The sequence below is a fragment of the Glandiceps talaboti genome, chromosome 2, assembly GCF_964340395.1.
Source record: "Glandiceps talaboti chromosome 2, keGlaTala1.1, whole genome shotgun sequence".
In the NCBI taxonomy this organism is placed as follows: domain Eukaryota; kingdom Metazoa; phylum Hemichordata; class Enteropneusta; family Spengelidae; genus Glandiceps; species Glandiceps talaboti.
Genome location: NC_135550.1, coordinates 5,231,823 through 5,300,600, shown reverse-complemented (window position 1 = coordinate 5,300,600; position 68,778 = coordinate 5,231,823). Strand labels below are relative to the sequence as shown.

The following is a 68,778-nucleotide window of genomic DNA, read 5'->3' as shown; positions in this document are numbered from 1 at the left end:
GTATGTATGTATGTACAATACGGTAAGCCACGATACATTTTTTTCTATTGACGTTTAAGTAGTCCTTGTATACTTCCATACCACATAATGAAGGTTCGTTAGTTGCACTCAAACACTCCCTTACTTTAAGACCTATACTAAACCCTCCTACCCAAGTACTTCTGTGATTGGCGGAACTTGTTCTTACGTGTTATTATTTTACCTTTAATAACATGTATTTTTTTGCAGAAACGCGGCGTTGCTATGGGAGGTTGTCTTGGTCCTAGTTATGCTTGTTTATTTATGTCTTATCAGGAACACCTTATTTTCAGCTCATATCAAGGGATCTTACCTGATCTATATAAACGATTTATTGATGACGGCGTTGGTGCAGCTTCACTCAAACATGAGGAACTTACGCAATTTATTGATTACATATGTAATTTAATCCTGCTACTCAGTATACTTATAATATTTCTGAACTATCAATTTCCCTGACATCTCCCTTAGGATTAATGGTGATGATATAGCTACATCTATTTATACTAAACCTACTGATTCACATTCATATTTGCAGTATGGTTCATCACATCCTAATAAGTGTAAAGATTCCATTCTCTATTCACAATTCATTCGTTTACGTCGTTTTTGAAGTAGTGATTTGGATTTCAGAGAAAGGTCTGCTGAATTTTGCACATACTTCCATCAACGTGGTTATCCATTGTCGGTTACCAATGCGGCTTTACTCAAGGTGTGATCTTTGTCTGGGGAAGCTTGTATCAAATCACATGATCAGAAGAGTAACAATGATCGCCCCATGTTGGCTCTTACATACCATCACTTGTCCAATAGAGTTAAGAACATAATATATAAGCATTTTAATATCTTACGTTCTAATAGGGTAACCAATTCATTATTTCCTGAAGCACCTTTAACAACTTGGCGTCGTGATACCAGTCTTAGAGATTTGGTGGTCCATACAGGACAACATGGCTTGGAAGTTAATGCTGGTTCATTTCCATGCGACCGTACTCGATGTGGTACATGTCGTTTCATTATTAATATTACTCATGCTTTTGGCCCTAAGAACAAGTGCGGCTGTTACGAGTAAATTTACTTGTATTAGTACTAACGTGGTGTATTACATTACATGCCAGAAATGTGTTTTTTATATAGGTTCGACTGTACGTCGTCTTGGTGATCGTTTCGTGAAACATCTCCGTCTGACCAGACAAAAGCAAAACAAACGTAACTATCCTGTATCTATGCATTTTATTACCAACGATCACAGTGTATCAGATATGCCTATTTCAGGAATTTGTAATGTTTCTGGTGATGAGAAAGTATTGAGGTTAAAGGAAGAGGAAATCGTTTTCCGTTTCGGAACGCTGGAACCCCTTGGAATTAATAGATTATCCACGTCATTCCCTGTCTAATCACGTGTTTTTTTAAATTCCAGGCGTGTTCTATTGGGTTCAATTTGGTGTGTGCGAATATTAGAACTTTTCACACGTATAACCGTTAATCACACGCGGTTGTCGTTCTGTTCCATAACATTTAGATATATTCAGGTGTTTACCTAATATGTCTAAAGCTTGCTTTATAAATACCTTGATAAAGAATTTTATTCGAAACGTCGGATTTTACATCTATAATTTATTCGGACTGTCTCACAAGTGCCATATGCATTTCTATGTATGTATGTATGTATGTATGTATGTATGTATGTATGTATGTATGTATGTATGTATGTATGTATGTACATACATGTATGTATGTATGTATGTATGTATGTATGTATGTATGTATGTATGTATGTATGTATGTATGTAATTTGAATCAGGGGTGGTTAACATTTTATGAGACAGGCCAAGCTTGAGTACCTAAGCTTCAGCCCAAACATATTCATGTATTTTAATTACTGACTGCCGCATTAACGTTGTTCGTGTTGCAGAGTTGAGTGAATGATTCATTTGCAAATTCAAGTCGTACTTTCAATGGCATCATACAAACATGGGTTATTTGTCCCTTCATTGTACAAATTACCTAATGAATACCACCTTGGCTCGCTGTTGTAACGTTCCTTCATTTGTCTTGGTCAGACACTTGCCTATATAACGCTCGACAATGTCATTAAGTCTTTAAGACCTCCAACATTCATTATTTTTCTGCTGGTCATACAAACTACGGCTATTCATACTATTGTTACGAGGCACACATCGTAAATAATTGTGTCAAGTAAACATATCTTGCTATGACAAGAATACACATGTAAGGTCACATTGATTAATGAGACAGAGTCGTGGGTCAAGTAATGTTATTCTATCTTAATAAGTGGAGGCCACATGTCACGACAAGTGATAAATGGTTCCCCCAATTGATTTCAACAGCTGTTTAACTAAGACTATTCTAGAAAGTTCATTTAACTGTCTATTTCTGAACTGAATTAATTGTATTGATAAATACTTACTAAATAAGGATAAGAGAGTGTCTTTTGTTGTAAACAACTTGTTTCGTTAACCATATTTGTATTACGGAATGAACGTGACGTATACGGTTGAAGCTAGAGTAGAACATAGTTAGTTGGCGAAGAGGCCTTGATGGTGTAACACGGGTTTTGAATGTGCTCCGTGAACAGAGCCTGGCCGAGATAGAAAACACTCGAAATAACTTTGATGTTTGGTTGCAACTAAATTGAGGAGTTCGATTGAATCGCTCCTATTACTGCAAATCGTATAAGTCTTTCAACCCAAAAGTAATATTTGAGTCCTTTGTGAGTCTTTTACAGAATACATGTCCTGAGAACTGGTACCTCTTAGACGGCAGACTGAGCGAGTTTGAGCTTACCACTGAAAATATCGCCGTAGCCTAAATTCAGCGTGGTAACACTATCGTCCATGATGTTAACCGCCTTGTCGAGCTTGAAGTGTCAATCTGGAAAAGAATCTACCCTGACCCCACCCCCCCACCCCCCTCGCCCCCTCGCCCCACCAATCCAATCTCGACTGGAAATCTACATGGTATACAATTATATTCGTATTTTTTTCTCTTCAGGTAGGGATGTGGAGCAACCATTATACTAGTATTACATTACCCAATCCATCTTAGATTCAAATTCCTCTGTCTTACCTATCTAGGTACAGTCACCCAAGACATGGTAAATGGTATCCACTATTTACCCGGCCGGATTTTATGGATAAGGATGACGAGAGTAAGTTCATCGTAATTATATCAAGTATAGCTAAAACTAATGTAGTGACGCCTGCAACATTCATAATAGATTGTTTCAGGATGAGGCGTAAAAACATTGTGTGGTTCTGATTACATTCAATTTTAAAATAGGTGGGGTGGGTAGATTTGTTACTTATTTTTTTCATGTGTGAGTGTCTAGTTCAGATTTTCCATTGTTTTCCAAACGGTCTCTGTGTTGTTTATTTCTTCCTATCAGATGTACAGCCATTACAGATTGGAAGAATAGTTATATATTGTCTTTTTAAGTTGATGTCAGTTTCCGCATCAACTATTTCTTGCGAGATTTCACAATTATTATTTTTCTCGAATACGTAAAAAAAAAGTTTAGGCTCGGCGTGAAAAACTAGGTGGGGTCGGGTAGCCGGAACCAAACAACTGTCTTTATTTGGCCTCAAGGACAGTATTTGACTTGCTTTTTGTTTTGCATCGTAGTCTTTATATATAATTATTCCTCAGCTGTTTTGTGGTTTTGGCTCACATGACCTACCTTATTTGTTCTTATGTATTTCTGTAACCCTCCTCCGGGGATAAACGGGGGTACGTTCCGTTTTATTGGAATAAAGAAAGACTTGATAACTTGATCAATAGTTAAATACTTTCCATATTTTCATTGAAAATACTAATACTGAGTAATAATATGTATAATACGCTCGTTCTCTCGAAAGCTCCAGATGCTAACATTTACCCCTGGCACACCATCCTCATAGCGGCACAACTATCCTTTAACTTCAATTTCTCAACTCCCTAAGCATAAGATTAATAAGGCATTCACAATGCAACCCTATCCAACCAGGTTCCATTGGCCAATTATACGCTTTCGTTGACTGAGGCAGAGTCGTGGTTCAAATCGTGCCCAAGGCTAAGACGAGCCATTCAGAAACAAACGGCAGCAGCTCGATTCGAATCTGGAATTTACAGACTCCAAACCTGTCAACAGTTATATTTGGCCACCATGACTCTACATAGTGCATGAACAGCATGATATTTTCAATACTTACCTTCTTGGCTGCATACTCTCTCAAAACCACCACCTTCCATGTTTACCATGTGATGTGGGACAGACACAATGATTACAGAAATAACGAACTTATAAGAACATGGCGGAACCAGGTAAAAGTACAATAACAATGGTCCTACATTGAATGACAGCTAGTGCATGCAAGAGGGCGATGTCCATTGAGCGTAAAGAATGAACTTTGTAATGATGGACACTTTTAAAATGTCCGATGGATATATCAGATATACTATCAGATTCAAGCTATCTTTTGTGACATTAACCTTGACCCTCACATACGGGGTTAAAAATATTAATCAACTCAATTCCTGCCTATCACAGACTATTGTGGTACTTACATATTGCCAATTTCTTTTAAATCATCTTTACAAGTTTAATATTGAAGAAAAGAACTATACACATGCATTATCTCACTTTTCTTGAATGACAGCCATGATTGTAGTTCAAAATCAATATTTACTGCATAACTCAAAAACTGTAATACACAGACAATCCATTCAAGTTTCTACCCGATATTATCAGATGCAAGCTATCTTTTGAGACCTTGACCTTTTGACCTTGACCTTCGGGGTCAATTATCGAAATCCAAAATTCCTGCCTATCACAGACTCATTGTAGTATTTATATATTGTCAATTCTTTTAAATCAGGTTGTTTACAAGTAATATTGAAGAAATGAACTATACACAAGCATTATTTTGGTGCTCATATAACTTTTACTGAATGGCAGGCATATTTGTAGTAAACACTCACTATATTACTGCACATCCCAAAAACGCAACAAACAACACGTCTTGAGATGTTTGTTCATTTAGCTTTTAGTTTTAATAACCATTTGCATAAATATTTATTTCCATTAATTAGGCTATATATGAAGAGTGCATATTCACAGTTCTATACAATTCAGTACATGCTTTCATTATACCAAGGGAGCACATGCATCATAGAGGTTATTGAGTCATTGCATAATTAATGATTTTTAGTAATTAGGCTATATCATCAAGAATGCACTATAAAAATTAAATATAATTTACTTCTGTATAAAGAAATGATATTCAGTAATTAGGCTTTACTTTATAACCAGATTTAAACTGAATGCCTCCCGTAGGGGCAAAACTGTAGATTTTTCATGACATAACGGCTTTGACTCATGTTTAGAATTCTGAGCCAATATTTAACTATTTTAACCAATCGTAATGCTCTTAAAGTTGGACGGCCTAACTCTCCACGTACTGCTACATGGATATACGATTTCTGTGATGAAAGTAAAAATACATAATCCAATGTAAACTCTATTGGCATGTGATCTGATTCAGTTCTACAACCAACTTTAAAATCGGACACGTCATTGAGAATATTGTGTGAAACCACAAGATAGTCTACTACACTTGCACCATTGTCTGAAATGCAAGTAAAATTACCCTCATAATCTGTAGCTTTGCGACCATTTACAATACGCATGGAAACAGATCTACACATATTCAATAGAATGCTCCCATAATCAGTTGTTTCTTTTTCGCAATTACGATGAACACCTGCATCTGTGTCTACATTGTAATAATCTCCGACAGGTACATACATACCAGTGTCATTGTTAACAAAATCGCATAAATCACCAGTACGAGCGTTGAAATCTCCTATTAACATAAACTTAGCATCACAATGCGCATCGGTCAAATTCACAATATCATTTTCAATCTCTGCAAACATATCACTACTCGAGTATGTGGATCCAACAGGTGGTATATACAATGTCCCAATGAAAATATGCTTGCAGTTTGGTAACTCTAGTTTTAACCACAATATGTAGTCTTTAGTGCATTCTAGCCTCTGAACAAACTTTTCATAAATACTTTTAACGAAAACTAAAATTCCACCTGATCCTCTGAGTGCGACGACTACCAGTAGAAAAACTGCAATAACCGTCAATGTAGAAATCTTGCCGCTCTGAAGTGAAAGTTTTAACCAGAGCTATGAAATCAAAGTTTGTAATAAAATCATTGAAATCGAAATCATTCCATTCACTTGATATCCCTCTAACATTCCACACTAAACAATTTAGAACTCTAGAAAAAGTTGGTTGAATAGTTCGTACGGTATCGGCAGTTTTGCGAGACTTAGAGCCTTGGCCCCCACCCCTAGCTTCTCAAGTGAAGTAGTTCATCTTTCTCTAAATCATATATGAGTACTTTGCCGTCAATAATCATCTTGTCATACGATAATGTACTTCTTTGATGAATTTCCTTTGCGTTAATAAAGTGTGGTTTCAATTTCTTATGTATGGCGCGTACTTTCTCAGTATAATTTTCGGATACCCCGACAGTAGAATCCAGGTCCGTATTATTTCTCTCGTAAGTTCTAGCCGTCTTCAGGACTATTTCTCTTTGTTTAAATCGGGAAAATTTGACTATTATCGAGCGAGGAGATGACTTAGTTTTTAATCTATGCGCTCTCTCGATCTTGATGTTATCCTCGATCTTTAGCTCATCTTTAATATAATCTCTAACTTTCTGTTCTGATTCCTCCCAAGTTTCGCGATCTTCCTCTGCAAATCCGTGAAAAATTAAATTCTCTCTTCTTGACTGTGCTTCCATGTGCTCAGCTCTATCGTCCACAACTTTTAGGCGCTTTTGCAACTCCTTGTTGTCTTTTTGTAAACGTTGATTTTCTTCTTTTAATGCATGTACTTCTTGGCACAAATTTTGTACTTTAGCACCAGATTCTTGAAACTGTTGTGTCATAGACTTCAACATTATTATTCAACTCTACAAATTTCCCAGTTAGTTCTTGTCTCAGAGTAGACAATTGGTCCAAAATTGCTTTAAATTCTGGAATTTGACTACCACCTGAACTACTCTCCGGAATCTCGACACCAACTTCATTTAATTTGGATTGCCTTGTCACTGCTCGAGTAGTATTTGGTCCCGGGTTGGACTCTATATCTCCAGCATACAAGAGTAACACGAACAACAACACCTTGAGTGATAGTGACACGTAGGCTTTTAAATAAAGCTTCAGCCCTGTGGGATTAATTCTTTTAATCTTAAAGCCAATTTTTAGGCTATTCACAGACACTTTGAGACAATAATTTCCAAGCGTTACAAGACAGCACTAACATGTAAAAAGCAACTACATATGGTTGAAATATTTTTGAAATAATGTTTCATACCATCTTGACAGTACGAGGTGGAGGAAAGCGCTTGAGACTGGGACATGTCCACCTCTTGTGTGTTGGGGGGGGGGGGGGATTCTGCCCTGTTGCCCTGTAGGATTTTTACTCTTACAGCCAATTTTTAGGCTATTCACAGACACTTTTGGACAATAATTTCCAAGCTTTACAAAACAGCACCAACATGTAAAAAGCAAATACACATGGTTGAAAAGATTTTGAACTAAAGTTTTGATAGCATCTTGACAGTAAGAGGTACGGGAAGAGCTGGATACTGGGATATGTCCACCTCTTATGGGGGTCCTACGTCTCTCCCTAGAAGCTTTGGAGGATTTTACTATTAAAGCCAATTTTCGTGAATCTTATTGTTGGTTTAATGCATGAATGACCTCTGGGTTGAGTGAGTCCTAGGGGATTTCCCCTGGCAGATCTGCAGTTTTTTGTTTCTATTTAGGGAATTTTTAGGTTATTCATAGCCTCTGAGGTAATATATCCAAGCTTCGAAAAGCTAAAGTAAATATGGGTTTTTAAATGTGTTTCTCATGTCACATAAAAGTGAGCCCTTAACATCGGTACAGGGGCATTAATATTGCATGTCTAGTATAATCCACTTGGTAACAGGACAACTGCACCCCAGACAATTGCCCCCCTGACAATTGCCCCCGGACAATTGCCCCCGAAGGACAACTGCCCCCTGGACAATTGCCCCCAAAGGACAACTGCCCCCCCCCCGGATAATTGCCCCCTGACAACTGCCCCCGAAGGACAACTGCCCCCGAAGGACAACTGCCCCCGAACGAAAAAAAAACTAGTATTACAGATGTACGGGTTTGTCATTCATTAAAAAGTCACCGTCGGCAACTTACCGACGCAATTTGCGTCGGTACTCACTAAACACAAACCCGAAGTCATTTTTTTACTGGAAAAGATTTATTTATTATCAGTTCAATACAAAATATACAGGTAACAAGATAGAAAGCGAGTCAAAAGTAGAAAAAATATTGAGACGTAAAACTTTGGTGATAGTAAATGGTGACTCGGCTCGGTTTATCATGATCAGCCAGTGTTTAAAACTGTAAATTGTGGGCTATTCCCCGAAGAAAATCTAGCACATGACGATTTTCAAAATCTTGCACTATTGCATGGATTCTGGCTGCAGAATCTTGATACTGTCGACGTTGTGCTTGCGCTGATTCACCGGCAATCATTTGCTTGTATGTTAGAGAACATAGGAGGTCATACCTAGTGTATAATAGAACTTGGATCTGGATGATTTGTAGTGTTGATACATGTAGTGTACAAAATTGAAATTATATTCGTCCCTTCTGACAAGTTCATACTGAAGAGACTAGAAAAATTTTGATTAAGTTCTTTTATAAACTATCTATGAAGATTACCGTTACGAAACCTTCAAGTTCACTTTTGCCCCTAAGTGTAAGATATGTGAAGCACTGATTGGGAAACAGCCAAACATTTACCTGGCATGTTCTGTAACTGGTGTGGTAGCTAGGTAGTACATGTACATCTATAATCTTATGTATAGTTATGTTTGAACTCTTACATGAAGTAATATTAAAAGATTTCTGAAAGAAACAGAGAAAAGAACAAATATATATAGGTACCACAGGCCAAAGAAAAATGTTTGTCATGATTTGACAAATGTCCTGGTTTGAGATGTACTGCAGGTTGAACAGTACACTCGAACTTGTACATCATATCCCTGCCAAGAATGTTTTTTCTAGCAGCAATGGTACGTCTTTTTTCCATCACCCACTTATATCCGTTTTTTTTTCGAGCAACTCCATTTGGCATCTCCCCCAGGATATCAAATGGTTCAACTCTCATGTGTGCTGAACACACTAATACATCAGAAGAGTGCGAGTACGTGTGGGTGATGACATTGCCAGGTGGGTGCTTCCGTAATATGTACGTCGATCTGTTGAACTGTGGGATGCATTCCGTAAAAAGTCGCCATATTCGTGACCACTTCCGACGGTCGTGTACTTTTACTGACAGTTTTTAAAGTCACTGACAATGGTAACTGCCGTCGGGTGACACAACGGTAAATACAAATGTAACATTACTGTTAGTCAATAGCCCTGTCCCCATATGAATCGATTTCGAATCGAATCAATTTGATTCGATTCAGTTAAACCGGTTCAAATTCAGTTTGTGTCCCGACATGAAATGTTAGATGTTCGTACACTGATAGCCCTCTACAAATACTGCAGTAATAAACTGAAATGTACAACGATTGTGGAACAAAGATAGACAATAATGAAATCACCATTTACCAAGATTAATCATTTATCCACAAAGTACTAAAAGAAAAGAATTGGACCATGGAAAACCCGACTTGCTTTTGAGTAGTCCAGTCAGTTTTTGGAACACCGGGTTTTTTGATGAATGAAGTAGAAATCCGTTTCTCTTCCGTACAACTGTAAATGTAGAAAATGAAAAAAATATAACTTCAGTTATAGGTTACGATTTGTCTACGAGAAATTACGCCAAAACAACAACAATTGACTACGAGAAATTACTTTAAATGGTTGGTGAAATTACTAAAACTGAGCGATTACTCAGAGAGAGAGAGAGAGAGAGAGAGATTGAGAGAGAGAGAGAGAGATACAAACAGACAGACAGACAGACAGACAGGGTGAGACACAAGACCGAGACGTATGTATGTATGTATGTATGTATATATGTATGTATGTATGCACAATAAGGTAAGCCACGATACCTTTTTTTTCTATGGACGTTTAAGTAGTCCTTGTATACTTCCATACCACATAATGAAGGTTTAGTTGCACTCAAACACTACCTTAATATAAGACCTAAACTAAACCCTCCTACCCAAGTACTTCTGTGATTGGCTGAACTTGTTCTTACGTGTTATTATTTTACCTTTAATAACATATATTTTGTGCAGAAACGCGGTGAGAGAGGGGGGGGGGGAGAACGGCCAGACTGGCAAACAAACATGGTGAGACACAGACAACGATGGGGGGGGGGAGACAGACTGAGATAGTTTGATAGAAGTGTATCTATCCTTCTATATCTCTAAGTTGAAGAGTTTAACATTTCATGTGACAGACCTAGATTGACTTACTCCATCCAGACCATGTTGAAATTACTAAAAATGAGCGATTACTCAGAGAGAGAGAGAGAGAGAGAGAGACAGACAGACAGACAGACAGACAGACAGACATTCAGACAGACAGACAGACAGACAGACAGACAGACAGACAGACAGACAGACAGACAGACAGACAGACAGGGTGAGACACAAGACAGAGAGACGTATGTATGTATGTATGTATGTATGTATGTATGTATGTATGTATGTATGTATGTATGTATGTATGTACAATACGGTAAGCCACGATACATTTTTTTTCAATTGACGTTTAAGTAGTCCTTGTATACTTCCATACCACATAATGAAGGTTCGTTAGTTGCACTCAAACACTCCCTTACTTTAAGACCTATACTAAACCCTCCTACCCAAGTACTTCTGTGATTGGCGGAACTTGTTCTTACGTGTTATTATTTTACCTTTAATAACATGTATTTTTTGCAGAAACGCGGCGTTGCTATGGGAGGTTGTCTTGGTCCTAGTTATGCTTGTTTATTTATGTCTTATCAGGAACACCTTATTTTCAGTTCGTATCAAGGGATCTTACCTGATCTATATATAAAGCGATTTATTGATGATGGCTTTGGTGCAGCTTCACTCAAACATGAGGAACTTACGCAATTTATTGATTACATATGTAATTTAATCCTGCTACTCAGTATACTTATAATATTTCTGAACTATCAATTTCCTTGACATCTCCCTTAGGATTAATGGTGATGATATAGCTACATCTATTTATACTAAACCTACTGATTCACATTCATATTTGCAGTATGGTTCATCACATCCTAATAAGTGTAAAGATTCCATTCTCTATTCACAATTCATTCGTTTACGTCGTTTTTGAAGTAGTGATTTGGATTTCAGAGAAAGGTCTGCTGAATTTTGCACATACTTCCATCAACGTGGTTATCCATTGTCGGTTACCAATGCGGCTTTACTCAAGGTGTGATCTTTGTCTGGGGAAGCTTGTATCAAATCACATGATCAGAAGTGTAACAATGATCGCCCCATGTTGGCTCTTACATACCATCACTTGTCCAATAGAGTTAAGAACATAATATATAAGCATTTTAATATCTTACGTTCTAATAGGGTAACCAATTCATTATTTCCTGAAGCACCTTTAACAACTTGGCGTCGTGATACCAGTCTTAGAGATTTGGTGGTCCATACAGGACAACATGGCTTGGAAGTTAATGCTGGTTCATTTCCATGCGACCGTACTCGATGTGGTACATGTCGTTTCATTACTAATATTACTCATGCTTTTGGCCCTAAGAACAAGTGCGGCTGTTACGAGTAAATTTACTTGTATTAGTACTAACGTGGTGTATTACATTACATGCCAGAAATGTGTTTTTTATATAGGTTCGACTGTACGTCGTCTTGGTGATCGTTTCATGAAACATCTCCGTCTGACCAGACAAAAGCAAAACAATCGTAACTATCCTGTATCTATGCATTTTATTACCAACGATCACAGTGTATCAGATATGTCTATTTCAGGAATTTGTAATGTTTCTGGTGATGAGAAAGTATTGAGGTTAAAGGAAAAGGAAATCGTTTTCCGTTTCGGAACGCTGGAACCTCTTGGAATTAATAGATTATCCACGTCATTCCCTGTCTAATCACGTTTTTTTTTAAAATTCCAGGCGTGTTCTATTGGGTTCAATTTGGTGTGTGCGAATATTAGAACTTTTCACACCTATAACCGTTAATCACACGCGGTTGTCGTTCTGTTCCATAACATTCAGATATATTCAGGTGTTTACCTAATATGTCTAAAGCTTGCCTATAAATACCTTGATATATAAAGAATTTTATTCGAAACGTCGGATTTTACATCTATAATTTATTCGGACTGTCTCACAATTGCCATATGCATTTCTATGTATGTATGTATGTATGTATGTATGTATGTATGTATGTATGTATGTATGTATGTATGTATGTATGTATGTATGTACGTACATGTATGTATGTATGTATGTATGTATGTATGTATGTATGTATGTATGTATGTATGTATGTATGTATGTATGTATGTATGTAATTTGAATCAGGGGAGGTTAACATTTTATGAGACAGGCCAAGCTTGAGTGCCTAAGCTCCAGCCCAAACATATTCATCATACCGACTGCCGCATTAACGTTGTTCGTGTTGCAGAGTTGAGTGAATGGTTCATTTGCAAAGTCAAGTCGTACTTTCAATGGCATCATACAAACATGGGTTATTTGTCCCTTCATTGTACAAATTACCTAATGACTGTTTTCCAATGAATACCACCTTGGCTCGCTGTTGTAACGTTCCTTCATTTGTCTTGGTCAGACACTTGCCTATATAATGCTCGACAATGTCATTACGACCTCCAACATTCATTATTTCTCTGCTGGTCATACAAACTACGGCTATTCATACTATTGTTACGAGGCACACATCGTAAATAATTGTGTCAAGTAAACATTATCTTGCTATGACAAGAAGACACATGTAAGGTCACATTGATTAATGAGACAGAGCTGTGGGTCAAGTAATGTTATTCTATCTTAATATAAAGTGGAGGCCACATGTCACGACAAGTGATAAATTGTTCCCCCAATTGATTTCAACAGCTGTTTAACTAAGAATATTTTAGAAAGTTCATTTGTAACTGTCTATTTCTGAACTGAATTAATTGTTTTGGTAAATACTTACTAAATAAGGATAAGAGAGTGTCTTTTGTTGTAAACAACTTGTTTGTTAACCATATTTGTATTACGGAATGAACAATAAAATATTGGTGACGTATACGGTTGAAGCTAGAGTAGATGGAATTTTCTCTAAAACATAGTTAGTTGGCGAAGAGGCCTTGATGGTGTAACACGGGTTTTGAATGTGCTCCGTGAACAGAGCCTGGCAGAGATAGAAAACACTCGAAAGAACTTTGATGTTTGGTTGCAACTAAATTGAGGAGTTCGTTTGAATCGCTCCTATTGCTGCAAATCGTATAAGTCATTCAACCCAAAAGTAATATTTGAGTCCTTTGTGAGTCTTTTACAGAATACGTGTCCTGAGAACTGGTACCTCTTAGACGGCAGACTGAGCGAGTTTGAGCTTACCACTGAAAATATCGCCGTAGCCTAAATTCAGCGTCGTAACACGTACTATCGTCCATGACGTTAACCGCCTTGTCGAGCTTGAAGTGTCAATCTGGAGAAGACTCTACTCTGACTCCCCCCCCCCTCGCCCCACCAATCCAGTCTTGACTGAAAATCTACATGGTATACAATTATATTCGTATTGTTTCACTTCAGGTAGGGATGTGGAGCAACCATTATACTAGTATTACATTACCCAATCCATCTTAGATTCAAATTCCTCTATCTCGTCCATCTAGGTACAGTCAACGAGGACATGGTAAATGGTATCCACTATTTACCCGGCCGGATTTTATGGATAAGGATGACGAGAGTAAGTTCATCGTAATTATATCAAGTATAGCTAAAACTATTGTAGTGACGCTTGCAAAATTCATAATAGATTGTTTCAGGATGAGGCGTAAAACATTGTGTGGTTCCGATTATATTCAATTTTAAAATTGGTGGGGTGGATAGATTTTTATTTATTTTTTTCATGTGTGAGTGTCTAGTTCAGATTTTCCATTGTTTTCCAAACGGTCTCTGTGTTGTTTATTTCTTCCTATCAGATATACAGCCATTACAGATTGGAAGAATAGTTATATATTGTCTTTTTAAGTTGATGTCAGTTTCCGCATCAACTATTTCTTGCGAGATTTCACAATTATTATTTTTCTCGAATACGTAAAAAAAAAAGTTTAGGGTCGGCGTGAAAAACTAGGTGGGGTCGGGTAGCCGGAACCAAACAACTGTCTTTATTTGGCCTCAAGGACAGTATTTGATTTGCTTTTTGTTTTGCATTGTAGTCATTATATATAATTATTCCTCAGCTGTTTTGTGGTTTTGGCTCACATGACCTACCTTATTTGTTCTTATGTATTTCTGTAACCCTCCTCCGGGGATAAACGGGGGTACGTTCCGTTTTATTGGAATAAAGAAAGACTTGATAACTTGATCAATAGTTAAATACTTTCCATATTTTCATTGAAAATAATAATACTAATACTGAGTAATAATATGTATAATACGCTCGTTCTCTCGAAAGCTCCAGATGCTAACATTTACCCCTGGCACACCATCCTCATAGCGGCACAACGATCCTTTAACTTCAATTTCTCAACTCCCTAAGCATAAGATTAATAAGGCATTCACAATGCAACCCTATCCAACCAGGTTCCATTGGCCAATTATACGCTTTCGTTGACTGAGGCAGAGTCGTGGTTCAAATCGTGCCCAAGGCTAAGACGAGCCATTCAGAAACAAACGGCAGCAGCTCGATTCGAATCTGGAATTTACAGACTCCAAACCTGTCAATAGTTATATTTGGCCACCATGACTCTACATTATATAGTGCTCAATCGGGGGTTCAATTGTTTTTATTTTTCGCTTTCGCTACGTAGCGGATGGTAGCGAAGGTAGCAAAGTGAAATGATTGTCAAATTACATTGCCTGGGATATTAATGCGCCATAGATGTCGTAGGAACTACTTTTGCACACATGGGGTATTCTTTAATAGAATTTGTTTCGTGTACTTCAATAATTGTTATTCATATGGCACCTTGAACAGATAGTAAGTGATTTTTTCATTATTAATGAAGTGACCTGTTAAAAGCAATATATTCTCTCAAAATCTAGTCAACTAGCATGGTGGATGTAGCGTAAGGTAAAGGTAGCGATTTTTTTTCCCAGCAAAAATATTGAAATGTGGTAGCGAAGGTAGCGGTAGGTAGCGAATTTTTTTTTCCAGCAAAAATATTGAAATGTGGTAGCGAGGGTAGCGGTAGGTAGCGGAGGGTAGCGGATTTTTTTTCCAGCAAAAATATAGAAATGTGGTAGCGAAGGTAGCGGTAGGTAGCGGAGGGTAGCGGATTTTTTTTCCACCAAAAGCGCTGAGATTTGGTAGCGAAGGTAGCGGATTTTTTTTCCAGCAAAATTATTGAAATGTGGTAGCGAAGGTAGCGGTAGGTAGCGGATTTTTTTCCCCAGCAAAAGCGCTGAGATTTGGTAGCGAAGGTATCGGTAGGTAGCGGAGGGTAGCGGATTTTTTTTCCAGCAAAATCGTTGAGATTTGGTAGCGCAGGTAGCGGAGGGTAGCGATTTTTTTTCCAGCAAAAGCATTGAAATGTGGTAGCGAAGGTAGCGGTAGGTAGCGGAGGGTAGCGGATTTTTTATTTCAGCAAAAGCGCTGAGATTTGGTAGCGAAGGTAGCGGTAGGTAGCGGAGGGTAGCGGATTTTTTTCCAGCAAAAGGATTGAAATGTGGTAGCGAAGGTAGCGGTAGGTAGCGGAGGGTAGCGAATTTTTTTTTCAGCAAAAGTGCTGAGATTTGGTAGCGAAGGTAGCGGTAGGTAGCGGAGGGTAGCGGATTTTTTTCCAGCAAAAGGATTGAAATGTGGTAGCGAAGGTAGCGGTAGGTAGCGGAGGGTAGCGGATTTTTTTCCAGCAAAAGGATTGAAATGTGGTAGCGAAGGTAGCGGTAGGTAGCGGATTTTTTTTTTCAGCAAAAGCGCTGAGATTTGGTAGCAAAGGTAGCGGTAGGTAGCGGAGGGTAGCGGATTTTTTTTTTCAGCAAAAGCGCTGAGATTTGGTAGCGAAGGTAGCGGAGGGTAGCGGATTTTTTCCAGCAAAAGGATTGAAATGTGGTAGCGGAGGGTAGCGGATTTTTTTTCAGCAAAAGGATTGAAATGTGGTAGCGAAGGTAGCGGTAGGTAGCGGAGGGTAGCGGATTTTTTATTTCAGCAAAAGCGCTCAGATTTGGTAGCGAAGGTAGCGGTAGGTAGCGGAGGGTAGCGGATTTTTTTTTTCAGCAAAAGCGCTGAGATTTGATAGAGAAGGTAGCGGAGGGTAGCGGATTTTTTTCCAGCAAAAGGATTGAAATGTGGTAGCGTAGGTAGCGGAGGGTAGCGGATTTTTTTTCCAGCAAAAGGATTGAAATGTGGTAGCGAAGGTAGCGGTAGGTAGCGGAGGGTAGCGGATTTTTTTCCAGCAAAAGGATTGAAATGTGGTAGCGAAGGTAGCGGAGGGTAGCGGATTTTTTTTCCAGCAAAATTATTGAAATGTGGTAGCGAAGGTAGCGGTAGGTAGCGGATTTTTTTCCCCAGCAAAAGCGCTGAGATTTGGTAGCGAAGGTAGCGGAGGGTAGCGGATTTTTTTCCAGCAAAAGGATTGAAATGTGGTAGCGAAGGTAGCAGTAGGTAGCGGAGGGTAGCGAATTTTTTTTTTCAGCAAAAGTGCTGAGATTTGGTAGCGAAGGTAGCGGTAGGTAGCGGAGGGTAGCGGATTTTTTTCCAGCAAAAGGATTGAAATGTGGTAGCGGAGGGTAGCGGATTTTTTTTCAAGCAAAAGGATTGAAATGTGGTAGGGAAGGTAGCGGAGGGTAGCGGATTTTTTTTTTCAGCAAAAGCGCTGAGATTTGGTAGCGAAGGTAGCGGTAGGTAGCGGAGGGTAGCGGATTTTTTTTTCAGCAAAAGCGCTGAGATTTGGTAGCGAAGGTAGCGGAGGGTAGCGGATTTTTTTTTTCAGCAAAAGCGCTGAGATTTGGTAGCGAAGGTAGCGGTAGGTAGCGGATTTTTTTCCAGCAAAAGGATTGAAATGTGGTAGCGGTAGGTAGCGGAGGGTAGCGGATTTTTTTCCAGCAAAAGCGTTGAGATTTGGTAGCGGAGGGTAGCGGATTTTTTTTCCAGCAAAAGTATTGAAATGTGGTAGCGAAGGTAGCGGAGGGTAGCGGATTTTTTTTCCAGCAAAAGCGCTGAGATTTGGTAGCGGTAGGTAGCGGAGGGTAGCGATTTTTTTTCCAGCAAAAGCACTGAAATGTGGTAGCGAAGGTAGCGGTAGGTAGCGGTAGGTAGCGGAGGGTAGCGAATTTTTTTTTTCAGCAAAAGCGCTGAGATTTGGTAGCGGAGGGTAGCGGATTTTTTTCCAGCAAAAGGATTGAAATGTGGTAGCGAAGGTAGCGGTAGGTAGCGGAGGGTAGTGAATTTTTTTTTCAGCAAAAGTGCTGAGATTTGGTAGCGAAGGTAGCGGTAGGTAGCGGAGGGTAGCGGATTTTTTTCCAGCAAAAGGATTGAAATGTGGTAGCGAAGGTAGCGGTAGGTAGCGGATTTTTTTTCCAGCAAAAGGATTGAAATGTGGTAGCGGAGGGTAGCGGATTTTTTTTTTCAGCAAAAGCGCTCAGATTTGGTAGCGAAGGTAGCGGTAGGTAGCGGAGGGTAGCGGATTTTTTTTCTTCAGCAAAAGCGCTGAGATTTGGTAGCGAAGGTAGCGGTAGGTAGCGGAGGGTAGCGGATTTTTTTCCAGCAAAAGGATTGAAATGTGGTAGCGAAGGTAGCGGTAGGTAGCGGAGGGTAGCGGATTTTTTTTCCAGCAAAAGGATTGAAATGTGGTAGCGAAGGTAGCGGTAGGTAGCGGATTTTTTTCCAGCAAAAGGATTGAAATGTGGTAGCGAAGGTAGCGGTAGGTAGCGGAGGGTAGCGGATTTTTTTTCCAGCAAAAGTATTGAAATGTGGTAGCGAAGGTAGCGGAGGGTAGCGATTTTTTTTCCGGCAAAAGCACTGAGATTTGGTAGCGAAGGTAGCGATTTTTTTTCAGCAAAAGCACTGAAATGTGGTAGCGTAGGTAGCGGAAGGTAATAATAATAATATAATAATAATATTCTTTATTGCCAATCGATAGAATCGAGAGGAATGTGCCTTGGCGTTGCTCAAAAAAACACTCAAATACAGAAAAAGACACCACAAAAGCACCATAAAATCACAAACGACTGATAAAAATGCAGTATTATGACACAAAAATACAATCTTAAAACGCTACATTCAAATGCGACAGTTTTGAACTGCTTTTGGAAAGAAACTGTGTAAAAAAAAACGTTTCCCTGAGGGAAGGAGTTCGTAAAAGTGATGCGCCGGGTGTGTTGTATCCTTTATAATCGTGTCGGATCTCCGTACAAGGCGACCAGCATAAACAGAATCAACCGATGGAACCTCGCACCCGATTATTCTTGAAGCGGTCTTAGCTATTCTTTCAAGACTAATTCTATCCTTCTGTGTCGCATTACCGTACCAGACAGTAATAGAAAATGTAATAATACTCTCAATGATTGCTCTGTAAAAACGAATGAGAATATGTTGACTTAACCCAAATTTCTTAAGTTGCCTCAGGAAAAACAAACGTTGTTGTGCCTTTACCAAAATTGCGTGTATGTGGGTATCCCATCTCAATGTATTTGTATTGTTGAACCTAAGAAGGTAAACGATTCCACCTGGTCAACATGTTGATCATTGATTTTAAGTGGGGCAATTAAACCTGGTTTTCTGCGAAAGTCGATGAGCATTTCCTTTGTTTTCTTAATATTCAGCTCAAGGTTATTATTTGAGCACCAGTCAACTAGCCAGGCCACGGAACGGTAGATGACTTCGTTGCCATTTTTAATCAGCCCAATAACTGTAGTGTCATCTGCAAATTTTACGAGTTTTACAGACTCATTATGGGAGACACAATCGTTGGTAAACAAGGAATATAACAACGGTGATAGGACACAACCTTGAGGTGCGCCAGTACTAAGAGTGATGGAATATGATGTTTTATCCCCAAGCCTAATGGTCTGTGGCCTATTCAACAAAAAGTCCAAAAGCCAAAAACACAGGGACGTATTAAAATCGAATGATTTGAGCTTCTCAAACAATTGCTTTGGAACGATCGTATTAAATGCTGAACTATAATCTATGAAAAGAATACGTGCATATGTACCAGGTGATTCTAGATGTTGTAGAACAAAGTGTAAACCAAGAGCAACAGCGTCATCAACTGACCTGTTCGCTCGATATGCAAACTGGAATGGGTCAAGAAATGGCTCGGTAGCAGATTTAAGGTATCTTAGACCTTCATGATTACGGAAGTTAGAGCTACAGGTCATGATAATCGTTCAAACATGATATTTTCCTTCTCTTTGGAACTGGAACTATTATGGAGGACTTGAAACATGCGTTTCAAGGTAGCGGAGGGTAGCGGAATATTGTTTTACCCGGCGACCGAAAGTACACCAACACAGAATCAAAAAGCCTCCACCAACATATGTGGTAAAGATATTAAAACTAGTCCTACAAAAATACATTTGAATTCAATGGAGAATTCTAGAAGTATATATCTATGGTTGTAGTATGGGTTCAGTGGCATCATGGTATAGCTGACATTACATTCGATGAATTTGAGCAAAGAATACTCGAACCACACAATAAGAATATTATATTCTTGGACCTTTTCAGAGATGATATTGTTATGCTATTGGACGAAACAAAAGATAACTTTAAAGTGTGGGTCAAAATTAATAACGATTTACACTGAACTTTTAAGTTTTCGTTTTAAAGTTCGTAAGGGGTGGACCATTTGATATCCTGAGGAGGACTTGGAAGATTTCGGGGGGAAAAACAGATGCCAAATGGAGTTTCTTGAAAAAAATCCGGATCTGAGTGGGTGATGGAAAAAAATGTCTTGGCAGGGAAATGATGCACAAGTTCGAGTGTACAGTTCAACCTGCTAGTACCTCTCCAAATAGGACACTTGTCAGATCATGACTAACATTTTCAAACACATGTCAGGGACCAGTCAGTTTCGTTGGCCTGTGGTACATATATATATTTGTTCTTGTCACTATTTCTTTCATAATTTTTTTAAATATTACTTCATGTAAGGTTCAAACATAACTATACATAAAATTATACATATACATGTATTACGTAGCTACCACACTAGTTTAAGTTCACAAATGATGTTTAAGTTCACAAATCAAGTTTCCGATTTGCATTTTCAGTGTGTCATCATACCACGGCATATATAAAAACTGTCAACGATGTTTATTTAATTGAAAATCAAACATGTATTGAAATATGTAGTTTACTAAATATAATCTGTGTGTGATAGAACAGCATCTTTTTACTCTCCTTATCACCCTGTGCGAAAACCAAACAGAAAATTGTGGCAACAAAAGTTGGTGTTCAACATAGGTGTAAAAAATCCGGATATCTCAAAGAAGGAAAGAAAAAAAAAATTGCCAGCATAGGCGAAGGAGAAAAAGATAATTCACAGGCAAGCAGGTGGGAAAAAATATAATAACTCTCCACCAATCCCCCCCCCCCCCGGATATCAAATGGTCTACCCCTAACAGGAAACAACGTACTTGGATCGACAAGTTTACAAAGATCGGAGATACAACAAAGGAAGGATACTTGACACAAACCAATACAAAATTAACTGACATATTTCAGGTCTTCCATAAAGAGTATCGATCTTCACCCGATAGATACGTTTAAAGAGTTCTCTAAAGGTGAAAGCCTTAGATGGCGACGTCCGTAACTGTATCAACACAGGGGATTTTGTCAACAAATTAAAAGATTTCGCAAACAATCTACAACGATGTGGATATGAACTGTTTTAGAACAAAATCACGCAAGTTATGTACGAAGTCAATCACAAAGCCAGAAATATTTATCTTCAAAAAAATCCTGCACTGAAAAGCATGTGTGAAAACAAAAGATTTGTTCATAACAACATACAACCCATTCATCAACACAAAAGACCTAAAATTGGCAACCAAAATATGTGAAATCATGTAAAAGAATCGAATAGTTGTTCCCTGAAAAATCACCAATAGCCTAAAAACGAAACACAAATCTTTGTGACACACTAGTTACAAAAACACGAACAACATGAATAGTCAGAATCAACACAAGACATCGGGTTTAAACATTGAAATTTCGGTATTGTTACTACACGCACACGTCAGAAACATAAACAACATCGAAAACTTATTATTATTATTATAATTATTAATATTATTATTATCATGAATTAACATTATGGTAAATATTGTTAAATGATTTAGGAAGGAACCACACCATGGTTTCGAAACCTATTGTATATGGATCACATGCAAATAATGCCAAACTTTAGATTCACCAGCGTCTCGCAATATAAACATTTAGCTAATATTTACCAACCGAAAGTATTATTTTAACTAATAGCGTACACCGTAGAAGTGACGCACATACAGAAAATACTTAAAGTCTGGAGCTACCCCCCCCCCCCCATACCTACCTGCTTTCTCCAACGCCTTTAGAAACATCATAGTTCCATAGCTACAGCACGATACAAGAAATATTAGCCAACCAACAACAGACAGTACATGCAAGTGTACAATAAAACAACAACAACAACAACAACAACAACAACAACAACACACACACATACATACATACATACATACATACATACATACATACATACATACATACAACGTATGCAACACGACCTAGAATACATTATTCCACAAAGTATACACCACGGACACTCGATGAGCTTCATTTTACCCTTGCTTTTGATGAGTAATAGAAAAGCTGGTGATTATTTAATTATGCGTCAAGTTTATAAAAAAATGTTTGATACCTGTGAATTAAATGGAACTGTCGTACATATTCCACTTTGGTAAAAACCCTATGAAAAAAAATATATATGTGTGTGTGTGTGTGTGTGTTGTAAACCGTTTGTGGGACTTGTCAATAGGGGCACTTTTCAGCCCAGGTACATATATGTAATTAATATTATACATATTATTAATGATGTATTAATAGTTAATTTAACACTACACTTTTTAGCCGTCACCTACAAGTAATGAATGGTATATATAATGAACCCATAACAGAAAAACGTTATGTGACACCTATTAATCCACATATATCCCTTTCCCTTATTCGTCTGTGGTTGCCATGCTAGCCCACATAATTGACCTTTAACAAAGTTCATCTACAGCCAAACATCAAAGCAATTGGCATAGTTTTTTTTATTAAGTTGATAGCACAGAGACAGACACTTTACCATCCCTATAACACATACTTTACAAATTGGAAACATTTGTACACAATAATGCATTTGTGCAATGCAGGGTCTCACTTCACTGTACATTGTATGTGTATTCATGGATATTGTCAAGGGGTGAGGAAAGGGTGCAGTTTTGAAAATAATTAGAACATCAGACAATGGTGTTATTTTTTGAGCTTGACAGCAATTTTTATTAGAAAATTTAAAATCAATACAAAATTACAGATGTGTAAACAATGGAGTTTTATATATCTCAAGATGAGTACAAGAAATAAGATCTACAGTCATAAATAAGCCAGCTACTTTTCAATATTAATGGAAAATGTCTTCCTCAAATCATTTGGAAGAAATGGTTAACTTTTCACAACTGATATGTTTCTCAGGAATCATATATATGAAACACTACTATAACAGCCTGTTAAGTCCAATTGTTCCTCTCTCAGAAGTGAATGACATATCACAGGTAAAATATATTTTTCCCAGAAGGAAACAAAGTACATGACACCAAATATAAAAACAGTAAACCTAATGTAAAAATGTCATGGCTTACACCTAGGTGCATTAAACCACAGAAAAGTTTAGTAATAATATAAAAAAGGTAAACAGAAAAGAAATGCTGGCATAATCTTGAATAGACAAGTAGCCTTTTCCAGCCTTAAATACAAACGCTACGAAAGCTAAAAGTGGTTGGATATAACATTATCAATAAATATGCCAAGACTTTAATGTGGGAGTACATTACAATTACATATTGTGGTAGCAATTTGTGTCACATGAAACTCAAATTTTAATAGCATGTAAAACATAACATGATAGCTAAGAGAAATAAAAATAGCTCCAATGGCACTGAGGTACAACTGTACTGTTTTCAAAACATTTCACATGGTGAGCCATGCTAGGTATACATGTTAATTTGCTAAACGACCAAGAAGTTGCCTATCTACCCTATTGTAATCTTTGCAAATCATTTGACTGTTATTATGGGTGTGGTCAGGTTGGTAGAAGTATTTGCATAGATTTTTAAAATGTTTACTCATTTGTCTACAAAGTGATGTTATTTCACTAAAACATAATGCCATTTGGCTGTTGCCATGGTTGATTGGGCCAATTTTAATAGTCAAAAGGTTTGAACATCTGCAAAATAAGTCTAGTAGCATCTCACCAAGTTCCAGTCCAAGAACTTCCAAGTTTGTAATAGAAGTTTTTTTTACCAAAAAGACAGATTTTAGCCCCAGTTTCTATATTTGTATATTGGTGAAATCATAATGTCACGAACAAGTCTTAATTTACACCCTCTTGAGAACATTCCCACCAAATTTCAGACCAGACTGCCGAGTAGTTTCTGAGTTTTAGTTTTCTTCTTACCAAAAATCACGTTTGACCAAAACCACACACCTGTGACGCGAACATTTTCATTTGAACAATTTCCCAACTAGACATCACAAGTATATGTCCCTTCAAAACAGTAGGGGCTGGCAGTTTTTGAGTCGTACATACACACACACACAGACACTACTGGCCTATAGCACTACTGAACCTAGTTCAATTGTGCTAAAAAAAATCTGCCAACAAGACCAAAAAAGTATTGTTCCCACCCCACCCCTCACCTAAATCACACATAATGCACAAGTTAACCACTAATGAGCTCCTCAATTGGGGTAGGGGGGGGGACCTGTTCAAGCATGTCTGAGTTATGGCTTTGGACACGGAAAAATCACAAACAAAATGGCTGCTAGGCGGCCATATTGGATAATATCAAGAAACAAATTGACGTGCATATGTATGCCATAGTATGTTGCCCCTGTACTAAGTTTGAATAAAAATTGGTCCAGGCATCTCCAAGAAACAGCTCCGGCTAAAATAATTTGTACTACATTGTTCATTAGTGCATCTGATAAGCAGACTTTACAATTAACATACCCCCCGCCTGGCAATCGCCATGACAATCTTGGCTGTACATGCCATGTGCAATGGTAGATATTATCTTTTCCATATGCTTTTCTCTGTCACTTGACTGGATGAAAAGATACTGTTCTTCTGCTTTCGCTGTTATGATTTCATATGCCAATTCCCCATTGAAAAACATATCTGACACAGCTTTTTTCTGTAACTGTATTTGTGAACCTGTAATTATACAAACATAACGTTTTAACATACAAGAAGTTTTGTGATTTTAGAATTGATGGGCTACAAGAAAATGGATGCATACAGTAACAATAATTGTTGACGTCAACATAGTAAGGAGACTTTTGTCATAGCTCAAACCAGTGTAATAGCTTAACACAGTTCAATTTTTCTGTAGCACAGATACAACTGAAGTTGTCACATGTTTTATTAATGGAAGTTCCATTTAAAATAAGTATATTGGATTAGAGTATTTCTTTTAATTGCATCATAAAAGTAAAAACTTTGTAATACTTTATGTTTAATATTAGTGTATTCATACAATACAATTAAGCCATTTGTTGCATTCTTTTTGTGTAACCTTAATTTTCTGTATGAGTGTCATAAAAAGTTGTTCTGTATTGCATACATGATTTGAAACCTGATTCTTGGTTGGTTTGATTTTAAAGGTACTGCAATGGCACTCCTACGCAGTATTACAGGTATCATTGTCACTGCCATGATAAAAGTTATCTTTATCATCATAAAAAAGAAATCATTCATTAAAAGCATTTCAAAATTTCAAAGTGATGAAATCAGCCATGTCACTGTCATTCACATCCAAACATATGAAGTACATTCACTTCTCTTCATCTGTGACTACTTACGCGCAAAAGGCAGGTAAACCTCAACCATAAAAAATTACATGCTGATCTATGCCATAGTTTGTTGTCCTTGTAACATGTTAATTCAGAAATTGGTACATCCATATCTGAGTACTGACGGATGGATGCATAAATAGATAGACAGAACCCAATCCATAAGTCCCCATTCTGGACTTCGTCTGGCGGGAATTAAAAAGATAATGTTTGTGTATAGGAACAAAGAATATGGATGCAGGAACACAATCTAGATATGTTAGTCCCCTGAAGTTTTCTCTGCTGCACAGAAAGATTTCGTAAGAGTTAAAAGAACAATAACTGAAATTGCCATATATTAATACACAAGTTCAATTTCACTTACCAGAAACAACACCGTATTTGTGCAGATGTTGAGGGCTCAGCTTTATTTTGTAAGAAGTCTTTCATTATGCCGTCTCCTTTGAGTTGTCTCACAACATCATTGTATGCTTCTGAAAAACCTCTGAAGCTAACCCAAGAATGGTTTCTGAAAAAACAGAATCAGTACAACTATATTAAATACCCTCATATTGAGGAAAGGAAAAATGAAAAATGTGCATACTTCCTCATATAGCTCTCCTCTGTAAGGCACCTATGTTTGCAATTTAAGAGAATGATATAGAGCTTTCAAGTGTAACACAACAATGTAAGGTAATGGCACAATCAGCGCATGGTGAAAGTTCCTGTATGAGTTGAACTTAATACCTGTGTTAATTGTTAACATTTTAAATTTACACCTTTTAAAATCAAAGCACAATAAACATCCCCTATTTAAAAATTCCCAAAGGTTGTACTTGCAAACATTTTTTGAATGTTTACTCACTTGCCTACCTAATGATGTTGTTATTAGACCAAAACATACTACCACTTAGTTGTTGCTATGGGCATGGTCACTGTTGCTAGGGCCAAATGTTGCAGAAGAACAATTCTGAGAATATTCCTACCAAATATCAGGTCAATCTGCCCAGTAGTTTTGGAGATCAAGATTTTTGACCAAAAATTCACATTTTTTGACCCAAAAATGGCTCTTAATCGGCTAAATTGCATAATATCCCTAAACAAATTAACGTGCTTATGTATGACATCGTTTATTATCCATAGACTAAGATTGAAAATAATTGGTCCATGAATGTCCATGAATGACTCCGGTCGGACCCACACACACAGACAGAACCCAATCTATAATCCAACCCCCCCCCCCCCCCCCAAAAAAAAAAATATCAAAGGTTGCAGCAGGTCTGTAGACACAAGTTGGTGTGTTTTCTTTATGAATGTGCTACAAACGTAAGTAAGAAAGTAAGAAAAGAAAATATAAATACTTACGCAAGACAGGCCATCCATTCATGAAGGGCAACAGCTGCAAATGCCTCTTCAGAAATAGACAGAGCATCTTTTCTCCTGATATCTGATGGATAAAACTTGTGCCCTCTTTTGTCTCCTCATCTTCCTCATCAATTGCAATTCTATGATCTTCGAGCGCTCTTTGAAATATAACCTCGATGTAATTAAACCTCTTGGGCATGTTGACAAGTGCATGATTGATGGAAAAAAATAAACATTGTACCCCAACATATGTTAACTTGGCACACAACAATGTCATTATCACATTTTCTTCTAGGTACTTCATATCTTTTGAAATATGGATATTCACCAAAGCATCATGGCTTTTCTTAAGGTTTTGTATTCTTCCATCAGCCTTGATAATGTCCATCTTGAAGTTTTGACCTCTTAGGCATACCTGACAGTGTAGATCCTGAGTGGATAACAAGAGGAAAAACAAGAAAATGCTATATTATTGTATACTTAGTTGAAAAATGGCAATCTATGCATGTCATCAGAAAATTACTGCACATTTATTGTTCATAATTTACAAGCCTGCTGCCATGATGAGTAACATTAAACTGGAATGTCATAAATAATTACAAATATTTAATTTAATCAACTAGTCTGCCAAAAAAGCAAACAAGGAACACATATCATAAGCAAACAAGACATTGTATAATGATATAGTCCCGCAGGTTCATTTGGGTGTTTTTGGCGGATAGGTTGTGGTGCAAACAAAATGTCCGCAAGTTGGCCATATTGGATCATATCACAAAATAAATTGATGTGCATATGTATGCAGTAGTGTGTTGTCCTTGTAGTGAGTTTGAGACAAATCAGTCAAGCCATGGCTCTGGAAAGCAAAACAAACAAATGACAAAATGGCCACCTGTCGGCCATATGGGATTGTATCACAAAACAAATTGACGTGTATGTATGTCCATGGAAGTATAACGTATGTCATAGTGTATCAAGTTTGAGACAAATCGGCAAAGCCATGTCTGAGAAATGGCTCCGGACATATTCCAGACAGACAAATGAAATTGTGACAAAATGGCCGCCTGTCAGACATATTGGATCGTATCACAAAATTAATTTACATGCATATGTACGTCATACTTTGTTGTCCTTGTACCAAGTTTGAGACGAATCGGTCCAGCCATGTCTGAGAAATGGGTGCGGATACACGCACACACGGACGGAACCCAATTCATAACTCCCCAATCCGGACTTTGTCTGACGGGGACTAAAAATGACAATGCCTACATTTGTATATGTGGTATCTCTTACAAAAGTATCAAATCACAGCCTGTTCACAAGACACATGGCAGACAAAAGAGTTTACTTTGTAAATACCAAGTGCTGCAAGTCAGTTGCAAGTTGATCTTACTCTAAATGGTTGGGATGTACTACCCAACAACATTACTAAGTATTCTATAGCCCTGGTTTGGCACTGGCCTGGTCTTGTCCTAGAGCAAAAAAGCCAATGTGAACGCATACCTTGTCCCAGATGACGCCCTCGCATGCTACCTACAGTACATGTTGACTTTGTTGCCATTGTCTAAGTGAAGGCAACAAAGAGGATTACCACATAGGTATTGTTCTGATCATGGATCTATTCTCTATAGAGAATCATAAACATTATTGGTAATGCAATCAAGTGACTGAGGAAGGAACCATATCATGGTTTTGAAATGCATGGTACAAGGGTCTTAGAGAAATCAGTTACTTAGTTACTATACAGTCCGACTACTGTCCTGCCATATTATTACCCATAACCAGTCAACCCATGTATATTCTCTTCAACATAATTAATGTACACTATGAAGTGCCATTGTCACATAAAATAGTTGATGTGAACACATACCAAAAGTTAATTCTGGATTAATTTGTTTCCTGGGACCAGGCCACGGCCAGGATTTTTAGTAATATCAACAGCCTAATTAACTCAACGTACTTAATATACAATGAAATAGCATCAATGCATAAACTATTGCCATGGCTAATAAAAAAATCCATTTCAATGTTATGAAAAACTGTCAATTGGTCATAGGCTTTGTAATTTTTAACATTATAGCTTACACACTAGTCTACATACGATTGCAATTATTTTGAGGACAATAATACCATGCCAGGTCACCAAAGTGTTTCAATTAATTTCGTACACAAGGAAATTAAAAGGAGAGACAAGCCCTGGTAATAAAGTGATTGCCTTGCAACGTGAGTTCTAGAGAGTGAACAGTCTGTACCATGGACCAGTATTGTCACCTGGATATTGTGGAACATTAATTAGGCTGTTCACATTTAACATTTTGTGTATGGCCAGGCCCTGGTCCAAAAAATCAAAACAAGTGTGAACAGTTAATTGTCCTGGGACGCATAAGATTTTGTCCAAGGTGAGAAGCTGGTTTAGGCTACAGCCTGGTCTTGTCCTAGAGTAAAAAGTCAATGTGAACACTACCTGGTTCCAGATGACACCCTCTCATGCTGACCTACAGTATATGTTTACCTTTTTACCATTGTCTAAGCAAAGGCAACAAAGTATCTTGGTGCATATATGAGATCAATACTAAGACAATGAACTATGTGTACATTTCTGTTGTCTTTTAATTTATGCAGGTACTGGTATTTAGGGTAAAGGACACTTACCCACCAGCATCTCCCCATATCATTACCCATAAAAAAAATCAGCCATCAATATTCTTTTAAACATAATCAATGTACGCTATGAAATTCTATTCTCACAAAAAAATAGTTATGACTCCATGGGCATGAGCCCAATTTTTGCTGGTATGACTGACTGTATCTTTTAGTGTGGAGATCTAGAGGCGAGTCATTGACAAGTAATCACCAAAATCTAAACATTCCGAGTTTCTCGGGTTTGGGTTGTTCACATAAATTGAGTGACAAACAATCTAAACAGCTGTTTCCTTGATAAGTTGCCCCCCCCCCCCCCCCCATTCCATTGTGTGGCAATGCTGATTGAGCAGGTCAGACAATGGGAGTTAATTTCACAACTCCTGGGTGACAATGATATAACTCGACACGAACAAGTTTTTACCACATATTTTCTTGGTGAAGTAATGTGAAGAAGTGACTCTGTCTGCAGATAAAACTCACTGTACAAGGCGATGACTGTATTTCCTGGAACTGTGTTCCACTTTAATTCATGATTTTGATTTTTTTATTCTTCGCGAGGAAAATGTGATTTTATAAACTGATAACCAAACAAATGTGAAACAAATAAACTGAACTGACCACTCAACATGTGACGCTGTGCGTCATACCCATCAGCAGTGATGTCACTAACGCATTTACTTGCAACCAATGGCAATAATACATTTGCTCTTACGAATACGAAAATAGTATGGGGCCCGTTCTGGTCACACTTATGTAGAAATAATAAAACTACTGCTGTAATTAATATTATGCATTCCTTGAATTACTTAAATGTCTTTTCATTAATTTTATGTACCGGTCTTAATTTTATGTAGTCTTTAATTAATTTTATGTATTCCTTGAATTAATTTCATGTATGCCCTGAATTAATTTTATTTATGTCCCGAATTATTTTTATGTATGTGCCGAATTACTTTTATGTATGTCCCGAATTATTTTTATGTATGTGCCGAATTATTTTTATTCATGTCGTGAATTAATTTTGTGTATGTCCTGAATTAATTTTGTGTATGTCACGAATTAAATTTGTGTATGTCCCGAATTGATTTTATGTATGTGCTGAATTACTTTTGTGTATGTGTCAAATTAATTTTGCCCCTACAATCCTTTGCGCAAGATATCTTATTCAAAATGGCGGGCCACAGCTCAGAGTGGTGCACGGTGCTCGGCAGGTATACTAGATATGTTTTTTTTCTATACAAATAGTGATGGGTATAGAAAAAACCATATCTAGTATACCCCTATGAGTATCTGTTTATTTGCTGGTTTATTTAATTATTCTATTTGTCCCTATACTTGTCGTTCGTTTGCTTGTTCATTTGTCATTTATTTGGTAGTTTATTTATTTATTTTTTTATTTATTTGTTTTGTTTTGTTTTGTTTTGTTTTGTTTGTCACACGGTTCCTGGGTCCCCTGTGATACAACATGGACCTGGACAAAGGCGCTTGGAAATTTCAAAACACCAATTGGAACACTTGCGTTCCCTCTTCTACCCATGGCAGAAAATTGCTGATATGCTTCAAGTGAGTGTTTCGACTATTCAGCGAAGACGAAAGGCGCCTTCGTCCAGGTCCAAGTTGTATCGATGTTACATGTTATTTGTATAATATGGGAAGGTAGTCCCGTTGGATTGGGCCCTTCTCTCGCTAAGTCATCCAAAAGCAAAGACAAAGTCCCGTGGCATCAAACATTCGAAACTTAACTTCATATAGATCGTCTGTCGATCCTAAATTCAGGGGAGACAGAAAAACTCGAACAACTGATTTTAAATTGAGCAAAAATTGGTAGAATCCTCCTTGATTTCTTTCTCGAATGACAACCCGCTGAGCATCACTGCGGGCCGCCATTTTGAATAAGAAATCTTGCGCAAAGGATTGTATTTGTAGGGGCAAAATTAATTCAGCACATACATAAAATTAAATCGGGACATACACAAAATTAATTCAGCACATACACAAAATTAATTCGGGACATAAATAAAAATAATTCGGCACATACATAAAAATAATTCGACACATACATAAAATTAATTCCAGGAATACATAAAATTAATTCCAGGAATACATAAAATTAATTCAAGACTACATAAAATTAATCAAAAACACATTAAAATAATTCAAGGAATACATAAAATCAATTGTAGACAACATAACAGTGCATACAATTAATCAAAACACATTTAAATAATTCAAGGAATACATAATATTAATTACAGCAGTAGTTTTATTATTTCTACATAATCATGATAATTGTGACCAGAACGGGCCCCCATAAAAATAGCGTTATCAGATAATAAGATGGTATGCATAAGTTGTAAAACTGACAGGTCAAGTCTCAACAAAGACATAGCTTTTATTTGACTGGTGTTGAAGATGTGTCAAGCAACAAACTGTAATTTTTAGTACAGAAATAGTGGAGAGATGGGCTGGGAGAGCGTAAGTAGAACATAACGTACATACTTACGTGTAAACGAAAAGAGAAATATAAAAAAGTACTTACGATGATATAGTAGAGAGCTAAAACCCGGGGACAAAATGACGATGCAGCTGGAGAATGGAGCTGGCTTTTATCTCGACCTCTGACCTCTGACTTCTAGGATGAATACAACATGTACAACGCAACGTACACGTAACCAGACTCTGCATGTGTACGCAACGCAACGCAAGGCCTGTTTACTCATGCAGTGTACTTCCATGGAGAAAATTAGTGCAGAGATACAGCGCGGTTGTAACACGATGCACACCATTTAGTGTAACCGTAATACAGTATATTCAATGTATAATCATTGAATGTGTTGGAATGTAAAAGGGTACGTTTAGAATTTGAACAAGTGGGATCACGGTTGTCTGTTTGTAACGCAAGTGGTGACTCGGTCGGTGTACTTCCACGGCCAAAAAAGGAGTGCAGAAATAAAACACGGGTAACACGATGTACACCATTTATTTTGTGCAAAAAACATGACGGTAATACAGTCTGATGTATAATGTAGATTCCTAAAATGTGTCTGAATGTAAAAGAGTAAGTTTTGAATCTCGCTACCTTCGCTACCCTTCGCTACGTAGCGGAGAGAAAAAATAAAACCAATTCAACCCCATATCTTGCACTAGATGCTCTACATAGTGCATGAACAGCATGATATTTTCAATACTTACCTTCTTGGCTGCATACTCTCTCAAAACCACCACCTTCCATGTTTACCATGTGATGTGGGACAGACACAATGATTACAGAAATAACGAACTTATAAGAACATGGCGGAACCAGGTAAAAGTACAATAACAATGGTCCGACATTGAATGACAGCTAGTGCATGCAAGAGGGCGATGTCCATTGAGCGTAAAGAATGAACTTTGTAATGATGGACACTTTTAAAATGTCCGATTGATATATCAGATATACTATCAGATTCAAGCTATCTTTTGTGACATTAACCTTGACCCTCACATTCGGGGTTAAAAATATTAATCAACTCAATTCCTGCCTATCACAGACTATTGTGGTACTTACATATTGCCAATTTCTTTTAAATCATCTTTACAAGTTTAATATTGAAGAAAAGAGCTATACACATGCATTATCTCACTTTTCTTGAATGACAGCCATGTTTGTAGTTCAAAATCAATATTTACTGCATAACTCATAAACTGTAATACACAGACAATCCATCCAAGTTTCTACCCGATATTATCAGATGCAAGCTATCTTTTGAGACCTTGACCTTTTGACCTTGACCTTCGGGGTCAATTATCGAAATCCAAAATTCCTGCCTATCACAAACTCATTGTAGTATTTATATATTGTCAATTCTTTTAAATCAGGTTGTTTACAAGTAATATTGAAGAAATGAACTATACACAAGCATTATTTTGGTGCTCATATAACTTTTACTGAATGGCAGGCATATTTGTAGTAAACACTCACTATATTACTGCACATCCCAAAACGCAACAAACAACACGTCTTGAGATGTTTGTTCATTTAGCTTTTAGTTTTAATAACCATTTGCATAAATATTTATTTCCATTAATTAGGCTATATATGAAGAGTGCATATTCACAGTTCTATACAATTCAGTACATGCATTCATTATACCAAGGGAGCACATGCATCATAGAGGTTATTGAGTCATTGCATAATTAATGATTTTTAGTACTTAGGCTATATCATAAGAATGCACTATAAAAATTAAATATAATTTACTTCTGTATAAATAAATGATTTTCAGTAATTAGGCTTTACTTTATAACCAGATTTAAACTGAATGCCTCCCGTAGGGGCAAAACTGTAGATTTTTCATGACATAACGGCTTTGACTCATGTTTAGAATTCTGAGCCAATATTTAACTATTTTAACCAATCGTAATGCTCTTAAAGTTGGACGGCCTAACTCTCCACGTACTGCTACATGGATATACGATTTCTGTGATGAAAGTAAAATTACATAATCCAATGTAAACTCTATTGGCATGTGATCTGATTCAGTTCTACAACCAACTTTAAAATCGGACACGTCATTGAGAATATTGTGTGAAACTACAAGATAGTCTACTACACTTGCACCATTGTCTGAAATGCAAGAAAAATTACCCTCATAATCTGTAGCTTTGCGACCATTTACAATACGCATGGAAACAGATCTACACATATTCAATAGAATGCTCCCATAATCAGTTGTTTCTTTGACGCAATTACGACGAACACCTGCATCTGTGTCTACATTGTAATAATCTCCGACAGATACATACATACCAGTGTCATTGTTAACAAAATCGCATAAATCACCAGTACGATCATTGAAATCTCCTATTAACATAAACTTAGCATCACAATGCGCATCGGTCAAATTCACAATATCATTTTCAATCTCTGCAAACATATATACAATGGTATATACAATGTCCCATTGAAAATATGCTTGCAGTTTGGTAACTCTAGTTTTAACCACAATATGTAGTCTTTAGTGCATTCTAGCCTCTGAACAAACTTTTCATAAATACTTTTAACGAAAACTAAAATTCCACCTGATCCTCTGAGTGCGACGACTACCAGTAGAAAAACTGCAATAACCGTCAATGTAGAAATCTTGCCGTTCTGAAGTGAAAGTTTTAACCAGAGCTATGAAATCAAAGTTTGTAATAAAATCATTGAAACCGAAATCATTCCATTCACTTGATAACCCTCTAACATTCCACACTAAACAATTTAGAACTCTAGAAAAAGTTGGTTGAATAGTTCGTACGGTATCGGCAGTTTTGCGAGACTTAGAGCCTTGGCCCCACCCCTAGCTTCTCAAGTGAAGTAGTTCATCTTTCTCTAAATCATATATGAATACTTTGCCGTCAATAATCAACTTGTCATACGATAATGTACTTCTTTGATGATTTTCCTTTGCGTTAATAAAGTGTGGTTTCAATTTCTTACGTATGGCGCGTACTTTCTCAGTATAATTTTCGGATACCCCGACAGTAGAATCCAGGTCCGTATTATTTCTCTTGTAAGTTCTAGCCGTCTTCAGGACTATTTCTCTTTGTTTGCGTTAATAAAGTGTGGTTTAAATTTCTTATGTATGGCGCGTACTTTCTCAGTATAATTTTCGGATACCCCGACAGTAGAATCCAGGTCCGTATTATTTCTCTTGTAAGTTCTAGCCGTCTTCAGGACTATTTCTCTTTGTTTAAATCGGGAAAATTTGACTATTATCGAGCGAGGAGATGACTTAGTTTTTAATCTATGCGCTCTCTCGATCTTGATGTTATCCTCGATCTTTAGCTCATCTTTAATATAATCTCTAACTTTCTGTTCTGATTCCTCCCAAGTTTCGCGATCTTCCTCTGCAAATCCGTGAAAAATTAAATTCTCTCTTCTTGACTGTGCTTCCATGTGCTCAGCTCTATCGTCCACAACTTTTAGGCGCTTTTGCAACTCCTTGTTGTCTTTTTGTAAACGTTGATTTTCTTCCTTTAATGCATGTACTTCTTGGCACAAATTTTGTACTTTAGCACCAGATTCTTGAAACTGTTGTGTCATAGACTCTAACATTATTATTCAACTCTACAAATTTCCCAGTTAGTTCTTGTCTCAGAGTAGACAATTGGTCCAAAATTGCTTTAAATTCTGGAATTTGACTACCACCTGAACTACTCTCCGGAATCTCGACACCAACTTCATATAATTTGGATTGCCTTGTCACTGCTCGAGTAGTATTTGGTCCCGGGTTGGACTCTATATCTCCAGCGCACAAGAGTAACACGAACAACAACACCTTGAGTGATAGTGACACGTAGGCTTTTAAATAAAGCTTCAGCCCTGTGGGATTAATTCTTTTAATCTTAAAGCCAATTTTTAGGGTATTCACAGACACTTTGAGACAATAATTTCCAAGCGTTACAAGACAGCACTAACATGTAAAAAGCAACTACATATGGTTGAAATATTTTTGAAATAATGTTTCATAGCATCTTGACAGTACGAGGTGGAGGAAAGCGATTGAGACTGGGACATGTCCACCTCTTGTGTGTGTTGGGGGGGGGGGGGGATTCTGCCCTGTTGCCCTGTAGGATTTTTACTCTTACAGCCAATTTTTAGACTATTCACAGACACTTTTGGACAATAATTTCCAAGCTTTACAAAACAGCACCAACATGTAAAAAGCAAATACACATGGTTGAAAAGATTTTGAACTAAAGTTTTGATAGCATCTTGACAGTAAGAGGTACGGGAAGAGCTGGATACTGGGATATGTCCACCTCTTATGGGGGTCCTACGTCTCTCCCTAGAAGCTTTGGAGGATTTTACTCTTAAAGCCAATTTTCGTGAATCTTATTGTTGGTTTAATGCATGAATGACCTCTGGGTTGAGTGAGTCCTAGGGGATTTCCCCTGGCAGATCTGCAGTTTTTTGTTTCTATTTAGGGAATTTTTAGGTTATTCATAGCCTCTGAGGTAATATATCCAAGCTTCGAAAAGCTAAAGTAAATATAGGTTTTTAAATGTGTTTCTCATGTCACATAAAAGTGAGCCCTTAACATTGGTACAGGGGCATTAATATTGCATGTCTAGTATAATCCACTTGGTAACAGGACAACTGCACCCCAGACAATTGCCCCCCTGACAATTGCCCCCGGACAATTGCCCCCGAAGGACAACTGCCCCCTGGACAATTGCCCCCAAAGGACAACTGCCCCCCCCCCCCCGGATAATTGCCCCCTGACAACTGCCCCCGAAGGACAACTGCCCCCGAAGGACAACTGCCCCCGAAGGAAAAAAAAAACTAGTATTACAGATGTACGGGTTTGTCATTCATTAAAAAGTCACCGTCGGCAACTTACCGACGCAATTTGCGTACATTATACTCACTAAACACAAACCCGAAGTCATTTTTTTACTGGAAAAGATTTATTTATTATCAGTTCAATATAAAATATACAGGTAACAAGATAGAAAACGAGTCAAAAGTAGAAAAAATATTGAGACTCAGAATGTACATTCTCGTAAAACTTTGGTGATAGTAAATGGTGACTCGGCTCGGTTTATCATGATCAGCCAGTGTTTAAAACTGTAAATTGTGGGCTATTCCCCGAAGAAAATCTAGCACATGACGATTTTCAAAATCTTGCACTATTGCATGGATTCTGGCTGCAGAATCTTGATACTGTCGACGTTGTGCTTGCGCTGATTCACCGGCAATCATTTGTTTGTATGTTAGAGAACATAGGAGGTCATACCTAGTGAACTTGGATCTGGATGATTTGTAGTGTTGATACATGTAGTGTACAAAATTGAAATTATATTCGTCCCTTCTGACAAGTTCATACTGAAGAGACTAGAAAAATTTTGATTAAGTTCTTTTTATAAACTATCTATGAAGATTACCGTTACGAAACCTTCAAGTTCACTTTTGCCCCTAAGTGTAAGATATGTGAAGCACTGATTGGGAAACAGCCAAACATTTACCTGGCATGTTCTGTAACTGGTGTGGTAGCTAGGTAGTACATGTACATCTATAATCTTATGTATAGTTATGTTTGAACTCTTACATGAAGTAATATTAAAAGATTTCTGAAAGAAACAGAGAAAAGAACAAATATATATAGGTACCACAGGCCAAAGAAAAATGTTTGTCATGATTTGACAAATGTCCTGGTTTGAGATGTACTGCAGGTTGAACAGTACACTCGAACTTGTACATCATATCCCTGCCAAGAATGTTTTTCCTAGCAGCAATGGTACGTCTTTTTTCCATCACCCACTTATATCCGGATTTTTTTCGAGCAACTCCATTTGGCATCTCCCCCCAGGATATCAAATGGTTCAACTCTCATGTGTGCTGAACACACTAATACATCAGAAGAGTGCGAGTACGTGTGGGTGATGACATTGCCAGGTGGGTGTTTGTACGTCGATCTGTTGAACTGTGGGATGCATTCCGTAAAAAAGTCGCCATATTCGTGACCACTTCCGACGGTCGTGTACTTTTACTGACAGTTTTTGAAGTCACTGAGAATGGTAACTGTCGTCGGGTGACACAACGGTAAATACAAATGTAACATTACTGTTAGTCAATAGCCCTGTCCCAATATGAATCGATTTCAAATCGAATCAATTTGAATCGATTCAGTTAAACCGGTTCGAATTCAGTTTATGTCCCAACATGAAATGTTAGATGTTGGTACACTGATAGCCCTCTACAAATACAGCAGTAATAAACTGAAATGTACATGTTTACTTTGTCAACGATTGTGGAACAAAGATAGACAATAATGAAATCACCATTTACCAAGATTAATCATTTATCCACAAAGTACTAAAAGAAAAGAATTGGACCATGGAAAACCCGACTTGCTTTTGAGTAGTCCAGTCTGTTTTTGGAACACCGGGTTTTTTGATGAATAAAGTAGAAATCCGTTTCTCTTCCGTACAACTGTAAATGTAGAAAATGAAAAAAATATAACTTCAGTTATAGGTTACGATTTGTCTACGAGAAATTACGCCAAAACAACAACAATTGACTACGAGAAATTACTCTAAATGGTTGGTGAAATATTTAACTGGGTGAACTATTGAACCAGACTAAAAATTAAGCTAACTATAATAAAGCCGAAGAAATGTGATAGACACAATTATGACATACGTACGACACATAATTACATTAATTGACATGAAAGTACATTAAAAGGGAAAAATCACGATTTCAACTACTTTCTGTACTGTTTATGGATAATATCCACTACTCATAACATGTGCAATGTCTCATTATGTGTATTTTAAAAATTTTCAGTGAATATCTTGTGGTTGTCTGATCGAAACATGATACTCCAGTTACAACTGGTACAGTTTTAACATGGCGAGAGATTTAATACAGAGTAGCGCTTTCGCTCATAAACGTGCAAATACACTACCCAGTACCTACAGATATGACCATTAATAAACAGATACAATGTCTTTTTATAATTATAAGTAATGACCAGTTTTTAGTGAGTCCATCTTTGGTGAAAAAATTTAGGGAGAATAGTTTGAAAATTGTAATAAAGTAATAAGTTGTTTTAGGACAGTGCAAATGCTACCCATGAAAACCATTAACATGTTTGTGAGGTACAGTTTGAGTAAATGGTGTATCATTCTACTTGGAAAACTATTGATATATCTGTGATATCAGATGGTTGTTGGACAATTATATCAAGTCAACTAATAACAAGGTTCACAGTAAACGTTTTGCTGTGAGATTGCTTACTACTTTCACAGACTGTACTTGACTCATCGACACCAACGAAAACTGGAAATTTTCATCTCTATTTTTGGCAGGAATACGTGTTCCAGAAAGGATATCTTTGTACGATGATAAAGATCGACTGACAGTAGGGTAGGACACTGGTATTTCATGGAAATCATCAAACGCTAGATAATAAGGGATAAACAAGTCATTGTTACTTACATGGTAAGACGTCCACTTTTCTGCACAATTATATTGTGTTGGACTGATGCAATTCAGAATTGTACATTATCACACTCTCCTATCCTAAAATATCGCCTTCTCCTGTCCCAAGATATCACAATATACCATCTTCTCCCACTATCCCAAGGTATCACCTTCTCCCATCCCACATATCACCTTCTTCATAGAGATCTCCTCTCCTATCCCAAGATATCACGTTCACCAATCCCAATATACCATCTTCTCCCATCCCAACATACAAAAAATCATCTCCTATTATTATCGTCCGACAGAAAAACGCCTAAATTCATTCAAGTTATGAACTAACCTCACAAAAAAAGAATGGATTGGATTAACAAAAGAATAAACCATAATATAAACATAAATTTCGTAGTTTAACTAACCTTCGTTCTCATCTCTTGTGAAAAGGTACCCGCCTTCTGTGAGCCAAGTGAGAGCGTTAGTAACAAACATCCTAGCTTCATTATCATCCAGGTATTGCATCAAGAAATTACAGAACATCAAATCAAAACTGTAACAAACCGGCGAAACTAAACGATGAAACTTATGTTCATAAAATATATATTTTGAATAACAGCTGGTGTTTTAAGGTGCCTCATTTACCATATTACTTTGCAATGTAACTGACTACACCTACTACTGCTACGAGTTTCAGAGCTAAGACTGTCAGAATTTACGGCAGGGGGCCCTGGGGAGAAATTATTTTGATCAAAAAGAAATTCGCGTCCCCCTCTCGCGTTCTCAAACAAATACCGCCAATGGCGTTGTAGCACAACTCTACAGTTTTTAAAAATGTTTATCCATATGCTAGTCCATGTTAACAATAGGTGTTCATCTGCTGAATGACTATCCAGTTGCCTATCCAAACATATTGCTATCTTTGCAATATACGCGATCATTGGGTTGTTGCTATGGGCGTGGTCATGTTGCTAGATATATTTGCATGCATTTTTAAATGTTTTTGTTCACTTGTGTATGAATTCCTGATATTATCTTTGCAAAATTCGTGATCTTTTGGCTGTTGCTATGGGTGTGGTCTTGTTGCTAGGCACATTTGCATACATTTATTGAATGTTTATTCATTTGTCTTTCTATTCCTGTTACCTTTGCAATATACATGATTACTTGGCTGTTGCTATGGGTGTGGTCTTGTTGCTAGGCAAATGTACATACATTTTTTGAATGTTTGTTCAATTGTCTATTAATCCATTGTTATCTTTGTGAAATACACGACCGTTAGGCTGTTGCTATGAGCGTGGTCATGGTTGCTAGATATATTTGCATGCATTTTTAAATGTTTTTGTTCACTTGTGTATGAATTCCTGATATTATCTTTGCAAAATTCGTGATCTTTTGGCTGTTGCTATGGGTGTGGTCTTGTTGCTAGGCACATTTGCATACATTTATTGAATGTTTATTCATTTGTCTTTCTATTCCTGTTAGTTAGAGTTGTTCTTGGGGGCAACGAATCATATGACATACATGTTCCATCTGGCGTGCCCCAAGGGTCACTTCTTGGCCCTCTTTTGTTTATTATGTATATCAATGACCTACCAACAGTCATCAAACATTCAACAATGTATTTATATGCAGATGACTCAAAATTTTGTAGGTCAATACAGTCTGATTACGATTGTAGACTTCTTCAATCTGATGCTAGTCTCGTTGCTAAATGGTGTAGATCATGGAAGCTCAATCTTAACATCGATAAATGTAATATTATAACTTTTTCAAGGAAAACTAAGTCTAGGGTGATTGATTATACATATAAACTTGATAAACAGCCAATCAAGAGAGTACAAGTAGTCAAAGATTTAGGAGTATACCTAACTCATAACCTTAGTTTTTCTCAGCATATTAATCATATTATTAAAAGGTCATTTCAAATGCTTGGATTTATAAGGCGTATTTGCTCGAATTTCGACAACGTGCAAACCTTGAGAACTTTGTATATGTCATATGTCAGAAGCAATTTAGAATACTGCTCAGTAGTCTGGTCCCCTCATCAGAACAACCACAGTCAGAAAATTGAAAGGGTCCAAAAGAAATTCATTAAATATATGTGCTTTAAGCAGGGTTATGTGTATGAGTCAGATCGATACTCAGAATTATGCGGCGTTTTTAATTTGCCTCCATTATCTCTTAGACGTAAATTTCTTGACCTGTGTTTTGTCTATAAATGTGTGAATTCTAGATTTATTTGCCCAGATATTCTTGATAAGTTTAATTTTTATGTTCCTCCAATGTGTTTTAGATTTAGGGAAATTTTTAGGCTTCCCAACCACCGTATGGATCTGTCCAAACATGCATTTGTATCGCGCTCTATGAGGCTTTTAAATAGTCTGTATCCTTATGGCATTGACCTTTTTACGTCGTTTGCTGATTTTAAAAATGAATTGAATTGAAAGAGTTAATATATACAGACGGGTAATTTTACTTAATTTTGTATTTCTTTATGTTTATTGTATTTTCCTCATTGTGTAAAGGGAATGTGTAATTGTTATTGTGTTGTATGGTACACGTTTTGTTCAATCATTTATTGTATTTTATCAAGGTCGTCCTGTTATTGGGCTAAGCCTGTTGGATGATGAATGAATAAAATAAAAAAATAAAAAATCTTTGCAATATACGTGATTATTTGGCTGTTGCTATGGGTGTGGTCTTGTTGCTAGGCAAATGTACATACGTTTTTTTGAATGTTTGTTCAATTGTCTATTGATCCATTGTTATCTTTGTGAAATACACGACCGTTTGACTCATGCTATGGGCGTGGTCATGGTTGCTAGGGCCAATTGTGTCAAAATATTTTGAAGAAAATCTGCAGAATAACACTTCTAGAAACATCTCACCAGGTTTGAGTCTCAATGACCAAGTACTTTTTGAGATATAAATGTTTGACAAAAATTCACATGTTTACACCTACTTTGCATATTACTTATGAGATCATTATATGCTTAATATTTCTTCATTTATACACCCACAGATGCATCCCTGTTAAATTTCAGCCCAATCTGCTGAGTAGTTTTGGAATTATAGGTTTTTGACCCAAAAGACACATTTTTAGCCCTAATTTGCATATTACTAAGGGAATCATCATGTCATGAACAAATCTTAATTTACTCACATCAAAGAATGTTCCCATCAAATTTCATGCCAATCTGCCCAATGGTTTTGGAGTTTAAGTCTTTTGACCAAATATCACATTCTTTGACCCAAAACCCACATCTTTGATGCAATCATTTTCATTTGAACAATTTTCCAACTAGACACCAAATATCAAAGCAATCGGTCAAGCAGTTTTTGACTTTCAGTTGTTCACACACACACACACACACACACACACACACACACACACACACACACACACACACACACACACACACATATATATATATATATATATATATATATATATATATATATTATATATATATATATATATATATATATATATATATATATATATATATATATATATATATATATATATATATATATATATATATATATATTATCATGAACCATACAGTTCTAACCCAAATATTTCGAAGAGACTGAGCTCCTATTCGTCGCTGGGTAATGTATTGCTCACATTGCGAAAAAATAGTCTATGTAGGAGAAACCGGAGATACACTATACACAAGAATGCAGAATCACCTATCACAAATCAGGAAAAACAATAAATATGAACCAGTACCAATTCACTTCAATGGACCATCCCACTTAATCAAACACTTCAGAATCATAGCAATTGAAAAACTCTACACACCAGATAAAAGCTACCTTCAACTACGTGAATCATTATGGATAGAAAAAAACTAGACACACTCACCAATGGCATCAATAGAAAACAGTAACATAGCAACCAGTAGTCACCAGTACTCCACAGCTGGCTGAGTGTAATATTCATACCATTCCAAGACATGAACACTATTTTGCATGACAATAACCACTGTCTTCAGTATTTAAAGTGTAACACAACTTGACTTCTTTGACAGAACTGGAGACCCACCGATGAAGAGGAGCTAGCTCAGTCTCTTCGAAATATTTGGGTTAGAACTGTATGGTTCATGATAATATTTATAAATGTATATAGAAACTCAGTGTTAAGTTTTATATATATATATATATATATATATATATATATATATATATATATATATATATATATATATATATATATATATATATATAATATATATATATATATATATATATATATTAGTGGAATTGCCCCAAAACCCACACAGTAACCAGACTAAACTTTGATGACTACTGTCGGCTCTGTAGTTTTCCCTGACGCATTAACAGTAGAGCAGCTAACACTGTGAGTGTGAACTACCGCCTCGAGACAACCTTGCCCCTCACAAAACCCAAGGTCTTGAGCTGAGATCTACAAGAAATATGGACAATCCTGATAAACGATTTTCAAAAAATCTTTTAACCAAATGATGGAACATACCATGAAGCTTCATAATGAGCAAAAAACGAACGAACCTGCATCTCATCCTTATTATTATTAGTATTATTAGTATTATTATTATTATTATTATTATTATTACAAGTGAAGGGGTTTAAAAAGTATATAATAATAAAGCATTGTGTGAGAAACAATTTAGAGGAATGGTGCCTTTTGGTCCTATTGTCAATAAAATGCATCCGTTTGAGCATATATTAGCTTAGTCTGTAAGGTACGCCGTGACGGGGCGCCCTCAACCATCGGCCAACCCCTAACTGTGTGAGAGGAGGCCGCCCCCCCCCCCCGATATTTGTCTGAACAGCTCGCATCACGACCGAGCAAGGTACAGACAAATACATTGTTCTGTAATGATTTATAAAGTTGCTGATGACATTCCCTGAAAACAATATTTGCAATGCGTCTCACAATATTTGTAATATTATTCCGAAACCACTGCTGTTTTCAAATCATCGTAGACTTTCACAACATACTGTTACAAATATTCCATGAAGTGTTTAGTAGTAGTATTTCTACTACATTGTATGCAGCAGTACATTGACAGGTACAAAATTTTGATAATACAGTGTTGCAAAGTTTACTGAAAAGATAATCGATTTTTCCGACACCCTGCAGGCGCTCTGAGCTGTGCGAGTGTTATAAAATTTGAGCCAGGTTTTTGAGCTATTGCCGTGCTTATTATATTGTGGAGTCAAATGATGTATCCATTCGTGGCAAAATTTGGCCTCAGATTTCTGTTTGCTATGAAGACAGGTGTACTTGATATTTAAGGACCATTTACTAAAATAAAAGTTACCAACGTTAGATTTGTTTACGAATTACGTCACTGTACCCATCAATGTCGCTCATCAGATTTCACACTAAATGCTTCCCATCAGAAAATTTAACTGAAAGTAAGGGAATTTATGATCGTAACATATTCAGTCATAAAATAATCAGGTTTCTGGCAATTTCCATGACTTGTTTAGAAAGATTGCAGTTCAATAATATTTGGAAGCAACAGCATAAAGTTAGTGCTAAATATTACGTGATCACAATCAATCGCAGTCAACCAGATGCACATATGTGGTATGTTTGTGCCTCCTGTATGGTGTACGGACGGATTAGCCTGTCTGTCAGTGTCACACTTGCTTCTTATCGTCAAGATGTTGTAAGAATTTGAAAATAGTCTGTGTCTGATCAACAGAATTTCTCTTCCACTAAAGTTTAGACAACATTTAGTTGTACTCACTCATGCAAACGTTGTTGATCATGCTTGAGATGTCACACTGACCTCGTTTCCTTCGACGTCCTTATGAAAATAGGTCAAGGGTTAAATTCACCTAGAACACTTTCGCTCGTGATTGCCGCGCAATCGTCAAATATTTTCTAGATATCTTATTTTACACTTTGGGCTTTTTAGTTTTGTCTGATAACCAGCCACCTTGAAAACTATGCACTCACGTTATTTGATTTTCTCTTGATTGCGTTCATTACCATCCACAGAGTGACACGAAGCATTTTCGTTGTCTTTCAAAAAACTTCCCGTCCCGTGCGTGTACTGAAGACTCACTGTACATGTGGCATGGTGTATCGTCTATGACTATTTTTGTCTTGTAAAATAAAATTTGAACATGCTGAAGAGAACTATGGCTAGGAATGTCTTATTTTTGTTTTATCTATTTATCATTTTGTTTTGACGTATTGACTGTACTGTGTTATGACCATATATGTTATATGAACCTGTGTTTGCCATGATCCAGGTAGACACAACAATATGGCAACACTGAATTGCAACATCAGTACAGCGTTGTGTCTTTTTATGTTGATTTCGACAATGATACATGTTATAATTATGTATCAAAATAAAAGCAATCAACTCTCGGTAGTCTGCTATCATCATGAAGCTGACTTGCCTTTATATCAGTTCAAACACAATTTTCGATTTCACTTTGATCATGAGCCACAAGCGGGGAACTACTTAATTGGTCAGGGAACCAGTTACATTTACTGCTGGCCTTCAAAACGTTCGTTGAATCGGTAAAGTTTATTGTGATGACCATTGGCAAGTATAGTGTGTATATTTTTTAGAGTGTTGTGTTTCTTGGTTCATTGTGCACGATTGAAATAGAAACAGGTGAAATGCACATAAAATCGTAATTGCTAATTCGGGTTGGAAACGTGGTAAAGGCAAGGTACTAACCAGTCTAACGCAACGTACTCCTACTAATGCACGAGTCAATGTATGAATGCCCGAGGGACCCCACCTCGGGCGATTCGAGACAAATGTGGGGGATTAGACCGTGTTTGCCATGAAACAATGCCCGAGGGGGTGGGGCAATTGCCTCATATTCACCCCCTAGACATTTTCACGGACGTAAAAGAGTGGTTGTGTGTCAGTCAGAATTTGTGAATGCCCCACCCATTAGGGTGGGAGAAATGTTGGGAGTATTACTTCTTTTAGGTGGTGATTTTCCAGAATGTCTTGCCCCAGGGAGTGGGGAATTTGACAAATTTTATAAGACTAATTTCCAAATCCCCCACTATGCCCCGAGGTGGGGGGGGGGGGGGTGGGGTGACATTGACTCCTGCATAAGGCACATGTTGAAGCCTGTATTACATGTAAACAGACGTGTCGTGTAGTTCTCAACTTGTCATATACTATACTATACTTGCTATACTGTAATGTACGATGAAGCAAACTGAATCTTTACAACAACAACAACAACAACAACAACAACAACAGCAACAATAACGACGTTACAAAGAGATACAGAACAACAGGTTTTAGGTCAAATACATGTATCGGCCATGGATATACATGTATGTTATGCAATTCCCTAGAAAGTATACGTAAATAACCGTTCCCCCACATCATCTCAGTTTCACGTTTGCTGGCGATATAGACATCATTAAAGTTCAGTGGATTCAGTGTACTTTATTAGGCAACCGTTTATCAAAGGTAACCAGTACTTATTATTCATAGAAATACTCCTCAAATTGATGTCATAAATATCCCACACCTCAACAGACACTCCGAAAAAACACTGCATATTAACATTCGCCTATGAAATGTCGGAAAAAATATATGCAATGTCCCTTGTTGTTTTAACTCATCCATAATTTTAGCAACTAAGTTTAATGTAAATTAATGATGATTATTCCTCATCGTCGGCAAAGTCATGTAAACAATACATTTGTAAGCTGGTGAGTTTGTTTCTATCGTTGTCTATCTCACTTTGTATGTGATGTGTGTACCGCGGTACCGCATATGCAAACATACGACAATGTAACGCACTTTGCTACATTGTATTCAATTCTAGTGACGTCATTCACCTCGCGCGCACACAGTAGTATTAGTAACGGACGCCATTTCTCACACTCGACACTTCGCAAGCCTTTATGATCGAGAATTTCTGGATAATTTATAAGTATTCCTGTAACAATGAATGCTACCGCGATGTCACCTGTCCCCGATGACATGAATGATATCGGTGTCTGTTATCGTCTGAATTTGGGACCCAGAAATACGTACATACGCATGTACACACATCGAGTTTCACAATACTAAACTACAGTGTCAGCTGGAGCAGCAGACGATCTTTGAAACTGTCGGATTTTGAATTTCTATCCATAAACAAACGATATACAGTATGGAGTCGCGTATGTCAACTTGTGCTCAAATGTATGTGTACACATTTGGAGATTTTGTGATGAAAGACTGAACCAAGTTGACAAGTGTAGTTCGAATTCTCAAGGACTGCTGGTATTTAGGTATTTAGTAAATTTACAATTTATTCTGGTGATTTTTAGAGTTTTACTTTTAGAATTGCATAGGTTTGATACAGATAATTTCAAAAATCATGAAACCTTGTTACAACAGATATCACCAACCCATACATTCCAACAGCAATGATGTTTTTTTCCTAAATTTGAAATGTTTAAAGTGTTTTATGTCTAATTTGTCAAAAATTCACGTTATATGGTTATTTTGGTTACCATGGCAACCGATGTTATTAAATGACCACTTTTTTGAACTCAGCATGACAAAGTACCCTTGGTAGTAGGGTCAATGTGCAAATAAGAAGATATTTATCAGATTTAGAATGTTGTTTGTGAGATGTATGTGTATATAATGAAAACATAATTTTCACGTCTACCATACGTTTCCATGGAAACAGCTATCCAATTTTATACAATTTATGTTACATCAGGTAGCACTAACTCATACATGTCTAATACAAGGGCATTTTTTCACTGTATTATCTTTTTTTTCAATGTTTTATGTCAAGTTTTGGAAAAAAATGGTTAACATATTATGGTGGTTTTGGTTACCATGGCAACAGATGTTCATAAAATGACCCCCTGTTTTGAACTCAGCATACAAAACTACCCCAGGTAGGGTGGTTAGTATTGAAATAAACTTGATTATTATAAAAATTATTATTACTATATACTTATTATTTAATTATTATTATTATTATTATTAGACTTTATTTAATCTCGATAGACTGTTGAGCCATTGGCTCTTCTCACACAGTGTCGAGAAAAACATTAAAATATATACAATATATACATTAAATACTGCACACATCAAATGAAGGAAAAAACAAGCAAAAATATAATAGGTATAAAAACAAAAATAGACGAACATCATCAATACACGACTGAAATTATGAATCACTTGCAATTGAAAAATGATATTTACATTTGCTTTTAAAAGCCTGCAGTGAAGGACATGATTTTAAGTCAAGTGGTAAACTGTTCCATATTTTTACACCACTGTAGGTAAAACTTTCCTTAAATATTAGATTTTACACCTTTTTATGAAAATAATGACAATCTAATGTGTTCTTTAATCCATTCTAGTCACGATTAAGCTGGTCTTCAGTCTTTGGAAAACCGGGTTTTCTGATTAAGAAAGTAAAAATCGGTTTCTTTGCCACGCACCTACAAATATAAAAAGAGTCACGTTACTTCGGTTCGGATTTTTCATTAAAAATGAAACCATTGTAAAAGTAACACATTTACCAGTGTTCTGCGTCTTACATTATTGCTCCTTATAATGAACGTGTCAGGTAAATTTGGAATGTAGAATTATTTATTGTACTATGTAAATGTTATACCTATCATATTATGGTATTCATTTATTGTACTATTACCACTATTTTTCACCTCTAATGATTACTCTTTCAGTAGACATGGCTATTTATTAGATGTAAACTGAATACTGATGAATCCTAAGAACGGTTTTGGATATTTAGTTTGGTGTTGGCAACCAAGGACGTTGTGTGAAGTGAAATCGAAATTACTCCAAAGGTTTTGAAAATACCATTATTTCGTGGAGTTGCGTTCCCCCTTTAAACGCAAATCACCTGCGTTCACTTGGGCGGGGGGGGGGGGGGGGGGGGGGCTTTTCATAAATATCATGTCAATTTCTGCCAGAAATAAAACTTTGTTTGAGCGTACCTAGTTAATTTCTTGGTGTTCGCAGCGAGGGACCCTGAGATGTGTAGTGCGACGTAAAGGATTAGACAGAAGTGGAAGTTTAAATGGCAAAATTCTAAATTTGTTGGATTGCGTTTGAACTAAAAATAAAGATCACTCTAGTCATCAACAATTCATAGGTTGAAATAGTGCAGTATTTTGAGTTTCTCGGTGTTTACATCTCAGGCGATCTGAAACGGGAAATCAATACTGATCATATTGTGAAGAAAGCACAGAAAAGACTGTTTTTCTTAAGACGATTGAGAAGCTTCCGTGTCAGCCAGGGACTGTTGATCAAGTTCTACCGAGCGGTGATTGAGAGCGTCCTGACACTGTCAATCATCGTTTGGTGGGGCAATGCTACAGTTGATGACCGGAAACCCCTCAATCGAATCGTTAGCACTGCCAGTAGCATCATTGGGTGCCAACTACCTTTTCTTAATGAGTTGTACAACGCTCAAGTAAAGAAAAGAGCTCAGTCAATTGTAAAAGACGATTTCCACCCAGCACGTAATTTATTCCAACTTATTCGCTCAGGCGAGCGGTACTGTTCGATCAAATCAGGTTCTAATCGCACATTGTTTAGCTTTTATCCAACTGCAGTCTGCACTGTTAATAAATCAATTTAAGTTCTCTGTTAACGCATCAATCTCGTGTTAGGAGTGCTCTACAGAATATTGTTTTTGTAATTTTTTCATTACACGCAAAATCAATACACATTTCATTACATATGTATCAGTATATATATGACAATAAAATACATATCATATCACATATCATATCATATTATATTTGTTATATTAATCAATCAATCTTTGGGAATATTTATGCTACAAATAATGCAATGTTCGTTCGTTCGTTCGTTCGTTCGTTTGCAAAGAATATGAAATGTTCTCTTTCAGTTAACCTCCATAGAATGTTGTATGGTCGATCTGGCTAGAGTTCTCACCCACCAACACGCTTGTCAGGTTGGCCATCCTACCTACCGCAGAGGGTAACTTTCTGTATACCTGTTCAAGTTGCTATTGTATTACTTTAAATAGCAAAGTTTGCAGGAAACGATAGATCGTATGTTATATTGTGGCTTACCATTTTTACAGATTGTACTTGAGCCATCGTTATCAATGACAACTTAAAATTTTCATCCGGATTTTCTGCAGGAATACGCCCTTCAGCAAAGATGTCCTTGTACGATGATAAGGGTCGACAAGGAGGTTGGGATACTTCTAATTTCAGTGTCATTGTAGTATCTATGAATGAAATCAAAATTCAGGTATTTAAATTATCTTTTCACATAAAAGGAACTTTTGTCTGTTGAAAACTGCTCCAGCCCCCCCCCCCCTTTTAGTAACATTTATTGATATTGATGAGTATTCTACATGTTAAACTTTACAGTGACAGTGTGTTATTCATGCTTGCTTCAAAGTTACATTTTAGAACTAATTATTTGAGTTAGGAGTATACCATTTGAAATGGGGAAACTGGTAGATTTTCGAGGGGAAAACATTACTGTAGGCCAAAGTGGAAATAAATTGTTGCGCAACTAAAGACAGAAAAATATAGTTCCAGAATATGAAATAAAAATATTGTGTGATATACGTGTACATTTATCTGTGGGCACGCCAGTGGCACCTAAACTCCTAACGATTTCCGTTCTAGTAAGCAAAAATAAATTTGCTGTCTAGTGCTGCTGAAAAACAAGCAAAGTGAGTTTGGGTCCAAATCGTCCAGCACCTCCCCCCCCCCCCCTCCCCGCCCCCAAAGGAGTACATGATACTCTACGCACGCCATCATTATTCAAGACCTGGGTTCAGAGGAATCAATAAAGAACCATCAAAAGTTTGAGTACCCCCCTGCCCATTCTGCCTCACGCACAAATTTCAAACCTTCACGAATACAAAGCAACAAAGTATTGACTGATGAAGTCTGACCGTCAGTCATATCTCGTGTGAAGAGGTAGCCGTCTTCTTTGAGCCACGTAAGGGCCCTAGCAACAAACTGCTTAGTTTCATCATCATCCAAATACTGAAGTAGGTAGTTACAGAAAATCAAATCAACACTGTAATAAAATATACCGAAAGAACTTTTGTGACCAACTCATAATGAAATATCTCCTTTGAGTCAAATAATAATACGTGGTAATTTAGAGACAATGTTTATAAATGTTATTATTAAACATCGGTAACAACAGCCTGGGCAGTAGACCCGACAAGTGCTCTCTTAGCCTAACTGCTAGACCTCAGGGCTTTCTTACAAACAACTAAATGTAGATTTTCACCGAAGGTGCAATTGCGGCTTTGCTGTACGCTCCGACACATACCGGAGGTCTTATGTCAGTATATATCCGAGGACTCTGGAGTCCTCGGAGTACATATTTCCAGAGCTAAGGCATTGTATGACTGCATATGGCATCCATAAAAATTCCTAAAAAAACTTGAATTACTGCGTCCGTGGACTGAGTTAGGAGAATTCAACGCCCCTGGACTACTGAATGGATCCATCCTACTATGAAAGCAATAATGTCAAAGGCCTGACAGCAAGTCAAACCATTCCAGTCTTCAGCATATATTGTATTAGACAACATTAGAGATAATGATGCTAGAATGTTATATTACCTGTTTGGTTGGAGTTTCACATTTACCACATCACTCGTGATAAAGTCAATATTTCCCAGGTGACCATTCTGTTCCTTGTTCTCTTGAGTGTACGATTCTACAAGTTCAACAGCTATCACGTGTTTGGCTTTTTTTGCCAAAAGACTGGTATATCGTCTGGAAATATCAAATGTACAGTATTATAATCTAGAATACAAGACAGATAAAGTTGGGATGTTTACATGCTATATATATACTAATCATCTTTATTGAACATAAAAGTCAAAACCAAATCTTTGCATGTATGCCTCCAGTTCCCTGTGGTCTCATATCTAAACCAGACGTAAACTGAATCCAAAACCAGATGTAAACCAGATTTAAACTGAATGCATAACAATAAGGGCAAAAGCATAGATTTTTGTTCCTACACACATTGTTGGAATGCAAACTTTTGAGGTATAGGTATTTATACATGATGTACTCCTTAATTGGAAAATTAATTAAATTATATGAAGTTTTGAAGCTTACATACTTAAGATATTGCCTAATTATCGAAACATCATTAATTCCATATAAATCATTAAGATTATAAGTGACATAAACAAGTTTAAAAGGGCAGATGGACATCTTTACCATCCATGCCATGCACGTACTAAATTATGTGAAACTTAAAGTTGGAATTCTAAAAATATTGCCTAATTATCAGAAATGATTATTTATGCAAATTACACATAAAAATTAAAAACAACTGCCATATGCGCTTTGTTAAGGTTAACATATGTACCAAATTATATTGAATTTGAAATATGCATTTGAAGTATGCATTCTGTAATTACTGAAAACCATAAATTATGCAAATGACTAATTAATGTTCATTGGATGTTTACCGAAATCTAATCAGTTCTTGTCATTACCATATGGAAGATGTGTAGCAAATTTCATTAAGATCGCTCTGCAACAGTTTTTATATCATAGCTGAAAGATAGATAGATAGATAGACTGACAGACAGACAGACAGACAGACAGACAGTATAACATAACCTCCTCTCATCAGAATATATAGTCATGATATTCACCCTATACCAGCTGCCAGGTCACATACAACCTTTCCTTCAAATGCTGGGAGCACTGACATAAATTCTTCAATTTCACACCTACTGAGTTCTTCTGACCAGGTTTTTGTACTGGACCATAATACACTTCTGACATCGGATGGTTGGAATTGTTGGGAACGCAATTCCCAGTAATCTTTACGATGTTTAGACATCTCCTTTTCCAGTTCTATTTAAAAAGGTTGTATACAGTAGTTATGTTAGATCAGGACATAATTGCAACAGAAATTATTTACTCAGCATTTTATGCTGAACAACATTTCAAAAGTCTGGAAAAATCTAAGTAGTGGAACATGGTGAAAATGACGGAAATACCATATTCAAATGCAGTTTTCGAAAACAAACCTGGCAAGTAACATGTCTATGGATAGGTATAAGTTTGAAAAAGCATACTAGGACCATCATTTGATGATTCGACATCTGCTATGTCATTTACATATGCTTAATATTTCAGCTGTGGTTTTAATTAGCTAAATTTACATGAATAACATTTAGTGTATACGTATACACCATTTCAAAAACACTAAGGCATGTTACACGTCTATCAGTATAGGATTGAAATGGAAACTTCCTTTATATCTTATACCATCATCAACAAACTCATATTAAGTGATATATGTGTGTTTACTCATCAGCATAATATGCATATTATATAAAATTACAATCAGCATATTAACTGATAACATTTTATTTTTATAATACAAATATATGCAGGTTATATTTCATTCGATTTGCAGTACAATGGGAATACATTGAGCACGTTTGTCATCATCAAATCCCTTTCATGTAAAATGTATCAAAGTGTCTTAATAGTAATTAGCATAATTAGCATATACAAGGTATATGTATCAAAGTGTCTTAATAGTAATTAGCATAATTAGCATATACAAGGTATATCACTCTCCCATGCAAGTAATATGTCTTTGGCAAGGTCTTAAAAATAACAAATTACATAAGGTACACTGGATATTTTAATATGATCATCAAAGACGGTCTGCTAACTCAAATTTCTGTTTTGTTATTATGAAACAGAAAAATCAAGGTAATATATCTTAGCAATTGCATCTTGCCTGAAATACCAACCATATATAGGTATAATGATCTTTAATTTGTGCATTTAACTAACCAGCAACGTTGCAAAAAAAAGTTACTACTTATATCACTGGATCACTATATTATGTACTTCTAATACCAATGTAACGCTGTATACCAATGTGTACATATTGTTCTCGCATACCTGATATCAAGTCAGCTTAGGAGGAACACAATTTTCCCATACACTTTTGTATTATAAGCTGAGTTTACTCTACTTAGGGTCCACGAGGGCACGCAAGTATTATGGGATGTCCATTCCCTTCATCACTCTCATCACTAAACTAAACTAAACTTCCAATCTCTTTCTTATCATGTCATTCTTTTTTAATGTATTCCCGCATCTGCATTAAACACTCCTTTTAACACTGATATGCATGGTTTGAAAGTATTATTTCAGTCAATCACTTGTTTGTGTAAATTTACCACAATGACATGACAATGTAATCCTATCTGGCCCGCAATCAAACATTTATGTAGTGACTAAAGTAATTATTCAAACTTAATGTTTTGCCTGAATATAACAGGAATTGCATACAGTATAAATCGTGTTTGAAACAAATGGCATGTCAAGAAGGCTATGAAATATCAAATTCAGTTATTCCATTATATGGAAAATCCTGTCACAAATCGAATGACAAAAGGGTTTAAATTTTCACCAATTCCAAGGAAACTAAATAATTATCAGTTTAATCTAATAAAACACAAGAACTGCATTGTTGATAAATGCATAGTTCTATCTAGTGCACGTGTTTTACGAGGAATAAGAAATGATAAAATTGACGAAAAACTTAATCGAATTAAATCTAAAATAATATACCATCGAAAATGAAAACAATGAGGGCAGCTAAAGATCTTTGTAAAATTTACCCCGCCCCTGATATCCAAACAAAACTATTACTAAGTTTATATCTCATATCATAAGAATTAACATTATCATCTGAATTTAGAACATAGGTTGTGATGATTGTGTAACAATGTAAACACAAGCACAGAAAAGATTAATACAGTTAGATGATAAATCAAATAAAGGCAAAATGAAATATAATAGTCATTATCAACCAGACTATTAACATTACTGTATTATAGGGAAACAAGGTCATTTATCGTAACTGTATTGTAGTTTGCTTATAATTAGCGTTGGTATTTTCGCCTATTCTGCATCACGCGATCCCTAATGGAGTTATACAATCTTGAAAAGCCTAAAAGAGGTCATTTTCAAACAAAAATAGGAGTTCAAAATCTCATGAAACAATATCCTCAGCATTGTTTGACAATCGCACAATATATCGCACAACCTCAATAAACAAACTCCGTTCATTTAGGACAACATCTCGCCCCCTCCCCTAAACGAACGTTCATAAGTACAAGATCAATGTGTTTATATATATGATAATATATATTATATATGTAAACCGCGATGGAAATTGTAGCAGTCACACCACACTTTGATCGATGAAATGTACAAACATGATGGTAAACACATTAGAATACCTTTGAAAACCCAGCACTGCATATCACATTCAGTAAATTGTAATACACTTATGAACATCTTAGTATAAATAGAGAACTTTTCATTTCAGGCGTGAAAGTTCTCGAAATTTGGTTAGAAGTGCGAAAATAAAGTTCATGAATCACATTGACGCCAGGACTTCCTCCCAAACGAAAGAAGTTCATTTATTGAGCTTGTATGACATTGTGTGATCGTCACTAAATAGATTTCGAGCTTCAAAGTTTGTTTGGTTCCCAGAATTCCCTCCAACGAAATTGTTAATGATATGTCAAGCATCACCTAAAAATGTCTTATGTTTGGAACAATGCTAGTAATGTGCAACAAATATACTTTTCATGTCATTTCAAAGATGATATCTATATTTGAAACATTGATAAGAAAAAAACCTGAATTCAAACAATTCACTCATGGATGTAACAAAATCTACAAATGTATAAATACTCATGTGAATACTTGTCGGTAGGAGTAATATGTGTCCTTGTTACATCTTAATGGCGCAAAATTCAAATGAATTACGTTTAAGCCTAATTGATGTATAGATATGAAAACAGAAAATACATTTTTATACTAAAAACAAGATACAGTTCAATTTACCAAATGAAGGTCACGTTGTCAGTAATCGGGCTTCAAAGGCAGTATAAAGGGGTAGGGTAGAACATGCCAATTGACTAGGAAAGCCAATGTAATGTTCAATACCCCATAGGATGTCATAGCTCAGCGTGAGAAATTAAAGTTTAAAAATAGCAGGATTGAGACAGAACAGGATATGAACTTGCTTTACAATATAATAGTAAACATTCTATATTGAAAAAGTCACCCATGTGCTTAAAACATCAGTTTACCGATTTGTAGTGACAGTAAAAGAGAAATAACACAAAAACAGAGATTAATTGAAGGATGGAAATTTAATTTGGAAATTATACGTATTTCTAATTCCTTTATTGAAGTTTATATTAGAAAATGACTTGACCACTTGATGTCACGCATTGTTGACAATGGGGCGAGTTGAAATTGAGGCGAGTTGAAATGGGACGAGTTGACAATGGGGCGAATTGAAATTGGGGCGAGTTGAAATGGGACGAGTTGAAATTGGGACAACGTGAATAGCATTCCGTTGAAAATCGGTGCCGAACTCAAACGTTATTTCGGCATCGGTGTTTGATGACAAGATCTCTGACTGAGAACAGAACGGAGTCACACCGACCAAATATATCTGACGCCGTGCTCAAGTCAGAGCATCCTCGGACTACCCACGTACCCCCATTTCCGTAAAATTCGCTTTAAAACTCCTGTCGGATTTACATTAATCACTCATTCTCAATAAACATGTACAAATAGAGGTGCTAATTTGGACCACACGGTGATGTCTTCAAACCAGTATTCTGTTATAAGTAGACTATGGGGGAGGTGGGACTGCTTTATGGTGACAGATTTCAGCACATGAATGGAACCCATTCTTGTGATTTTTATAATTATAGTTCACACATTCAAACAAGAAACCGATACATATATTTCAGTCGTTGCAGAAAAAAATCGGGAAGTTTACCAATGCTCAATCCTTTCAAATAAAAAGTTCTCAAACACCATACTTGCAACTGATGTCCGATGAAATATACACCTATGATGACAGCTATACTTCGTATATTGTAAGCGTTTATGAAGGAGATTTTGACATAGTAATAGGTATTTGTAGTAATTTGATATGGAATGAAATATTTGACCATCTCAGTTTGTAACGTAGATTACACTAGCTCACCCACTTCGTAACGTAAATTAAAAGTTACAAAATAATATTGTTACCTCCCGTAAGGGTACGGGAGGTATTAAAAGGGGAATGTATGTCTGTGTGTGTGTGTGTGTGTCTGTCTGTCTGTCTGTCTGTCTGTGTCATCATTTTCTAAAATTCGGCTGGCTCAATTGTAATGAAATTTGGGATATATAATATTTAGGGTAATAGCTAGACCTGATTAGGTTTTGAGCCAGATCTGTTAATGTTTAATTAGAGAAATTTGCATATTAATGAAATCAAATAATTAAGCAATATTTTCACATCTAAATTGCAAAGTTGAGTGGGTTTTCAGCTAAATTACGCCTTTACTTGGCATAAAATCGAACATACTCACTCTAAGTCTAACCCTAGTCCTGCTTGCATACAGAGTGAATCGTCCCTTCCTTCCCTTCATTGAGGGTCGTGTCAGTAAGAGAGACTTGCCAGCATAACTATAGCTATTTTTCAGCGTAATTTCATCTACGTTACTGGAATTGTGTTGTTTGGTTCAAAATAAACATCGAAAACTCAAAAGGCTCAAAAATAAAAGAAAAAACGTTCAAAATTATAACAGGAGGTAAAAAGTATTGCATAGCTGCTAGTTGACGGCATTACTATTAATTATGTACATTTATTAGACGAAAGTTATACCTGAATTAAAAGCTGACACAATTTGACTAGAACATAAAATTCAAATTTGGGGTGGGAGATATGAGTCCATCTATTTTATTGGGGGCCGGGGTATGAGTCTGTTTTGTTTTGCATCTCACAGAATTGTACAAAGTAAAGGGTTTTGGATTGATCACAAAAATAATGTGCTTCATGATGTGGATATAAGTTGACCAAGGTTACACTTGGCTGTTCAGTACTAGTAGTACCTTTTTTTAGATCTTGTTAGTGATTCCAAAAACAACAATGACAACAATAAAATATTGTATTCTCAATATCAAGCTCGAGGTATCCTGAAATTTTTCAAAATGAAATAGTCTACATGCATTCATACAATTTTGATCCCATAAATTCATGATTTAAATAAATACATCCTGATACACTTGTATTTCATTTTGGAATAATTTATTAAAGTACAATGCACAATTAGATTTTGCTCAATAATTTAACACCCCCCCCCACACACACACATTATACCACCACTACATGCATGCATGCATGCATGCATGCATGCATACATACATACATACATACATACATACATACATACATACATACATACATACATTTGTAAACCTGGGGGTTTGCCTTGTGTTGTACTGTGACCCACACAAAAAGAAATATATAAAAGAATAGGAAAGTGTTTCAATTAAAAGAAAGCTACGATTTATAAGATTATACTGTAACTTATTTCTCTACATATACAACAACAACAACAACAACAACGATGATGATGACGACGACAACATCAACAACAACAACAACAACAACAACAACAACATAACATAACATAAAAGAGTGGTTTAGTTACAAATCAATCCTATGATCTCACTCAAACTGAAACCTTTTTTTTCAGCTTCGTTACCGGATCGAACACATTACGTGAACTTACAGTTCACTTCATGCTCTTCGAAGATTCGTTTGAGGTTAACCATGGTTCACACGTACACATCGTTCAGAAATAAAAATTATCATGATGTATACCAAGTTCATAGTTCTCCTCAGCAACACAAATTTGTTTATACCATAGTTTTTTTTAGTTTAATTTTAATAATTGGTGGTTCCCTTACGGGAGGCGCTCAGTTTACATTTGGTAGGATTTATTTTACCAAGTACTTTAGTGATTTGCGATTTCCATGTAGCATGATTATCAATAATAATACCCAGGTAGCAACTATTGTTCACTTCTTGAAGTATTTCATTATTAATGTAAAGATCATCATGGTGATTGATATGTTTATGATGAGGTGAAAGAAGCATATAATTTGTTTTGGAATAGTTGATTGTGAGTTTGTTTGCATTGCACCATTTTTCGACATTTGTGAGATGGACATTTGCCTCTGTTGCGTTAAAAGAGTTATTCTCGTAGGCATGGAAAAGATTGGAATCATCGGCAAAAGGTTTAAAGTTAAAGAAGTTTGAACAGTTTGGAAGGTCGTTTATGTCAATGAGAAACAATAGGGGGCCAAGAATAGATCCTTGAGGAACCCCATACTTAATTTGTAGAATAGAGGAGTCGTGTCCTGCAGCAGATACATAATGGTGTCTATTGGAGAGATAATTTTCGAACCATTTTAGAGGAGTGCCTCTAACACCAATATGAGAAAGTTTAGAAAGAAGGATAGAGTGATTGATTGTGTCAAAAGCCTTTGTTAGATCAAGGAAGATTCCAAGAACAAAATTACCTTTATCAAATTCATTCAACAGGTCATAGACTAAGTCAATGAGCGAGAGTTTGGTGCTATGTGATTTTCTAAAACCGTATTGTTCCCTATGCAGGATATTGAAACTGTCAAGAAAATGTACCAACTGCTTGTTTACAATTTTCTCAAAAAGTTTACTAAGAGATGGGAGGATAGAGATGGGACGATAGTTGTTTGTATTATATAGTGAGCCTCTCTTATAAATAGGAATGACTTAATAATAATAATAATAATAATATTGGGTTCTTATATAGCGCTTTCCCACACTGTGCTCAAAGCGCTTTACAATTATTACCCCTGGCTCGGATCAGAACGGCACAACGGCCCTTTAGTCTTCCTCAACTCCCCGAGGAGCATACAATCCATTGCAGCCATTTAAGTGCATAGGATTAAAACCTTCACATTGCAACCTACATCCTACCAGGTCCCCAATTTTACAGCTGGGATGACTGAGGCACAGTTGTGGTTCAAATCTTGCCCAAGGACTTTAGCCACTCAGAAACAAACAGCAGGCAGCGACAGGGCTCGAACCTGCAACCTGTAGATTCCAAGCCGGTCACGCTAACCATTCACCCATCATGACTCCAGACTTTAGCAAGTTTCATGTTAGTTGGGACTGTACCTGTTGTTAAGGATAAATTGACAATGTAAGCAAGAGGGTAACTAATAAGAGGGGCGGCGTCACGTAAAAGACGTGCGGTTATACCATCATGACCACATGCTTTATGTGGATCTAGTTTTCTTAGTTCAGTCTCAATGTCCTCTTTAATGACAGGGTGGAGAAAGAATGAATGATTACTAGTGTGACCAAGAAAGGAAGCATGGCTGGTTGTTGTGTGTATTTTGTTTGCGAGGTCTTCCCCTATGTCAGTGAAGAAAGTATTAAAACTATGTAAAATTTGACTAGGGTCTGTATATGTCTATGTCAGAATGATTTTGGTGATTTGGAATTTCAAGATGTTTAGGTCGTTTGGTGCGAGTACTAGATATTTTGCCTGTTAGTTCATTTATAGTATTCCATAGTTTGGTTGAGTCATACTTATTTTGAGTAATTAAATTCGAATAATATGATTTCTTTGATTTCCTCAAAAGAGTCGTCAGGAGATTTTTGTAGCGACTATAATGTTTTTTAAGACCAGGGTCGAGATTGCTTTTGACGAGACGTGAGTAAAGGGCGTGTTTGTGTTTAATAGATTTGCAAAGAGCACGTGTAATCCATGGTTTACGAGGGGACTTTGAATTTATTCTCCTCCTGGCGAGTGGGGCAATTTGTGAACAAGCATTTTCAAAAGTAATAATGAACATATCATATGCTGTATTAACGTCTGCTGAAGCATAAACATTTTGACCAGTCACTAACAGCTAGAATTTGTTGAAAGCTATTGGCGTCATAACGTGAGTAGTCCCTTGCATAGGAAAACCTTTCCTTGATGAATATATGATCAATGTCTTCAATGAATGTGAAAGTAGGGAAATGATCAGTAATGTCAGTACTAATACATTCGTCCTATTAATCAAAGTGGCATTGCCATCGCCAACAATGTTTTCAAGTTATCCAATTTGAACTTTAGTATGTAACTTTTTGAAACACTTGCGTGATTGTCATCAGTGTGCTAGAGGAATTTTCATTTATATAAATCATTACTTCTATGAAACATTTTTCTTCAGTGTGAACTTGTCAAAATAATTAGATAACATGTAAACATTTCTAGAACTCAGAACTCCTTTGGGATTTACTGTTTAAAAGTAATTAAAAGTAATAATGTAAACATCGAACGTCTTCCAAGGTCATGCATGTCATGGGTCATGAAACGCATTACCATTACGGAGTCGGTCATTTCCTCGATGATACAACTGATTTAAAGCTAACCAGATGTAAACTGAGCGCCTCCCGTAAGGGAACCACCAATTATCAAAATTAAACTAAAAAAAACTATGGTATAAACAAATTTGTGTTGCTGAGGAGAACTATGAACTTGATATACTACATAAAAAATTCCATTCCTAATAACAGTTCCCACTTTTTTTTGAAAATTGTACTACACATTACACCTTAGAAAAAGAAGGCAATTAAGATTATGTAATTTTAAGTTATTTCTACAGAGTATATTATATATTGTTTAGAAAGATTGGACAGCCAGGTAGTCACAATTTTTAATCTGAATATCAATGAATAGCAGTGCTCAAATTTATAATTCCCTTTTTTCAGACAAGGACAAAGAACAACTTCAAAATAAGTCACAGTGAACATATGATTGAATAAAAACTTTGAGAAATCCTAAACTTGTAACCACTTGTTTCATTTTTAAAACTGTTAGTACACTGCTGTGTTTACAATTAATACAGTCAAACAAACTTTGAAATAATTTTTTTTTTATTAATTACCGTTACTGGCTGTGTATCATGATTTGGTCCTGCTATATCAAATGACAGCATTAGTTTATATACATACCGTAAACTTGATACGGAAAGCTGACATTAGGTGTCCTTGAAACTCAGAACTTGAATCTTTAACTAAAACTATCAACAACGTCAAAGTTGGGATGCTTTGTATATACCACTGTTATTATTTTCTGATTTGCACAACAAGTTCATTCTTCATGTCTGACCGGGCACATATGCATCGGCCGTCTATAGTGGCCATGCCAGTGATCACGCATTGATTCAGTGCCCAACATTCACATGTGTCACTGTCAACATCATGCAACACTCGATACGATCCCCTAAAAAGCTGTGTTAAACACAGCTTTTTCGGAAACAAAATACACATGTACTCATTCTGTTTCCATTAATCTAACCAATCAACAAATGAAAATCACAACCTGTCCCCATAAATTTGGTTTACTAAGGCTTTTGAGCTGTGGCAGATAGATGTTCCGGTAGCAAGTTCAGTGTTTCGCACACGTCAGTAAATAGGTCAGAGGTCACGACAGTGACGGTACGCGGTAGACAAAACATGTGACGAGAGACGTCCATTTCGACCTCTCATCTACTCCCTCTAATGTTTCAATTTGTAGATTAAGTTAATCAAAGTTGATCTTTTTGTGTCATTTTTTATGTTAACAATAGAACTGCGCGTTGTCAGTGTATCTTATATGATGTCAACAATACGGAGTCAGTATACTTCTTGTGGGATTGACGTCAGGGCCTGGCCCGGCCCTGGACTTAGATAATTTTGATGTCTGCCGTAAAATGAATGCGCCAAAGCGACGCAAGATGGGAAAAATATTGCGTCATTTGTAATTTTAGGGGCCAATGCAATGTCACAAGGTCGCGGCCTCGGCAGAACACTGGTCTAAAACGCCATAAGGAACGTTACAATTTTGCTGTGCTCAGGGTCGGTCGGAAATAAAAAAAAAAAAACTTTTTTTTTTTCTGATGTCGGAGCTGCAAATTAGGGTCGGTCGGGAGATGAGAAACAGAAAAATAAAAAGGGCCGCTCTTACATGTAATAGTGTGGGGGCATATGGCAGATTTTTGGGTTTCGTGTGAAATTCATGTTAATTTTTGCCAACATATCTCATTGTGTTCCCCATCATCTGAGCAATTAAAAAATATATGTTGGCAATTTTTATTTCAATGTTAAGGGTAATGTTTGCAGCAATTTCATAAATGATGTAAAATAATGTTTTTTTCTGTATATTGATGGCAAATTAAAATATGTGAACTGTACGATTACTTTATATCTGTATAAATGTACTTATGGGCATCCTGTAGACTATAAACTTGTTGACTGTTGTATAATTTTGCATTTTAAACACAATATTATAAATTCTGGCTTCTTTATTTGCATATCATTTGCATATTATGTATGACGCTTCCGGTTTATTTGATTTCCTGTATTGTTTGATGTTGCTGATTGCTATTCTTTCAAAAATGTACGCCAACCATGAATTATTTCAGTTACTATGAATACTCTGGTTGGTTTTTATCTTTTAAAGCACTAGTAAGTCAAAACCTTGACTATGCTTCCCCAGTGTCTTCCCCACATATATACGAATAGGGATATTGCGTTTTTGGAAAAAATGCAGCGTCGTTTCACCAGGATGATTCCGCAGCTTGGTGGCTTGAATTATGAGGACAGTTACGCATATTGAAACTGAGAACTTTAGAAACTATTTGAATTAGAGCTGATTTGCTGGAAGTGTATAAACTTTTCCATTTACATATTCTCCTTGATCCAGTTGTATTTATCAAGGTGGTACATTAGAATGTGTCTCTGCTGTTACTTTCAACCTTTATTCATGACTGGCCAAGAGGAAGTTCGTTGCGTAATCGAATGTAAGAGTGCCTTCACGCTGAATAACTAAACTAAATATGTATATATTCATATTGTTCCTTTGAAATATTATAAAAGATATTCTTCAGATACTGAATTTATCATCTTTATTTTATGCTACATTGTCCTTTATTCTGTTTTATTTTAGAATTTCGATAACGTAATCAAATGTAACAGTGGAGAACACGTCTATTCATGTTGTTCCTATGAAATGACATGTAACGCCAACCAAATAGCTATACTAGTAGAAATGTAGACAATGCATACAGCATAATGGCGTGAGTGAGAGAATAGACACTAGTTTTGAATAAAAATAATTGGGTCTATTCATTCGAATACATAACTTTGTATAGTAACGATTCAATTGATTCTATGCTATTGATCAACAATATGTTTATATTAGATGTAAACTGAATGCCTTCAGTAAAGGCAAAACTTTGCATTGCTGCTCCTTCACGCCTTGTCGAAAGAAAAATTCTGCGCTATCTACCCATGTCATCCATGTCGTCTATAGTTTCTGACGGACTGTGTTATGTACAACGTAACGCTGAACGAAATACGGTCCATCAGGAATTAACTAGACTAACCTCTATGGGAATAGTATTCTTGTCCATGAGTCGTTTATAGAACAATTAAGTGTTAGGGTGTGATCTTCACAGTAATAAACAAGCCTTTAGAAGAACAACAGGTATTCACGCCTCAAATATCTTGGGCATTATCCAAATTACGATCATGAGCACCAAAGTAATGGAAATACTTAATGACGTTCGGCGTACCTATGGGTACATGCCCGGCATCCATGTAACTGTTATATCACTCTACTTGACGATTCTGAGGGCCCTCATCTCTTATTCTCTTGTTTTATTTCAATGTGGTATACTCATAACTCCTGTTTTTATAGTATAACTGTACAATGCAAGCTATATACCATGTAAATCATTCATTCAATCTTTATTTACTCTACTCACTCTGTTTGAGAGTGTATGGTACAAAAGAAATGTATAGTTCTTTTCGAATGACAAAGGCCTACTATAGAAGCCTTTTGTGATCCATTCATGTCAAACTACTTTGTTTGGTTGTGACTTTAAAGGGGAGTAAGTTAATCACACGGGTTCATTTGCATGTAATTATGCATTTCTCCACCCAAACGACGTAATCTTGAATAATTAACGACCAAGCTGGGAATCACTATCTTTCTCGGTAAATAGTGGTAAGACGTAAGACAAAAGAAATAAAACAAAGGAGTTTGAATTTGATTACCGAGAGTAACTAATGTTTTACCATACCCGGTTGAAAAATACTGAATGAGTTGAGTACAGGTTTGTATACTGTGCGTTTATATAATTTATAAACTGTAAATGTACTTGCATGTCCCGTGACTCGAGTATTCACACAGCTGTGTTGTACGCAACACTAAATGGTTTTTTTTTCTCCACCTTACCTTTCAAAGTTTGACTAAAAATATTCCAAGACATTGTGCCATGTACGTATTTGTCAAAAAAACCAAAACATTCCGAGCCAATAATTATATCGCAAACGCATGCTACTGAGCTACGTGTTGACGACTGTTTACTGTGGCCTGTTCTGATCTAGCTCTCGCGGTCCTATAATATGCGTTTCTATAGTCCGATCACATGTCGTAGTATCGCGGCGCAAATATCCAGTGTTAGGTTCTGATCATGATCATCTTATCGCTAACATGCTCGATTGTCACCTAAAATAAGTGTACTTGAGTGCCGTTTATCTTTTTTCACTGTTTGATTTTATTCTTGATGAGCCTTTTCGATGTCTGAGCGTATCATTATTACAAGAAACTTCGAGAATTTGCATTGAGTAGTTTGAATCAAACGTACAGAGAACGTCCGTGTGACCATAGACCCTGCACACGGTGTAACAACGTCAATGTGGCTACAAGATCATCAACACATAACAAGATGGACATTTGGTAATTTTGTGAGTCTCCCAAAAGACTACCGACCAAAACTATGACATACAAATAAAAATATTTTTGTCCAAGTTTGAATAGTGTTGAGCATGCCGACCCCATGAATACTAGAAAAAAATAAATTATTATTACGATTGGTGTATATGAGTACGCGAGTGTGCATACCGAGTTATAATTACACAGTCTGATCGATTAAACTGTTGCATGTTCGTACACTCCAGGCTGTCACAAATACAACCATTTCTGGAGTTATGTAACAGATACAATCCGACCAATATGCGTCGAGCGGTAGCGAGGCGCATATTGGTCGGATTGTATCTGTTTTGTACACCGGCTAATTTCCTTTGTTGTGTATTGAGTTTCGAAATCCAATATACTCCGGAGATAACTCATACACTGCTATCATACCACCACAACAATAATAATAACAGTGTCTGCGCCATCGTGCATGTCTGCATATCTTCCGGGCTATGTATACACTCTAGCTAATACACATACACAAACAAAATTAGACACTCACTTCACATTACAAGTTCTCAAATACAGTGTCTGCTGTACTGTGCATTATCTCAGAGGATATTTTTGACATTGGAGTCAGAATTACATACATCAATGAAGTTGGATACTCTCCGCACTCTCCATGTTCATAAATGTAAACTGAGCGAAACATCGCTTTCGACAAGACATGCTTAGCTACTGAAAGGTTCAGACACACAAGCTATTGACGTTTATTTCGTTGGGCTTTCGCCACCATCGATCATTCATTTTGACAGCTCTTTCTGGTTGATAACAAACTCGCATTACAAACTTCTTCCTGTTGGAGTATATTGCGCACACAGTCAAATATGAATACTAGAAAACTCCGGATGTTGACTTTTTATTACCATGTCTGTCTAATATACTCTGGGTATGGACTTTTCATTACCCGGATGGTATTTCTCATATTCTCAGCTCCCTGGATTTTGAAGCGGGAAGTTTGAGGACACCTGATTGGCTGATCGCCCGATTAGTCACTGTCGCTTGACAAGTAACGCCCACGCCGGTGTACAAATATAGAAACGCCTCTGTCTGATCCGAACGTTGTTGTATCAGTGGTGGACAATAAAAACTGGCTTTGAGGGTGCCGAAAAAGTGTTGTAATCAGTGCCGAGGTTATGTTGTCTTACCTGAACTGACTATCGTCAGGCTTGACAACTCTGTCTCTGCGATGTGGCTGTGTAGATGCAGGCTTTAGTATACGATTTGGTATGACTTGCATCCACACTTTCTGTAATCCGTCCTACGGGATTCTCCAGGGTGATACGTTTATATACCAGTCAGCCCTCTATCGTTGGTGGGTTGTTCCATTATTGCTATAGTACGGTTTCCAGAGGGGCACTGGAAACCGTTCATACAACACTCCCCCCAACTTCATTTAAATAGGGCTGGACCCTGAGGGGATCTTGTGGGAGCGAAATAGCCTAAGAATATCCACCAGGGACTGTCACTAGGGGAGATGGAAGAGCTACTAGTCTATAAACATAGTGCCTGAAACAATGTCCCATAACCTTGTACAAGGTACCAGCGGTTATACTGAGCTAGCTATGTTAAAACAGCTATCCAATTATTTACCTCACCTTTCATGGGGTACAAATAATTATAACTAACTAGTCATCAATTTATGGCATAATGACTAGCTACCTTGATGTCCTTATCAGGGTATTCAACTGAAATTATTTACCTCAACTTTTATGGGGTACAAATAATTCTAACTAACTAGCCATCAACTTATAGTATAGTGACTAGCTACCTTGATTTCTTTATCAAGGTATTGATACTGAACATAATACCTTAACTAGGGATTTTGACTGAATGTTTTGGTCCCCAGGCTTGATTAGTGCCATCCCTAGCTATTAACTAAAAACATGTTGGGTTAGTATGCGGCCATTGGTTATCTGTTCCACCTCCTAAGAAGATCCCAGGGCCAATGACTGTGTACTTCTTGTCACTGTTATCAAACTGACAAACGTTGATACAAAAACAACACCGTGTCCCAAGGGCCTCTGACGTAGGTTCAAGCATAGACAATGTATATGGTTCAAGCGACTCTCTTATCAGTTTGATTATGTCTGCGAAAGTTAGTCATGTTGTAACATAAAATCGAATTCGATCGGAAAATCATTTGGTGTCCATCTAGCCTTGGTTCAATATTAAAGCCACTCTATTGTCAATTATCATTAAGATTATATTAATAATGGTACAAAGCTAAGTATTACACGTAATTAATAAATTTGCAGTCGATTGGATCATGACATATCACCCCTGACATAAAATGGTGTGGTCAAACGAAAAGTTTTAGTGCCTATTTCTGGTGATGAAAGAGCATCCTGTCAGAACCAACAGGTACCATAGACACTACAATACGCCACGTCGAAAGACCGTCGATTGACACCTTTCTAAGTGGTATTGATCCGGTTCTTCTGAAATACTCAGATGACTTCTTTCGTTTAGCTTTCAAAACCGAGTCCACAATGAAGTTTTTTCCGTTCAAGAGATTTAAAAAATTTCTCCCAACCAGTCAGCACCGTGCATAGGTGTAGTTGCTAAAATTCAAACTCCACGAGCACATCTGTTGGGATTATTCAGTGAAGACTTGAATGTCGTTTCTATGTCCTGCTGTAAGGTCATGTTCGGTGGCGATTTTCAGCCCAAAACTCGACATATAATCCATACACTGTAAGTTTATTTTAGGACCAGGAAGACTATATAAGTTTACACTTGACTTTTATATTACTCAATAGATAATTTTGTCCATTGTGGGAAAGTGTGTTTATATTTCAATGCACAGGAAATCTACAATATGTGGGGACCACTTGTTTATCATCTCATTACACCTACGACATGT

The 68,778-nt window shown here is 36.7% G+C and overlaps 2 protein-coding genes and 1 long non-coding RNA gene across 6 annotated transcripts; all 3 read right to left on the bottom strand.

The window, feature by feature from the left end:
- Window positions 1-9,116: 9,116 nt before the first annotated feature.
- Window positions 9,117-32,601, bottom strand: LOC144453833 (uncharacterized). Of its 2 annotated transcripts, XR_013482433.1 has the most exons (3): window positions 32,478-32,601; window positions 9,709-9,852; window positions 9,117-9,358 (listed from the first exon to the last, which is right to left on the bottom strand). It is a non-coding gene; the product is annotated as an uncharacterized LOC144453833 (long non-coding RNA). The 2 variants fall into 2 exon arrangements; XR_013482432.1 differs by having other exon boundaries at window positions 9,117-9,852.
- Window positions 22,787-32,013, bottom strand: LOC144451291 (uncharacterized). 3 transcript variants are annotated; one of them, XR_013482289.1, is made up of 5 exons: window positions 31,825-32,013; window positions 26,642-27,075; window positions 25,666-25,809; window positions 25,311-25,486; window positions 22,787-24,663 (listed from the first exon to the last, which is right to left on the bottom strand). XR_013482289.1 is itself a non-coding variant. In XM_078142097.1 (4 exons), exons 2-4 carry the CDS (start codon window positions 27,031-27,033, stop codon window positions 24,597-24,599), a joined length of 603 nt encoding a protein of 200 aa, XP_077998223.1. In that variant the 5' UTR covers window positions 27,034-27,075; window positions 31,825-32,013; the 3' UTR covers window positions 22,787-24,596. The 3 variants fall into 3 exon arrangements, 2 of the variants coding, with proteins under 2 accessions (XP_077998223.1, XP_077998233.1); XM_078142097.1 differs by lacking the exon at window positions 25,311-25,486; XM_078142107.1 differs by lacking the exon at window positions 25,311-25,486 and having other exon boundaries at window positions 26,646-27,075.
- A 16,018-nt stretch (window positions 32,602-48,619) lies between the features above and the next one.
- On the bottom strand, window positions 48,620-53,080 carry LOC144453640 (uncharacterized). Its single transcript, XM_078144968.1, has 5 exons — window positions 52,890-53,080; window positions 51,835-51,990; window positions 51,106-51,278; window positions 50,309-50,469; window positions 48,620-48,682 (listed from the first exon to the last, which is right to left on the bottom strand). The coding sequence occupies exons 1-5, from the start codon at window positions 53,078-53,080 to the stop codon at window positions 48,620-48,622; spliced, it is 744 nt and encodes a 247-aa protein (XP_078001094.1).
- Window positions 53,081-68,778: the final 15,698 nt, after the last annotated feature.

What these genes read in the sequence shown, in the direction of transcription:
- LOC144451291 (XM_078142097.1), bottom strand. Translation starts at nt 27,033, where the DNA reads ATGGACATTATCAAGGCTGATGGAAGAATACAAAACCTTAAGAAAAGC. An exon ending in GGATGGCCTGTCTTGCGTAA is followed by an intron (nt 25,810 to 26,641) that starts GTATTTATATTT and finishes CTGTTTTTTCAG; the next exon opens with AAACCATTCTTGGGTTAGCT. An exon ending in CAAATACGGTGTTGTTTCTG is followed by an intron (nt 24,664 to 25,665) that starts GTAAGTGAAATT and finishes GTATAATTACAG; the next exon opens with GTTCACAAATACAGTTACAG.
- LOC144453640 (XM_078144968.1), bottom strand. Translation starts at nt 53,080, where the DNA reads ATGTCTAAACATCGTAAAGATTACTGGGAATTGCGTTCCCAACAATTC. An exon ending in GTGAAACTCCAACCAAACAG is followed by an intron (nt 51,279 to 51,834) that starts GTAATATAACAT and finishes ATTTTATTACAG; the next exon opens with TGTTGATTTGATTTTCTGTA. An exon ending in AAGTACAATCTGTAAAAATG is followed by an intron (nt 48,683 to 50,308) that starts GTAAGCCACAAT and finishes TTATATTTGTAG; the next exon opens with GTGCGTGGCAAAGAAACCGA.